Source organism: Clarias gariepinus, chromosome 9, assembly GCF_024256425.1.
Source record: "Clarias gariepinus isolate MV-2021 ecotype Netherlands chromosome 9, CGAR_prim_01v2, whole genome shotgun sequence".
Classification (NCBI taxonomy): domain Eukaryota; kingdom Metazoa; phylum Chordata; class Actinopteri; order Siluriformes; family Clariidae; genus Clarias; species Clarias gariepinus.
Window position 1 is genome coordinate 33721949 of NC_071108.1, and position 72089 is coordinate 33794037.

The window sequence follows — 72089 nt, forward strand, 5'->3', positions numbered from 1 at the left end:
GAGGGAAAACACCTCATACTTCCACAGTTATCAGTTCTCCATTACTGGAAATGTGCATTTCTTCCTAGATTACATCAAAACATTACATCAAACTACAGAAAATCATCACGGTGGATGCAACACTAAGCCTACATGTGTGTATTTGTAAAATTGTTTCATTTATGTTTGTTTCCTTTTCAATAAGAGGACGAAACCAAAAGAGGCGATGCATATATATTTTTTTTATTCTTCAAATCAATATGCAGGTGTATAATAATAAGATTCCCAATAGGGAATCAGGAGAAGGGAGGGGGAAAAAAGAAACTAAAATAAACAAATAAACCCTCAACAAAATTCCACCATCTTTTTTTTTTTTTTTTTAAAGCAACTTGAATACATGAAAAACTGGAGCTCAAACTCCTCCTTAAATCCTGCAGTTAAACATCTCAGTCTTAACCCAGCCTTTATGTTGTGTTTGTGAGGACTTGCTGAAGCAGCAGATGAAGTAAACGTGGTTCAGATTGTGGTGTGTGTGATGAAATCGGTGGAAAACACCTTTTGAAAAAAAAAAAAAAGTACCTTAGTGAGCTGTAAAGAAAAAAATGAAGGAAGAAGGGAAATGAGCAGCGCACGGTGAAGTGGACGAACTTTACCTAAAGCTCACGAGCGTCTCTGTTCGATCCGTCAGGGGTTCAGCGTGTGAACTCAGCAGCTGGCTGACTGCTGGCGGTTTAAACCCTCGCACACTGAACCCCTGGCGCAAGTTTTAATATCCATGCAAGCTACTTTTGTGAAATTGGGAATTTCTCACTAAATAGAGCTGAGCGACGATACGCGTTAGATTAATTTTATGTGCCGCAGAGTAAAGCTCTGTGAAAGTAAATATCTGTATGATGTGCATCACACAGCAATGATTCATCGCCACATCACCGGTGTTTGATTTAAAGCGCCAAACAGAACTCAAATGATGCACATGATCCTTTAATACTTTTATAGTCTATAGCCACGTGTTAGCAGTACAAAGTCTAATTCAGTTTGTTAAACTCTCAGCTAGTCTCTGAGCCGTGACTAAATAAACTAACACGCTAGAGCACAAGAGAGAAAGGACGAAGGGGGAGAAAGAAAAAAAGTAACTGGAAAGGAAAAAGAAAAGGGAGGAGGCGTGAAAGTGTGACTTGGTCTGCAGCGTTGTTTACTTTGTGTGAACCATAGAAGTGCTGAAAAGAAGTTTCTGCTTTTTCTTCTTTTTCTTCCCTCCTTTCTCATCTGGAAAAAAGGAAATGAAAGAAATTTACCCCAGGTTACGTCAAAGAAACGTCACTGTTGCAATTAAAGGGGAACTAAATTATTTTTACAGTTTTTTTTTTTTTTTACTCGAGAGGGGGTGGGGCACTGAGGACTGACCGGCAGTGGGCGGAGCTTCAGCCTTGGCTGCTGGTTTGTGATCCAGTTGCAGCAGCGCCGCTTCAACCGCCTGACTGAAGGAGTTCTGGAAGCTGGGAACCGGCACGCGGTCCGATCCGTCACTCTCGCCGTCGCTGTCGGCCGCCGGAGGAGCGAGGAACGTGTCTGCAGGCAGAGCGAGAACGTACATATATCTCATTGAGCTGAACAACTTTTGCATTGCATGTCATGGGCCCGACTCAACAGGAGGTCAGATATTTTGGGTCGCTTGAAAAAAATCCACACAAATCTCCTACTAGGGAATTTATACAATCCGAGCCTGTGAGATCAACACATTAAAGGATGCAAAACTGAAAGGATGTGCGACACCTTGAACGGGTCAGCTGAGACTTATGGTTATTAACTTCCTATGTGACGTCATATTGTGTGACCCAGTGTCTTTCTGGTGTGCACTGATGGCAGACGGTGCTTGGGCCCGTGCATCGTTGCTTGCAACTATATTATTTTGTTTACTTTTGCCCTCATAGTTCACCAACGGTTAACTCGTCGCTTAACTCAAAAACACCATGTTCAAGTCCCGCCTTCGTGCTTCGTGATCTGAAGCAGGGACGATCCAACCATTCAGAAATGCGACTCAAGTCGCGTCACCGATCAAAGTGCAGAAGACGGGATGCGTCAGAAAAGGTGTAACGCATAACAAACCCAATTTTAATTACACCAATAATTGTATACAAGAAAAAACTAAGTGTAAACATGCTTTAAATTAATAATGATCAAATCAATCTATAATCAAACTGTAGTTTTTTTTTAGCTCAGTATTTTATTAGAAGAATTTTTACAAGTCATGCTGTACAATTTCAACCAACCACAGGACTTTTGGTAACCAATCATAACAGAATCAGGTGTTTACTAATCACACAAGTTTGCATTCATCATTTATGTAACGTATAAAGATCCAGACAGACACAGTGTTTCTAATCACACCCATATTAAGGAAGTGATTTAGTTGATTAGAAATCAACTTGCAAAGACGCAGCTGCTTCCACTCCCCCCCACACACACACACACATCCCTTTAAGGGCTCCCACACAGGACACTCGTCACCACACCGATACATTATCGTTCCAGATCACATCCTCATGTGCTCACCTTTCTTTGGAGGCAGTTTGGGCCAGACATCTGCTCTTGCTTTTCCGTCTCTCAGCATCTACACGGATTAGAGAGAATATTTAAAGAGCGTCCTCATTGAGAGGGAATGTTTTAAGTAAAGGTGTTGAGAAGGATTAACCTGCGCGAAGGACATGCAAGGCGAGTCTTCCTCCACGCTGCCCACGCTGAAGGACGGACTGCTTCCGCTCAGACTCGGGAACATCGCAGTGTCTGGAACATGAAAAGAAGACCGCGCTGGTTCATTTAACGCAATCAAAAAATACAAATTCCAAAGCAAGAGTAAATCCCGCCCTCTTGTGGAGAAACATGAATATCAACTGTGTGGCCTTGTTACAAAAACGTTTCAAATTCAGCACTTAAGTGACGAATCATTAAACCTTGTGATGGGTTTTTTTTTTTGTTTTGTTTTTTTGCCATTACCCGAGGCAGGACTGCTGCTCAGAGGAGAGGGAGGTCCTAGCAGGAACTCTGGGTTCTGTCCTGACGGGCTGTACTGAGGAGTGGGACCAAACGCTGGGAACTGCTGCAGGTTCTCCAGCCCAATGTGCACCTCTGGATCTAAAAACAAAAACAACGTGTCAAGCCACCTGAAGGCTGATTTACACCCAGTTACAGTGAGACCAGAGGCTGCAACACACCACACATGTGTCCTAGGCTATTTCATATATCACTTTGGCTAAAATAACAGCGCTGAAGTGGTATAAGTGAACTTTAACATGCTAGAGTTGTTTAAAGATAAAGTTTTGTCTTTATCCGATCTACTTTTTCTATTTCTCATCTGTAATTCACTCTCCGATTCCCGAACAGGGAGTGTATTTGTCTGACGACGAAAGAAAGAAGTGCAACTTGGTGTAAACAAACTTTCCTATATCCTCTCTTTCCCATTGATGAGATAAAATGACAGTAAAAATAGTCACAAATCCAGGTGGAAACCAATACATGTGTCACAACTAACAAAATTGTGAAATTACAGTTTAAATAAATTAAAAGTTTACAGACATGTACGTGGGCTTCAACCTAAAATAATATCACTGATAACATTAAAGCTTACTTTTTTTTAGCTTTAACCTTTTAACCATTCCTACAAACCGTTCCCCCCGTCAACGAGTACCAACGCTAAAACAATAAAACCAGACTCAACACGGCATTACATTATTACACATTATCTACATACATTTCCCCTGTTTCCGGTTCTCCTCCATCTCGATCCTCTTCTCCCTCCTCTTCTCGTCCCTCGCCTTCTTCTGCCTCGCACGTCTCCTGCGCTCCAGATCATCTGTCAGCAGAAATCAGGATTAGGCCACTATGTTCCAAAAAAAAAAAAAAACCTCATAAAATAAAAACGTGTGCGGGTGTGTACCTGAGAAACTGTCCAGTGTCTCCTTAGAAAGGACCGGTGGCTGGAGGTTGAGCTCGCAGATGCCGAACTCGCAGGTGAGGGGCAGGTGAGAGAGGTAACGATGACGCCGACGAACGTCCTACAAAAACCCAACACACACACACGTGGATTAGGTTTAGATACTCAAACTGAGAGAAAGCGCTTTAAATGCAGGTTGTTCCTGACTTATGAACGAGTTCAGTCCCAGAAGCACATCCACTATTTTATACATTCACTTACACACTGAAAATATTGTATATAATTGTAAATATGGGCATCGGGTACACTGCAATGTCTACTGTTTGTACCGCGGTCTGTTCGTTATTCAGGATGTTCGTAAGTCTGGCACTACCTGTAATTGTAACAAATACGAGAAGACGTACCTCGTTAACGGTGTGGCCCTCGATCTCCACTACAGTGGCGCTGATGGACTGAGGGCTGTTCTCCAGGCTGCCGTACTCCCTCTGCAAGCAGCGAACGTTCACCGGGTGCAGGAACATCTGCTGTCCATCCTCCGCTACACCAGAGAGAGAGAGAAAGCAGATATGGTATTAAACATAAAAGTAAAACACCACTTAGAACACCATTTATAAATCCCTCCACATCAACACACCTTGGTAGAAGTAGTAGTAAGGACCGTGCTGAGAGTTCGGCTGCGCCCCGGCCTCATTACTCAGGGTTTCCTCTCTCGGTCCATCCAGCACATCTTCGGCCACCTCAGTCACTTCCTGTTCAGGCACGACCTCGGGAACCTCGTCACTGGTCTCCTGAATCTCATCATCGAACGCTGAGGCGTACTGCAGAACGGGCTGGAGTGAGAGAGTGGGGGGGTAGAGGTCAGACAATAAGCAATGACAAAGACACACAAATCGTGAACACACAACATGCCTATATTCATCCATTTCTGTGATGGATTTGATCGTCTAATCATTGAACCCGATTGGGGTTTGTTTACCTTGGAGCTGGTGAGCTTGTTGACCACGACCTCGGGAACACTCGAGTCGGTCAGAGAGAGCTTCATCATGTCTGCACTCTCCACGCCGCAGGAACGCTTATCCGGAACGTTCCTCTTCAGCAGGCCGTCCTCACGCTCCTACACACACACACACACACACACAGGATAAGCTTGTAAACACGCAAAAGTCTAGCTGATTCCTGATTTGCGGTCTTATCTGTTATATCTGATGTAGAAAAAAAAAAAAAAAAAAAAAGCACCGTGACGGCAATTAAACTCAGACATCTTTATGTTAATGAGCCTTATGAACTCCGAACACGCACACAAACACCGGACCTTATTTACCCTGGGCAGAACTGCACGTTTAATGATGGGTGATGACTTAAAAAATGACTAATAAGCTACTTTACACACTAGGTGCCTAAATGATAACATTTATTTCTTATTTTAACACCGTGTGTACACCTCAGCTTGTCCTTGTGGTTAAAGTCATCCCAGCTTACCTACTTACAAGTTGTTCTGCCTATACACTTCTGGTCAAAGTGTTCATTTGACCCGTACAAAAGACACTAAACTTAAAAATCACTGAAACCTGTCCGGTCACATGTTCTCCTACACCATAGACAGTCTGGGTTTGGGACCAGCACCACGCACAACTTGTGGCTTTTATAAATCAATTTTTTACATTTAAAATTTTTATTGGAAATTCCATCTTTAGTATTCAATTGTATTCTTCTAGTGTAATTTATTTCCATTTTATTGTAGTGGGAACCTTCTACTCGATCCTCTGTCCATTTTAGGTCAGTTGTATAAGCATTTCAATGTGTACGTGACAAATTGAGGTTGGTGTGAATTTGAAGTTACTGAGATGTGCGCGTGTGTTTTTTACCTGCAGCTGCAGTAAAGCGCTCTGTATGAAGCAGGCCTGAGGGTCGTCCTGTTCCTGCTTCAGTTGAGCCTGCAGCGCCGCTCTCTCCTCCGCCAGGAGACCCAGAACCTGATCCTGAGACGCCAGCAGCAGCTTGGAATAAGAGCTCAGACGCACATCTGAAAAACACACACACATTAAAACACATGCACATAACCTTACACATCACTGTGTGAGAAAATCAAAAAACTTAACATTACAGCTTCTTTTGAAAACAAAAAAAACAAAAAAACAAAGTGTGTGTGTTTCTACTCCATCATGGTCTCACTTTCTCTCACTCGCACACAACTGTCTCACCTCCAAAGCGAATAGGCTCCTCCACTTTAACCCACTGGGAGCTGGGCAGAGCCACCAACACGCCTTTCTCCCTGCGCATCAGGCGCATGGTGATGACATCACCGGGTACGTACTGACGTGTCTCCATAGCAACAACACTGAGAAATAGAAAGAACAGGAGTGTGTGAGGAACAGATACATAATAAATACAGAGGGTATTCGAATGTGGGCACATCTCCCTCTTCACTAATTTAGTCAACACAAATAATGAAAAGTATATTGGTCAATGTTTTTTTTTTTTTTTTTTTTTCCCTGTGATGATGACGAGATGTAACGGGTGTCGGTGAACAGGAACGAAATAAGTATGCAATATTGTTGATGAAAAAAAAAAAAAAACAAACAAGACTAATTTAACCAATTTATTTTCAATCAACATTTTAATTTTGTCAACATTTAACAAGTGTCACAATATCAGAGGGGAAACAGTGGGGGCACACAAACGCTGGGAAATTTATTTTTTAAAATATCACAAACCTGAAGAGACGCATCACACCATTTTGTGGTAATTACGTTTTTTATTTTATAGTTAAACCGTCACCAAACACATTAAGCTATTAGGTTAGCAAATGATTGTGACTCATAGGAACTACAGTATCCTATACAACGGCCCAAGTGTGTAAATGCGCCGTGAGCTCCACCAACCATATACTGGTCTTTCTCTTCCTTAGCTGAGTCACTCTGACTTAAGGGCAACTTATTACCTCATGAGCCGCTCCCTACCCAATTTACATGATCTTTGCTACCTTATTTGCATCTCTCTACTCTAAACGCCTCTTTTTACTGTGCAAGTCAAGCTCCGTGTGTTTCTCCTTCTATCCTACTCGCATCTCCATCTTAAACCGAGTGACTCTACAGTTCGTCCCTCTACCTAACGTGCGCCAAATTGTGGCGCTCTACACCTCGTCTTCACCTAGATTAATTAACGAACTGCGTTACCTCTTGAGGTCTGCGCTGTGCACGGCCTCGTAGCAGATTGGACACTTGGACCAGGTCTTCTCGCTCAGAGACAGGTAGTGCAGCATGCAGGGCCAGCAGTAGATGTGGCCACAGCGGGTCATGTGAGCTGCCACCGGGGGGTACAGGCAGATCGGACACGACGGCACCTCGTGGCTGTAGATGCGCTGCAGCGGACAGAGAAACGAGGAAGGATTAAGACGATAACGCTTCCTAGAAAGACTGAAAGAACACATCACAGCTAGTCGGGTTTATCCTCAACACGATCAACACTCACCACCTGCTGCACACAGTCCCAGCTGACCAGCGTGTCAGGGTCAGAGAAGTGAGCTTGATAATCCTGGTCATCCATCACCACAAACTGGCAGCTTAAAGACGCCAAACAAAAAAAGGATTAGGAGATTAAACAGAATTAACGTTAACCATTAGCGTAATCGTAGCATTACACTCACTTGGCCTGCAGAAACAGCTCCTTGTTGAAGGGCTTGTGTTTGTGACCCCACTTGTTGCGGCGACCCCAGCATGAGTGGCTGTCGCCTACGGAGCCGACGTGGCTTCCGCGCGGCTCAAAGGTAAAATTGAGCAAGTGGTTCAAGCTGATCTTTTTGGGTCCAGAAAACTGAGCCGGGCTGAACTCGGCCCGGCGTGTCTCGACTACCTGAGAGGAAGAGGAGGCGGAGGAGGAATGATGAGATCGATAAATCAGGACAACTGCCATTAACGTTACAGTCAAAAGTTGCAAATACAAAAAAAGTAGCAGATACATCCCAATATCAACTGTTCAAAGGAAATTACTGTGTATTTTAAATAAACGCCTTCAATAATGTTTTACAGTGTAGAAAGATGAAATAATGAAAAAAAAATCCTGGAATTAAATGGGGTGTCCAAACTTTTGCTTAATAGTGTGCATAGAATTCTCAGCATGGTAAGGGTCTTACCTCTTCTCTTCTCCCACCGCCCATGAGCCCACCCTGTCTACCTCCTCCTCCACCTCTCTGGGGGGGTCTCTTGTCGAAATTCTTGCCTTTCTGTGGGTGGGTGCGACGGGGGCCTGGAAAACTCTCTGCTTTGGGGAAGGCAGGCTCCCGCTTACGGTTGTAGCGCTTGGAGCCGCCATTGTTCTTTGCATCTACAAAATTACAAACAGACAAAAAAAAATTATCACCACATCAGCGAATAAAAAGTGTTTTTCATAAACAGTGACCATAATCAGCATGTATTACATACATTGCCTTTGTTTTTAAAGCAAAATCTTGGATTGCACCAACTCCACATAAACTCAAAAGAAGAAGCAGCGATACTCACTGAAAAAGATTGCTTAACATTTAAAATACTTAAGCTAAAATTGGCTAAAAAAATGTTTTAAATTTGTAAATTGATTCTGAATTAGAAACTGGTTAAAGGATTCACATCAGTGACACAACAATCTTTAGGATTTTGTTTGTTTTCATTAGGATTTATTGCCATATCAGCTTCTCAGGCTATTTCATGACAGATTCATATAAAATATATTAGGCTGGTTTATTCAAACCAATTTTATATTATGTTAATGTGATTTAGAGTTGTGGGAAATAAAAAAAATATATATATAATTATAATAGATAAAAATAAATAAATATTACATTATAGCATGGTCTTGGCCAAAATAAGATTTTACATGAGATTCTATAGGTGCTTTAGATAAAAATTGTAAAAGTTTTTCTGGTTTTGTCTTGCAGAATATGTTTTTTTAAATCTGGTTCAGGTAGAAATCATTTTCTTATAGTATTAAAACTTGGGCAGTCCAGAAGTGTGTGTTTTATGGTGAGATTGGTTCTACAGCGCTGGTTACTTCGAATAGTTTGTTCGATCTTAAGGAGCGAGGTCTACACGAGTTGCATAAGGGGAGAATAAAGTTCTAAACCTGTTGTAACCAGTGTCATATATCATGGTGGTAAATTCCACTGAAATGATCATTGACTCACAAATTAGGTTATAAACCTCAGATTACAAACACGTCGCCAAGTCAAGTTTAATCAAGAAGTAAGAAAATAAGGCTGACGAAGTTATGATCATCGTTGACTGAACAGTTACATTTACAGCATTTAAAATGATAAACCTCTCCAAAGCAAGAAGTTCTTTGAAGCTTCCATTAATGAAAATAACCCATACACTGACATTTTACTTATTTGGTGAGTTAAACCCCAAATACATAAGAAACCGACTGGTCTTTAGCCAGACATCACTTAAAAACCGGCACTGACTCGGCAGTACGGACGTCTAGAAGAAGTTCATCCCACCACCTGGCACCAAGAACAGAAGAGTGTCTAGACGCACATCCTCCTCGAACCCGAACTCAGACGTTACTGGTTCAGTCGCTCTTCTTTTGCACTTTGAAGGTCTGGTACAACAGACTGCACCATTAGGACTGTATTAGTTCCCAGACCACAACACATCTGCTTTACCTAAACCATGACATCACGTGGCCGGGCTCGAGCTCTACGATGCTTCTTCCGTTCCGAGACTGTTTGTTTATTTAGACATTTATTTAAATTTCTTGCTTGGACTTTGATTTAGCAAGAGCCGAGCATCTCATGATGCAAACATCCTGACAGAACCTCCTTCCTGCCCAAAGATTGCGAGATATTCAGCACCGAAACGGCAGGTTTAAAAAGATTACAGAAGTAGCACTAATAAACAGATCCACCCGAACAAAGCTGACGAGAGAACTTTGGACTGCGTGAGCAGATGTCATGTAAAGGCTGTGACGTGCTGTTTTGTTACATCAATAATAACTTAGGTAATTTAGATATATACCTAAATCTTTAAGAGTAGTCTTTTCCGTCACTCTGAGGTGTACAAATGTACTGTATACCTAATGACACGTTTCCTAATACAAAACACTGCACACACTAGCCGTGTCAAACATCCTCTTTTTCCTTAAAAGGCAACACGTCGATTAAACTTTGTTTACCTCAGCGCACGATAAACATGTTCAGGGTGTCGACATGCAGCTTATCAGTGAAGAGCAGGGCAGCTCACAGGGCACGTTATAACCAAAACTAAAACCACACACTGAAGTCACACTGCATTAAAAAAAATAAATAAATAAAAGACGCATTTTGGAGCACTCTGTAAACATGATCCACTCCAGGGGATCTCCACAAGCCTGGAGGATCATCTTGAGCCATGCAGCAGGACGAGAATAGCCTCCGAGCAGTTGGTCATATCGGCACGGACCTCTCCTTCTGTTATCGTTTCAGTTATGAATTGCAATTCTTGTGTGTCGATCACATGTTTTGCTCCAAACTCTGAGCCCATTAGTCTCAAATCCACTTATTAGACAGGTTTACACCAGACTCAAAACAAGACTCATGAGCGCAGGTTAAGTTTAAGGAACTTGTCTACTCTGTTCTCACCTCCTCTCAACACACACGAAGACTTGAGACATAATCCTACTGGTGGCACACCCTGAACTATTTACACACTTTCATCCTGTGTGGTTGGAGTAAATTATTTGTCAAGTTTGTTTAGAAATAATAATTATGGCAGATTACAGAGTTGCATGCTGTTCGGTAACAACATAGCTTTGTGTTTAAAGTCACAATGTTCAACTCCTGTAGCTGAAGTTAGTTTGTATTGTCTAAATGAAGTAAGAAACCTAAAGTTTTATAAGGAATGGGGTGGCATTTAATTACTCATGTTTAAATTATGAAGGTGTTGAATAAAGCTAAGGGGTAAAAGGGTTTTCCCCCTCCCAAGGTTAAGGATTAAAAAAAGTAATAATAAATAATAAACTTACAGAATCGCAATATCAAATTGACACCGATGCATCATGATCGTGTATTGGGTGGTGAGTGGTGATTCCCGTCCCTACAAACAATCTTTTCACTTATATACCCATTTATCCATCTATCCCACCATTAAGCTCATCTACCCAGTTATTTATTTGTCTGTTTATTTATCCATCCAAACATTTATTTATCTAATCATCCAGCCATACATCTATTTATCAAATTCATCCAAATGCACCCATCTAGACACCTTAAACACGGAATGGTTGATCTGGTGACACCGTAAAGTAATTCTGGCTCAAAAGGCAGATCGCAGGTTTATATGTACATTAATGTTATTATTGTTTCTATAGTAACAGCTCGAGAGTGGTGCAAAACATGCTTCTGAGAAATTAATCATTAATGGTCCAGTTTGCATGAAGGAGATGGAAGGAGTCTCCAGTTTCAGTGCCTTCTCTCACTCACCATTTATTTTTAAACCTCCTTTATAAATTGTCAGTATGGAGGCTGACGAAAAGAAGATATTGACTAACAAATTAAGTGTGATGTTGATCTACCCTGTAAAAAGGAATTTAACTTTTAAAAAACACTTGCTTTTTAATAGCAGCACGTGTGCGCATGCGCATGCTTTAACTAGCTCGACAGGCTAGTTCGTGCTGCACGCGCAATCACTGACGTTAGCTAGCTTATTAGCTTATTAGGATAACAACTACAAAGTAAACTAAAAGTAGAACCATGTTTGCGTATGAACTTCCAAAAGTTTCTCAAGTTCGATATTTGATCCATATTAACAGTTATTTATTTTTTATAAATACTGTGGCCGAAAAACACAAATTCAACAGCGCGTGACATTTTTCTCATAACGGTTGTTTTTTTTCCCCCTTAAGGTCGAATTCCAAACTCATCCCTGCACATTACGTAATGCACTAATCCTCCAATAGGAAGCCATATAGGACATCACGTGATCCGTGGCCTACGAACGTCATGTATATATAAAAAACAAACCATTTGCAGAGAAATCTAAAATATGACCGTATTAGTGGTTTAAACAGAAATGAGGTGTGTGTACCTGTTTTAGTTTTAGAGTCTGAGGGCGCCGGGCCTGTGGAGCTGGACCGGGGCGGGAGCTTGGTGTTGCTGGTGTTCGGGTTTTTCTCCATGACTCTGGGTGAGGGACTGAGGCCGAGCTCCGGGCAGAGAGCAGCCGAGCTCTCTAGCATTAAACGGGACAAGAAATGAAAAAAGCGGGTAGTTATAAGAGGTGCGGGTCAGGCAGCAAAGGCCCTTGCTCATTTCTATCAAACCCGGATACTCCATCACGGCGACATCTTGACCACAAAACAAACCGAGAAAAAAAACAAGAGACACCAAATCCAAAATGTCTCCCAAAGACGAGTTAGCGAAAAGACTAGCGCGCGAATGCGGGGGATTAACCCCGGAAAATACGCCTTTCCTCCCCTTGTTGTGGAACTACACCGCCCCACAGAGCGTTATCCGCTCTCCTGTTGAGGAAAACGGACAAATTAATGGGTTTTTAGGCCCAAATTTCCGATAGCGCTAAACCAGATCTCTCTTGTGGCGACGGGTCGCCAAACAGGAACCCTAAATACCCGGATGATCCTTTTATATCTGACTTCATGGAGCGCGTGTGCATGCGCGAATTCTCCGCTTCTGATTGGAAGAAATGAAGAGCAAATCCCGCCTCCTTGATGAAAATTCGCTGATTTACGTTTGCGTATGACCGACCAACCAATCGTTGTGTAATGTTTGGGATATTTATAGCCAATCGCAGCGCGTTCCTCAAAAATGGGTGGGATAAAAAAATAACATGAATGGAACCAAAACGGGTATGTTGTTCTTAACGTGTTATTATTGCGTTATAATATTTGGTGGTAATTCATATTACATTCCACGTTTCATGATCATGTATTGATTATAATGTTTCTAACGACCATGCTGTTTTTCTTTTTATTATTATTATTATTATGCAGCAGTATTTACAACAAAATAAGAAACTTCATCAGTCAGTCCAGATGAGGCAGAGGATATATTATAATAACATAATAACAAGCTTATTACATTCATGGAAAGAAAGTTATTTTACATCAAATATATGATAAGATGTGTCTTTACAGTAGGTATTTGCCTCCAGAAAGATTCCAAGTGTCCGGAATAAACACTGAGGCTTAACAGAGAACTGAAACTTGACCTGGTTGGGGCTTTAAATTATAATTATACAGAAAAGCGTGTCTCTGCACGTCTCTGGTGTGATGAATAATCAGGTTCCTGCCGCTTCACCATCATCAGCACCACCTTCATCACCGTCTTCCTCCTCTTCATCATCGCCATCCACTCTTAACTTTTTGAGTGAGCAGCTCAACACAGCTCTCCTCACCTCCTGTTTTTCAGCTACACAGAATGAAAGAGAAAGCCATAAGAGTGATATCTACATGACAGCCAGATCATTTTAATCAATTAATCAATCAGTTAATCAATTAACCAGTCAGTTAATCAATCAACCACTTGATTAATCAATTAATTAGTAAAAAAAACTATCAGTCAGTTAACCAATTAACCAGTCAGTCAATCAATAAATCACTTAATCAACTAAGTAATCAATCAAACTAGCAGTCAGTTAATTAATGAATCAATCAATCATTTAATGAGTCAGTCAACTAATCAACTAGTTAGACAATCAACCACTTAGTTAATCAATTAATTCATAAATCAATCGACCAATAAGTTAATTAAGCGATCAACCAGACAGTTAATCAATCAATAAATCATCCAGTCAGTTAATTATTTAAGAGTTTCTCTTTCCAATTTGGGAAATTGGAAAAGAGAAGTGTTTCCCAAAATGGAAGTTTCCCAATTTAAAAAAATATGGTTTTAAGATTAAGTGTTGCTTTATAATTATAAACCCTGTTTTAATTGGTTGTACTTGTCTTTTGGTTTATTTCTCTTAAGGGAGAAGTGTAATTTCCATCCATGTTGATTGTAATTTTCATATGCATGCCACCAACTTTTAAAAATCATGTAATGAATTTAACTGAACATCTTCGTGGCATCAGATAAATTATTCAAACATCATGTGAAACTTTACACACAATCAGACTTTTCATTTCCCCTTAAACTTATTTCATGGCAACTCCCTGATTAAACCACATGTGTGCCAATTTAAGCGTAAAGTCCATCCTGCACAGATCTGAAACCAGTCTCATACATCTTACCCCTCCTGCCTCATTGTCAGTTGTGAGAAACGTGGAGGAGGAAGACGTGCTGGAGCTGAGAAGGGAGCGGCGCTTACCCTCAGTCTTACAGTGCGGCAGCATTCGGCACAGCTGCTGTCTCCCGTATCGCACGAGGAACTTCTGACACGTTCTGATGGTACCTGCGGTTATGGAAGAAAGGGCGAAGAAAGAGAGAGAGAGAGAGAGAGAGAGGAGGGGTTGGTCGAGCTTATAACGGACCTCATTGGATATGAACTGAATGAACACGACATTTGCTATTTAAGAAAGTCCTGTAAAGTAGGAAAAATGTTTGTATCTTACTCACGCTCGTAAATGTGTGAACATTAACACACATGACTAATTGATGTAAACCTTGTCTTGATCGACTTTGATTTATTTTCTATGGATTCATCACTTCTATTTGCTTTTTGTCGCCTTATTGGTTTTAATTCCTAAACTGTAATTTAAAAAAAATTTGCTTTACATACATACCAACCCTTTTGTTTGTCTCATTACTGCTGCTACGAAGGGTGTTCAAGTCAAACCGAGATTTTTGATTGTGCATAATGACAGAACACATTTTCTAAAAGTAAAAAAAAAAAACCTCTCTTTATTCCTTTATATATACACTAATGCACTTATCCCAGCGTTTCACTAGTGCTTGAACATCACCAAGCTGGGAAGTTTTCTTAGTACGCCGGAGCCATGATTGGAAAAGTCCAGCAACTAATCTGAGTAGGTTACATGCTCAATGTGTCCCTGGATCTGTTTAAGTTAATCTATGTAACTGTATCTAAGTGATGAAGAACACAATGGACAAACATCCTGTGGATGTGCTGTAGGTGCCACACTGCACTCCATGACCTCCTCTTACCCCCGACGTGTATGCAGTTGAAGAAGCACTGCACTTTCTGACCGTGGCTGAATATGTTGGTGATGAAGGGCAGAGCAGACCACAGGAGCTGATAGTGAGCTTTCCGGAAGCGCAGGATCACCACACCGGTGTACGCGTTCAGGTACGTCACTGAAACAAAACACACACAGACGTCTTATAACTCTGTTAATAATAATTGTTCAAAAGTAATTTAGTTTTCTTGTACTTAATCTGTAAAAGGAAAGCAATTTAGCTGTTTATTTACACTAAATGTCTTAAATGTGAAATCTGTATTAAATGTAACAATACATATTCTAGTTGTATTATTGGGCTGCAACGGGCAAAGAAAACAACTAAGGAGATTGAAAATTACTGGAATTGGATTAAGAACCTAGAGGGATAGCACTGAAGCGTCAACTTTGTGGAAGAAAGGATTGAGGATTGGGACTAAACAGCTGTGTGAAAACACTACAGATGGCTAAAGACCATAAAAACTGGACTTTGGAGCAATGCAAAAAAGATAATGTGATCTGATAAGTCAAGATCAAGTCTATCCCAGAGTGATGGGCGTGTCAGGGTAAGAAAGGAAGCTCATGAAGCGATGCACCCATCATGCGTAGTGTCCACTGTACAAGCCTCTGGAGACAGTGTTATGATCTGGGGTTGATCAGTCACTCAGGTCGAGACTCAACAACGTTATGTGGCAATAAAATAAAGTCAGCTGAAGACCTGAATGTACTGAATCACCAGGTTATCACATTTCGGTTATTACTCCAGGACTCGGAGTGTGGAAAAGTGCATGACGAATCATTATCCCATGTGAACTGGACCCTACAGTGTGTGTTGTGTGTAATCAAAGCTAAAGCTAATTATGTGAATTCCTCTAGTGAAAAGGAAGTTGTGTTGAGTAATTGTTGGAAATGAGTCTCTTGATGGAGGAAAATTAATTCAAAATTGAGTATTATTTCTGCTCATATGGAAGTGAACGTAAAACGAGTTTGAACAAAGTGGCAGAACAATTCAGAGAGAGATTTCATCGGACGGCACCAGTAACGTAAAACAGTTATTATGTGTATTGTTACGAAATCACACCGTTCTGGTCAGGTACTGTCTCATCATTACACAAGCAAATCGTCTCCTTTGCTTGAGTCTGGGAAATGTTTTTATAATCTGCGTGAATGATTTATGAACGAGGAGGTGTGCGCACACACTTCCAATACTTACATTATGCAACCCGTGGGAAATCAACACACTGATGTGAAGTGTGTGTGTGTGTGTGTGTGTGTGTAAGTTTCTTTCAGGAGAAATAGCCTCACAGGTGACAACTGGGTAATATTGTTCATGTTTTCATTTCAGGTCAGTATATTTTGTCGCATACCGTATTTGTAAAGGTTAACAGCAAAAAAACAAAAAAAAATTTTTTTTTTAATGAACTAATATTTAAATTCCAGTCAAACAGATCCAGAGGTGGGATTTGAACAAGTGAGAGCCTGGAGTTACAAGGCAACAGTGCTACACCACTACACCACTGTGCTGCCTCATAATTACTGAATACAATTTTTTTCTTTATGTAGCAGCCTGTTTGCTACATTGTTACTGCAGTTATTTCTTTGTTATTACTTTTTATTTATATAATAATAATAATAATAATAATAATAATAGTTTCACCTAAAGAGTGTTTGTGCATGCACCTGGAAGTGATTTAGAGACATTCAATCACGCACACAACCCAATAGTCATTTGTTTGTTTGTTTGTTTGTTTGGTTAGTTAGTTAGTTGGTTGGAGTGACGTCATACCTGTAGACCCGATGCTGAAGAGAGCGGCTCCGTACTCTCCATGCGCTTTAATCACCGCCGCCCTCACCGCCTGATACACCGCCTTCTCCTCCAACAACCGCAAACTGCTCGAGTCCGACACACACACCTCACACAGCAGATACCTGGCTTTAATCCGCACCATTCTTAAGTCTCCCCACGTGTGTGTCCTCCACAGCCCAAACACAGCTCAACTCACTTCCGGGTTTTTTTTTTTTTTTTTTTTTACTCTGGACCAATCAAAATGCAGTACGGTTATGACGTCACCGCGCGGGTACTTTATATGAATTTACTTCCGGATTCTTTTGTTTACTACATTTGTATCCTTTTATTTTATATATTTTATATATTTTTTCCTTTTAATTTAATTTTTAATCGATACTTTATAAACTTTATAATGTTAAAGTTATATTTATTGTATTTGCAATAAAGAAAAATACTTCCGGACTTGTAGATATACACACTGATACCGAATGAAAAAATGCAAATAAACAAACAAATGTATAAATACTATGTAGAAATGTTTTCTATAATTTTTACAATAAAAAATACTGAGAAAAAAAAAAACAAAATTCTTCTTTCGTGTGTTTTTAACATTATCCGATAGATGGCGCTACAGGGAAAGAAAACTAATGTGATGTGACCAGTAGGTGCAGTAATACAGTATATAAATATACAGAGTCAGCCAAAAAATATAAAATATATATAATGTTTAAAATATAACATGTGTACACACTTCAGGAAAAGAAAAACTTATATAAATATTTTAATACTAAATTTATTGCAATATGTTAAATAATATTATTAATATTTTATTAATATAATACACATAATAATATTTTTCCCTTATGTGCGTATACATTTTCAGCCATGACATTGTGCCCACCTGCCTAATAATTAATAGGTCCCTCATTTTGCCACCATAACAGTGGTGCACTGTGTTCTGTGTTCTGACAGCTTTCTATCACAAGCACATTTACATATAAGCATTTGGCAGACGCTCTTATATAGAGACACTTACAAAAGTGCTTTGTAGTTTCATTGGGTCATTGGATAGAAAACCAGCATTGAGTACTTTTCATCAATTTGAGCTACACTAGCTGTTCTATTGGATCAGACTACACGGGCCAGCCTTCACTCCCCATGTGCATCAGTGAGCCTGTTCACCGGTTTTTCGTTCCTGAGATTACTTTTGGTATGTCCTGACCTCTGCAGACCGGAAACATCCCACGAGTGCTGCAGTTTCGGAGTTGCTCTGACCCAGTCCTCTAGCCATCACAATCTGTTCCTTGTCAAGGTCACTTAAGTCCTTATACTTTCTGCTTCCAACACATCAACTTTTGCCATTGTAACAAGATATTGAAAATTTACCCACTGTGAGAATGGACAAAGTGTCAAAAGTTAATGCTGGTTCTAATAGAAAGGTGTCAGAACACACAGTGCATCACCGTTATAGTGGCAAAATGGGGGACTTACTCAATATTAGGTGGGTGATCGTAATGTTATAACGTTATGCTAATGTTATAATGTTTATAATGCTATGCTAATGTGGGACCTCTGTGCAAGATCTTTCAACCCAAGTGAAGGACTCCAAGATACAATAGGGCGTTGAGATGTCAAGCTGAACCCGTAGGTAATTGCCACACAAACGACGGGTATATCTGTCACCCAATGTACCGGATGGCATGTGGACAGACCTTACCCTATCCTATCAGTTAACCCTAGAGAGTCTTACCCGTAATGGGGTCAATGACTATGTTCCTGGTGGTGGTGCTGTCCTGTCTCTCACTGCTCCACATTAGCTCTGGAAGTCTTACTCACTGTGTCACCGATACCTCATCACCAATTCATGCCTGGTGGTAGCGCTGTCCTTTTAAAGGTTGTATGAGTGCGTGCATGGGCTTCTTAGCGTTGTACTGTACAGTTTGTTCCCCTTACAGAAGTGACGGCTGACATGATGTAATATGTCATCACAATCCAGAGGTGGGAGTACAAAAAATGTCTGAAAGAAGAAAGTCTGACTGTCTAATAAAGTGACATTCGTCATCCAGTTCCTAAGCTCATATCACAGCCCTTAGACATGTACTGTCCTGTGCAGTATAACATTGGGTTATTTAATAATTAGAAATCAGTGATTACTGATTAACTAGCCCATGTGTTGTATGCAATATTCAGACCACTCTCTGGCCTGGGCTGAACAGAATTCCTCAATTTATTTCTTGCTGTTTTGTATCTGAGGTAGTTACAGGACAGGACTGGTAGGGGTTTAGCAGAGACTCAGGCCAGTTAGACTGACCACAAGATGTATTTATTTGTTAATACAATAAATGCACGTTTAAATAATAACACTACAGCAACTATTAATACTGAATAAACAATAAGTGATTAAATACAATGTTTACACATTTCTAAACTAAAATATAAACTTAAATTTAAACTAAAATTGCAGGTCGACTGCAATAAAAAAATGTTAAACATTAACTAATAATTGCATTATTCATTTATTTATGTAATAAATAAATTCCTCACGTGATCTGACAGATGGCGCCAAAGGAACAGAAGAAATAAGTCTCAGGTTTAATTAAAATGATACTTTTTACATTATAACTAAAACTAATAATGGATTTAATCTGTATATTAAACCTACAGTCTTCTGTCACAGACGTACAATTACATCTAAAAATGCAAAAACATAAACAGAAGTTAAAAAGTAAAGAGAAAAAAAATAGGAAAAAAGATAAAGGGATAAATGAACGAAAAACAAAGTAAAAAAAGTGAAAATTACTATGTTTTATGAATAAATATCGTAAAAAAAAAAACACTCTTCTGTGAGGGCTTCCCACTGTACTTTGGAGCATGGTTGTGTGGATCTGTGTTCATTCAGCTACAAGAGTATTATGTTCATGTCTCAAATATTTAACATGAGATTTATAAGAAGATGGAAATAAATGAGATATATATGTGGCCACAGTTAAAGCCACTGCTTTTACAGCAGTATTAAGCCGTTATAAAGACTTCAATACCTAATACTTTTACCACGACGACTACTACTACTACTACTACTAATAATAATAATAATATAGATTTTAAACAAAAAAAAAAATATTGTAATTTTTTTTTATTATGCATTCAGGCCAGGTTGCATGGTGTCTGAGTGGGTAGCTCTGTGGCCTCAAACCTCCAGGGTCAGGGTTCGATTCCCGCCTCAGGGTCTGTTTGCATGTTCTCCCCCTGCGCTTGGTGGGTTTCCTCCGGGTACTCTCACGATAAAATTCAGGCCAGACATGCTTGCAATCCTAAGATGTTTTTGTTTGTTAGTTTGTATACAGTATAAATGCTGTTACTAAACCAATCATGGGTTTAACTTAAAAGTATACTTTATACTCAATTTTTATACATTTAATAAAATAGTAAGAAATGTATAATTTAAAGATTTGTATTTATTTATTTATTTATTCGTCTGTTTGTTTGTTTATCAATTGACATTCCACTCATATTGTTGCTGGTCAATGCATGTCACCTTTTTATACTAGTTCAGTGTTTATTAAACCAAAGAAGAAGGAAAAACAATGTATCTCTGTTGTTGTTTGTGGCCACGCCCCTAATTTGTCGGAGAGGAGTAGAATGATTGACGTCCCTTTATTAATTACAGCAGCTGTGTGTGTGTGTGTGCGCGCGTGTGTGTGAGTGAGTGAGAGAGAGAGAGAGAGCGAGGCTTGACGCGTCACGTGGAGCTGGGTGCCGCGTGCGTGCCCGCGCGCGCTGAGACATGGAGCGGTGAGGAGGCTGCAGGTGCTCGCGCTCGCGCTGCGTCCTCTGAACAACAACAACAACAACAGCAACAGCATTTGTATATTATACATTTTCTTTCTCTTTCTAAACGCGCACACACAATGCGGATTCTCACGTGCGTCGTGACGGTGCTCGCGCTCAGCCAGCTCGCCCGCGCGCTCAACAAGGTAAGGCTCCGTAAATATTGGCACCCTTTAGTGTTATGCATTTGTCTGTGATGTCCTGAGAACTGCTTTAAAAGAAAATCCTGCTTGCAAAACTATTGGCACTCCAAATGCAATGTGTTTCTGTTGTGTTTAACAAGATCTCTGCACAGCACTGCAAAAATATTTATTATTAGTATTATTATCATTATTATTGTTTGTATTTGTATTGTTAACTATTTCCTATAACTATATAACCAAAATCTGTATATCTTACTCAAACGTGTGTGTGTGTGTGTGTGATGCTCAAGCTGTGAGCATGTTTCAAGCATAACATTCATTCCAGAGGGATTTTCAAAAATCTCCCTCTCTCTCTGTATGTGTGTGTGTGTGTGTAAATAAGTTTTTTTAAGTTCTCTTATGTGTCCCCCAGGTCGCTTCTGCTTAAAGCAAAACGGATCAGCATAAACTGTTAGAGTTTTTTATTTATTCACTTAGTCAGACTTGTGTAACTGTGAGGCAGCTGACTGAGAGAGAGAGAGAGAGAGATACAGGAGGTAAACAGATGGATAGAAAGACAGATTAATGAATGTACTTTATTGTTTCTTAAAAAAAAATACATACAAAAAAAAAAAAAATACATACAGAAAAGTAGATATAAAAAAAGAACAAGTATTTTATGGTCTTTTAAGCGTACAGGTGTATGACAGAATTATTTTTTTAAAAAGTGAGAAATAGATAAAGATGAACGGCAAATAAGGCAGAGAGAGAGAAAGAGAGATAGAGAGCCTTCTCTAATTGCATTGGCAACAATGAGATTTTGTTTTTACATTTATGCCAATAAAGCACTGCTGAACTGAACTGAAAGAACATACGGTGAGAGAGAGAACAGAGAGGACAGAAGGAGACACATAGGGAGAGAGACACACACAATGAGAACAGAGAGAGACTGACAGAGTAACAGAGATACAGAGACTGTGGGTGAAAGAGAGAGACACACGGAGAGAGACAAATAGAGAGAAATAAATCACAGAGAGACTGACAGGGACAAAGAGTGAGACATAAATACATACATTAAGACCAGAGAGGGAGAGATGCACGCACACAGAACAGAAAGAGACAAGGAAAGAGAGACATAAAAATGAGAAAGTGAGAGAGACAGAAAGACAGGGGGGAAAAAGATGGAGAACATAAAGTAAGATATCAGAGATATCAGAGAGAAAGACTGAGGGAGAGAAAGAGAGAGAGAGCGAGACCTACAGAAAGATACAGTGAGAGACACAAAGAGACCTAGACATAGAAAGTTAGAGGACAGGGAAAGGAAACACAGCGAGAGACATTGAGACAAAGAGAAACCAGCAGTGATGTCATTACGGTTATTCTCGTTTCTGTTCACTTTTTCCTTCTCTGTCGTTTCTGCTCTCACACACCTCGTCCTGTTTATCTGTGGTTTAGAGGAAGAAAGTCCTTGAAGAACACGGCTCAGTGGTACAACCTGACCCGAGTCGAGCTTGTCCGGGTCATTAACTCACCCCCGTGGTGCCGTTTGAACCACAAAGCCTAATGTCTTTAGGACGGGTAATTGGAAAGAATGTGGAGGATTTGAACAGGCAGAAATATATTTACACTCATTCAGGGAACACGTCGCACTTTCAGCCTGGTAATAAAGTGTGTTTGCACAGTTCGTTATGGGAGGAAACAGGCGCAGGTTTGGAAATCACACTCCTAAGAGAACTGTTGAGGTTTAAACCCTCTCTGATGAAGAATGTGAGCAGTTAACCTCACCTGCATTAAAGCAGGTTTATTCATTTGGTGTGACTTTAAAGGGCGGGAAGGATCCAGTCCATGCACAGAGACGGAGGGGGGAGAGTTTAAGGATCATGTTGGGATTCAAACATCTTGATACGCAGACAGAGAGAGAGAGAGAGAGAGAGACTGACGGAGAGACTGGGCAACGATAGAGTGACGGAGACAGAGAGACAGAAAGGGGCAACAGGAAAGAGAGACTGATAGATCTAGAGGGATTCAGACTCAGAAACAAAGATAGACAGATTTTTAAATGTAAATACAGAATTAGACACAAACAGATTAAGATAAATAAAAAAAGTAAAGAAGTAGATAAAAAACAGCACCGGAAACAGGAGAGATAAAGACGGATTGACAGAGGATAAAAATACAGTAACTTATTTAAAGAGAAAAGTAAAAAGACAGAGAGAGATGGACAGATACTGATGGTGACAGAGAGACAGTAAGGAAGAGAGACTGATAGACAAGTTAAGAGAATGAAGGAGACAGTGTGTGAGAGAGAATAATAGAGAGAGTAAAAAAGTTAAGAGAGACAATGTTGGTGGGAGAAAGAGACTATTAGAGATTATAAGAAAGAGAGACCCTGTTGGACATCAATGGAAAGAGAAATAAATTAAGAGAGACAGTGAGGGTAGGAGAGAGAGAGAGACAGGCTAGGAGAAGGTAAGGGACAGTGTGGGAGGAGGACACAAGTTGAGAGAGAAAGGGAGGTAGGTTAAGAGAAAGAGAGATAGACATTAATGGAAAGAAGAAGAGAGTGACAGATGGAGACATACATAAGAAATACGGGTTAAAAGAAAGAAAGCGTCAGCGTAAAAGAAATTGTCTGAGAAAGAGAAACAGGTTGAGGGAAAGACACAAGATTGTCAGATTAGAAAAGAGACACTAATGAAGACAAAAAGAGAAATAGATTGGGAAAGAGACACTTAAGGTGGGAGACAGACTGGTAAAAGAGGTGGTTGAGAAAAGAGGACAGAGGAGGAGAGAGACTGATAGTGACAGAGAAGGAGAGATGGGTAAAGATAAGGACAGAAGTGAAAGTGTGAGAGAGAGAAAGACTGGCATAAAGAGAAATAGAGACCGGCTAAAATAATGAAAGACACTTGGAGAGAGACATGAATAGAAAAACAGGTTAAAATAAGGACAGGGTGACAGCGAATGAAAGAGAGACTGGTATAAAGATAAAGAGAGACACAATAAAAGAATAAAAGGCACAGGGGGAGAGACGGGGAAAAGAGAGTCCGCTTGAAAGGAGGGCAGAGCGATCCTGAGTGAGAGAGAGAGAGACTGGTATAAAGAAGAAGAGAGACTGGTTAAACGAATGAGAAAGAGAACGACAGTGATTGAGTGAGGGAGAAAAAGGCTGATGCAGAGAGAGACAAAATTGAGAGAAAGACAGTTGAGTGTGGGAGACGGAGAGCGAGACTGACAGAGACTGAGAGACATGTTAAAAGAAAGACAGAGTGACAATGAATGTGAGAAAGAGAGACTGTAATAAATAATAGAGAGACAGGTTGAAAGAAGGAAAGAGAGGAAAAAGCAGGTTGAGAGAGAGACAGACAGACGGAGCAGCTGCTTTGATGATGATGGTTTAATTAAAGACAGGGCTGAAAAACATATAGTACAGAAATGTCTTTTCTCCCCGATATTCCTCTCAGACATTGTGTCTTTAGCATCCGTCTGTCTGCAAAAGTCTCTCACTGCTGACATTTGCACACATCCTGTTAATAATCAGCCAGAGAAAGGAGAAATTTGGTCCTGAGTTTGAGAGCTACATGTGGACTGGGTTTAACCAATCAAGACCAGATCTTTGTTTATAATTAATAATAACTTTTATTGTGATCTTGACAAAACAAAGAATGAGCTGCGAAACATCTGTCAAACAAAGCACATCTGTAACCAAAACGATGGAAAGAAATTACCGTTTTACGCCAAGCATTTTGACATCAGACGTCTGTAACGCGCTACGTACCCTGAAATATGCTAATCTTAACACATACTTTAATGTTAAATGAATGAATATTTGTTACATACAGAGTTTAACGTTGAATAGGTAAACTTAAATCTCTTACTTTAACAAAACGGATAACAAAAAAGATCAAATTCTTAACTAGCGGTGTATGATTTCTGTTTTGCTAATTCTTTAAACTAGCTTGTGTTTCATTGTGGTTTAAACTTTTTTTTTTAATTATCTCATGCTAAGAGGACAAATAACTTAAAAAAAATACGCTAACGAAAATAAGCTAGTGCTGCAGGGCTACAGTTAGCTAGCTAGCATAGTCTCGATTGTCAAAACAAGGATTGTTTAGCAAATTAGTCTGACTAGTTTTTAAAAAAAGAGAAAAACAACAAGCTGATCGTATAGTTTCACGATGGATCTACAAGGTTTCACTGAAAACCTTAAAATGAAGTAAAATTACAATAATAACAAAAGTCTCTGCCTCAACTACTTTGGGTTTTTCTTATGCTTATTTCTTAAACTCCTGTTTCATCATCGTTTAAAATTCCCTCCAAAATTCCCTCATTCTAAGACAACATACTTTATAATCATCTTGTGTTTTTGTTACGACATGAAAGAATAACCTAAAGTAGAGAAGCTAGTGCTATAGAGCTACAGTTAGCTAGCTAGCTAGTATAGTCTTGTCAAAACAATGATTGTTTAGCAAATAATTCTGACTGACATTTCTAAATAAAAAAAGCAACAAGCTAACGATCTTTGATTGAGTCATGATTAATCTACTACAAGGTTTCACTAAAAACCCTAAAATTAAGTTAAATTTCAATCATGAAAAAAAGTCTCTACCGCAATCACTTTACGTTGTCTTTCTGTTTAGCTGTTTTCTTAAACTAGCTTGTTTTTCATCATGGTTTTAAAATGTCCTCCAAAATTACCTGAAGACAAAATAACTAAAAATTTATAATAATAACAAAGGGTAGCTAAAGTTAGCCAGCTAGCTAGCATAGTTTCAATTTGTCAAAACAAGGACGAATTATTCTGACTAAATAAAAAATCAGAAGGAATATGATCATTGATTCTTAATTAAGCTACTACACGGTTTCATCAAAAACATTAAAATTAGGTAAAATTATAATAAAAAACCCAGAATGGCCATGAAACAAGACAAAAGTAATTGAGAATGTCAGCTTTTACCTCGGATCTGTTGGAAAATTCGTAAGAAAAGTCAAAGTTTGATGGAAATTAAAGCGTGAATGCGCTTAGCGTTAACTGCTAACTTTTAATCGCGTCTGCACCTAGCATATAGCAGGAACGTAGACCTTTTCCTTAATCTGTATTCTTTCCTTTCCTTTGTTTCGTCTTTATCAGCTGGAAATCGATCTTCAAGACGCTTTTGAGTCGCAGAGCGTTTGCAAACAACGTTTTCTTTAATCCCATTATCGTGTTTTTCGGATCATTTGTGGAAGAAGCCTTCAGGAAATCTAAATCTAGTTCTGGTCGTTATCTCAACTTGGTTTCTCAGGATCGCGTGAAACGTAAGACCTCAATCTCGGATGATAACTGATGGACACGCATGAATGAATATAGCTGTGTGTTAGCGCTGTGAAGCTCAGGAGAACATCAGTACAATGTCAGCACAACGTCTGTGCAATGTAAGACAAGGTTCAGGTGCTATAAATATGAAACCAAGAGTGTGTCTGGGTGAACACACATTGTAGAAGTGGATGCTTGATAAGACCACGTGTGTGTGTGTGTGTGTGTGTGTGTGGGCACCAAGCCCAGGACTGTAATAGGAGGAGATGGAGCGACTCCACTGGGGTTAAAAAACAATGTAGTTGTGCTTACACAGCTGTGGCTCTTTGGAGTGCCACTGCCTCTCCCACACCACGCACCATACCAACACACCCTGCCCTCTCACACACACACACACACATGCGCTGACTCTGCGTCTGTGAGTCAGACTGCCCTTTAACCTGTAATCCATCTGATCGTGCTCACTGTGCACTAACTAATTGCATGATCGCTGCTTTGTGATTACGGAAAACCCCTCAGTCTCACTTTGTAAAACCCGATCTCTTACCCAAGATCTTCCAACAACAATAAGGGCCAAAGGGCTCGCAAGTGACTTTTGTTCAAGATAGGGAGGAAAAAATAGAAGAAAAAAAACATCTCAAGTCTCGGCTCTCGTGCTGTGTTTTAATGAGCAGTTTGTTTTTGTTCATTAATTACCACATCTGAGGCAACAGACAGTGGAAGATTACTTAAAGTTTTAATATAATTTACAAATCATTTCATATTATAGCAATTTACATAAAAGAATCCTAAAATGTATTGTGTTTCTATTTTTTTAATGTACAGTACCGTGCAAAAGACACCATGTGTGTGTTTTTTTTTTTTGGTCCAAAATTTGTTATACAAGTTTATTTTATGACTTATTAATTATTAATAGTCAGTACAAAAAAATCGGATTCCTATACATAAGTATCCCAGCGAAAAATAAAATCTTATATGGAAATATCTGTAGGCCAGAAAAGAAAGCCGCGTATTTTGTATAAGAGCAACTTTCTGAAAGTCTTCGGGGTTTTGCTGCATGAAAAAAGAAGCAGGTGCGACTGAATATATATTATTACTATGTTATTTTTCAACGTTTCAACCACACTTATGTTTGACTTTTGTCTTATTAATTACTGTTTACTGCTTTCTGTAGTATTATTTTTTTATGTAAAAACATTTTGTGAAGACGTCCTTGCTCTACAGCAGTTATATGCATGTGCCGAAAAACTTTTGCACAGTACTGTACATATTATTAACTTCTTAAATTCTTCTTTTATTCCCGTTCACACCACAGAGCTTGAATCTAAAGGTGATCTTTCAGCAGGATCATAGTTGGAATGATGTTGCAGGAAGGCATCGTTTTTAAACGCTGCAAAAACAACATCAAAAGAATGAATTTTTAACCCTTTTTTGATGTATTTATGCTGATTAACATTCATTCGCACCTTGTCCGAGCACATCCGTGCCCCCTTTGGTTTCTAACAGGGTTTAGAATTCCGACTGGAGATTGGGACGGACACAGCATCCCATTAATGCTTGTAATGTTACCACCCTGTTTCATTTTTCTTTTCAAAATATTAGCTCATCTTAGTTCCCAAAATACTCTACTGTAATATGGTGTTTGCACAGCGTCCCAACTACGTCAGGTCCACTTTCACAGAATAGATCTCAGACAATAGGCAGATTATTTTTTCCTCTTTTTGCTGCTTTCCAGTTAAATATTTTGGTAAATTGCTGTTGTCCAGTATTGCTTTGGGGCGCTTGTTGTTATGTACGTACATTAAATAGCATCAACGGTATGTTCCCTAGTTTTCCGTGGTTTGCATGCAGTTCCCTCACCATAGCAACTGGTGAACTAATCCCGATCAGGGCCTCAGTTTGGTCTTAATATTGTTTTGCAGATTTTTTCACAGCATCGTGTTATGGGGCATTTGTAGAGTGTTAACCCAACGTCATATAGTCAACATTGTTCTTTACCAAATGAAGATCACCCTAGCCAAAAATCCCTGTCTGGCTGGTTCAATACACATTTCTCCATCACCAGTATGTTGATTTCTAGGGCTATACTAATGCGCATCATCATTTCTATAGTAACAGCTTGTGCACAGCAGTGGCGCTCTACATGAAATAAGCCTAATAATGCATGGATAAAGAACATGTCTTGTTATTTAACAATAGATAAAAACATGTCAATATGCAATTTTTCATAAATAAGACGTTTATTTAGGATTAATAGAAGGAGTCTCCAGTGTCAGAACTGAAGCCTTCATGATCAGTTTGATACAGTGGGGGATTGATACAGTTACCAGTTACCGATTCAGTTTCAATTAATCGATCAGTGACTAGAATTTGCTGGTTTTCAGTTTGATTGGCCGTGACCAGTGATCGGCCGATCAACCAAAGTATTCTGTACCGAGCACAGGAGTTTCCGAGTGGCGCAACAAAAACCTTACATTATCAAAAATCTCCCCTGATCTGCCTTTCTCTCCAAACTCTGAGCGAATTTGTCTCAAGCCCACTGATTACACACGCTTACACCAGTCTCACAACACCGAAACTCAACCCACGCACTCACGTTAGAGCTTTGAGACTTCGGAGGCGGTTGGAACAGCACAATTTACAACAGACAAACTATTTAAACATTTCCATCCCGTGTAGGAGGGAATTATTCGCTGAGTTTGTTTAGAAATAATAATTATGGCGGAGGATAGAGATACATGCAGCTTAGTTAAATGTTAAACTGTTGTATTAGAAGTTTGTATTGTTTAAATGCTGCGTTTGTTTTTTTACTAAAGACATAAGGAATGGGCTGCATTTAGTTACTAGTTAAACTCTTTATAAAGGTTGTAACAAAATCAGATAATAATGTTATATTGAATTGAGATACTTGTAAAATCATGATACTTATAGAATCATAATTTTAATCGAATCTGCACTGAGGTATCGTGATATTATTATACCGGGATGTGATTAGTGATTCCTATTCCTATATATTTTTGTCCTGGCCTTGCTATCTGGGTGTGTGTGTGTTTATATGGGGGTGGGTGCCATTACTTTCTCTCCCCTGTCTATTAGAGGGATGAGGAGAAGGATGGAATTGATGGATGACTTTTGTTTTTCAACTAAAAAAACGAAGGACACTAAACAGATTCAGGTCTTGAGTCTCGTGACAGCTCGGGTTAATCATGTAATGGTTGTTGCATTAAAAACATAAACGGTGTGAGCGTTTTGGAAAAGAAACTTGTCCTGTACATACAAAATGAACGATTTAACACGACATGCTGTTTTTTACCCTGTGCCACCTGACTCTGTCGTCCGGAGAGACCGGATCAGAAACTAAAACATAAACACGTGTGTCTTTTTCTGACCAGTGACCAGCCGCGTGGGACAGCCAGACCGCTAAAGGAGTTGTATGTCAGTGAAAAAAATTGCCACCAAACCTCAGAATGCTTCCTGGAGTAAACACACGCTAACATAAGACACTTTTGAGCGCGTGTGGCGACTCTTTAGCGCTAGATAACAGGAAATGTCTAGGCTTTGTGGCGAACGCAAGGAAACGTCCAGCGCTATTTTATCCTGCGGACTCGTGGAGACGCTAGCGCTCGTTGGATGTTTGAGAAACCCGACCGTCTGCAGCTGTTCCTCCAGACGTGTTTTTCATCTTTAATTGTGTTTACTACAAGAGCCAAAAATCTGTTAACGCATGTCACATTCAGCCATCTCCAAGTCAAGTCCACACGCTTAGCAGAGGCCACACTACGATGCCAACTTTATTTTTTATTTTAACTTCGCTTAAAATAAAGCAATCACGTGTGTATGAATAGCGTGCTAGCTAATTAGTGGTTAACGTGGGCTACATAAACCAAGACGCTGAATCCAACACCATAATGAAAAATAGTATAAAATCTATAATATGTACAGTCAACAGTTTGGATTTATTTTCTACATTCTAGAACAATACTGGATTTTTATTATTTGATAAATAACAGGGACGGCAATCAATAGGGACCAGACGATACGATGATATCGCGATACGTAGGTGCTGATACGATTCATATTTCGATTCTGTAAGCAACACAATTGTATAAATATTCCGATTGAATATAATTTTTTCAGAATTTATTTTCCGATTTTAAACAAACTCGGCAAACAATTCGCTCCAAACATGCAGGATGCTGTTCTATCTGCCAATGTGTGAATAGTTTAGTGTGCACCACTTGTAGGATTAAAAAGGAATTGCAACATATTACCACCAAAAATACAAACATATATAAAATAAAATAAAAATACTTTTAATAAATACTTAAAAATACTTTTAGGAAAAAAAAAACATTTTGAAGTCAATACATAAATTGACACACATAAGAATCATGATACATCACTGAACCGATTTTGTCTCCCATCTCTAATAAACATTGTGAAATGTAACTAATATGGTACTGAAACTATGATAAAGTTGTATTATTATTCATCTATCCATCTAGAAACCACTGTAGTCTAACTAAGGACCATGGAGGTTAATGGTGACCATTGTATTTATTCCCATTTTTATAACTGTGGCGGAGCCTCCGGTCAACGTTCACCTGCGCATTCACACACTACGGGAAATTTAGGGACACTAATTAGTCTAGTCTGCATGTCTTTGTACTATGGAAGGAAACCAGCGTACCCGGAGGAAACTCCGTGCACACAGACCTCAAGGCGGGAATTGAACCACGACACTGGCGGTGCAAGATGACAGAGCTAACCACTAAGACACTGTGCTGTCTATATTATTATAAGTTATTTAAGTCATTAATATATTCTTTTTTTTTCCAGATTAATTATTTTAAATATTATATTTTGTTATAGAATGTTATATATTTGTTATATTTAGATTTTTTTGTGTTCTTCATGCTTTGTGTGTGTCTGTGTATACATTATATTTATTTTTATATCTGTCACAATGGTATATTGGTTAGCACCGTGGCTTTGTACCTCAAGGTTCCAGGTTCGATTCCCACCTCGGGTGTGTGGAGTTTGCATGTTCTGGTTCTTGGTGGGTTTCCTCCCGGTTCTCCAGTTTTCAGGGGTAGCTCAGTGGTTAAGGCATTGGACTACGGTTTGGAAGATCCCAGGTTCAAACCCCACAACCACCCAGTTGCCACTGTTGGGCTCTTGAGCAAGGCCCTTAACCCTCAACTGCTCAGATGTGTAATGAGATAAAAATGTAAATCGCTCTGGATAAGAAATTAATTTTAATGTACCGTGGCCTGCTTGTGCCCAAGGTTTCCTGGGGTAGGCTCCCGGCCTCCCGCTATATTTCATTCCCCTATTCTAGTAGTGGTAAACTTTCCATTTTATAAAATTAATCATAACCTTTGTTTAACCTGACATATTGGAAAACCAAAATACACAGTTTGATGTCTGAATCCTCCTTGTTAACACACAACGGCAAGACTTCCATATACGTACATACAGTATGTATATTTTTAATCGTCTATGCTGTGTTGCCGACACGAATCTGTGCCACTTGTGCTTTAAGGTTAATGTGTGTTAACAGCTAGGGAACGTAGAACCATGGGAATGTTGAACCCTGAGGACATAGGACCCTGGGAACGTACTGTAGGAACGCTCCCATTACGTGTTGATAATACACCTGTCTAAGTTTCCACGATCTGAATTTCCAGCACAAAAACTAGTGAGCTCACTACATCTCCAGCAAAACATTAAACAAAAGTGACTAAAAAGTAGTTACACGATCTTAAACATTTCCTGTTCACTGCACATTTCGTTCATAGAGTCATTTATCGTTCAATTAGAAAGAATAACTTTAAAGGATTAGCGCTAGCTCGAATAAATCTTTAGGATCTTGTAAAGAAATGTTGGGAATCGTGAACTTGTTGATGTGACTGACGGAGAGAGAGAGAGAGAGGGCGGGAGGGAGAGCGGGATGTTCAGCGTCTCTTTACATAAAACTCATGGTAAAGTTTAGATACCTGAGAACTGCACTTGTTTCTATCTCATCCTCGTACAGAAGGTAAATAATCCCGTCTAAGGGGTTTGCGTGAATGTCTTGCTACGCGATTGGCTAATAATGGGTTAGCACAGAGACCGAAACCGGGCGCTCGCTAAATATCACTTATTTTACTCTTTCTACACACATATTAAACATGAGGTTTCTTTTTAAAAACAAGCTCTATTTCAGCCTGTGGTTTGCCACAGATTCTCCGAGATCCTCACCAAGTCTGACCGCGTGCTTCTGGAAAAGACACCAGATTATATCCGGGCCCCGAGAGCCAAGGGAAAGTTTAATATAAACAAAAATTTAATAAAGATGATAAGACCTCGCTTTAAATCATAAACAGTACCGAGGAATCGTTGGCCGTGAACCAAAACACACTCGAGTGCTCTTTTTTTTAAGTTAAGTAGCTTCCAAAGCGCCAACCTGTGATCAGACTCTGTTTATACACTTGATTTGGAGAATGCCCTGGACTGGTTCAGGTCATTAAATCGGGTGCGTGATCGCGCAGATTCCTGTTTAATTGCTGGAAATAAGATGATTGCATAACAGGATTAGATAACCCGGTGTGACCTGGGATAAAGCTTTCTAGGGCAGGTTTTAGGTTCGTCCTCATCCCCAAAAACATCGAGGTGAAAACATGGTGTAAAAAAAATTATGTTTTCCTCTTAATCAGTGCTTCACCGCTATCTAATTGTAATTGTAATTTCACGTTGGCTTGTGCCGTCATCCTGTTGGTCTTTTTTTTTTCCGTCCAAGCAGCGGCTCAGACTCGGAGATTTAAAGCAGAAAATTTGATAGACTTACAAAACACAATTTTAAATCACAAATAATCAGGGTTAAATCACGCATGACCTGTGCATGGATCAGCTCGAGCAGCAACCATATTTAAATACAATAACCGTTCAAGTCAAACTGGGACTTCTGGTGAATACTGTGCATGAAGGTTGTGACTTCATGCACAGTTCGGTGATGAGACTCTTAGCTGCGAATGTTTTAAAGAAGGACATATGAACTCCTTGACTTGCGGAAGAGATGCATCGCTCATTCGCATCATTCACCAGCAACACTTGCACATTACAGGAACTCGGCTGGGAGTCATCGCCACATTTACAGTCTAGTCCTGATCTCGCTCAGAGACATTTCCACATGTTCGGGCCATTAAAGGAGTTCCTGGGAGGCCGGCGTTTCACACCTGAAGCAGGCTGTCCGATCATGACTTTCTACCTTGATAGAATCCAAGCACTAGTGAAACACTGGGATAAGTGCATTAGTGTATCAGGGGATTATATAGAGAAATAAAGCGAGTTTTTACTCTCAGAACTGTGTTCTGTTATTCTGCACAATCAAAAGTTCTGCTTTGACTTAAACTTCACTTGTTTATGTATAATAAGCATACAATGTAGATGTAAATATTAGTTTAATATATATTTTTTATTTAGATCATTATATTATCTCTTGTTTCCATCATTCTTTAGTACTTTAAATTTCTATTTATTGAAATGCATCTTTACATAGCGGCGACCTGAGTGTTTTGTATAATAATAAAATACTGTAATTTATATTTCATCCCATTGTATCGTCTCATTTTTAGATCCACGCATCCACATGGTCCAGCTTGTCTAGAAAGAGACACACAATCATTTAGGGCAGGAATGTAGTGGTGTACAACCGAAATCGACGAGTCCTCGCTAAACTAGTCTGGGGGTTATTCACACTCCAGGACTAATGATGTGTGTGAGAGTTACATTCTCTGACCTCTCTCGGCATTTCTACTGATCTGCTAAGATAATATCATTGAAACGTTTCTCTAAGTTTTGTTGTTTTGTTCTCTTGTCTACTTCTATTCTAACTCTATAATCTCTGTTAATTTTAATAGAAAAAAAAACATTAACTATTTCAGGAGAAAAATCCTGGAAGTTTGTTACACGTTTTTTGGTTCTTGGTGTATTTTAAGGGTATTTTTAAGGGTTTATGCATACAGTGGCTGGGAGTCGAACCCAAGGCCCAAACCCCAGCCACTGGATGTAGTGCCGAGCCCAGATAAAATGGGAGGGTTGTGTCAGGAGTGTCTGGTGTAAAACCTGTGCCAAGTTGTGTGCGGATCGGATGGTCCTCTGTGGCGACCCCATGACGTGAGCCGAAAGAGTAACAGGAACGTAATATAAAGAACATGTTATAACTGGGTTTTTATGTGAAAACGTCTCAGCATCCCTGTGCTTATATTAGATTAGATTTGATTTGATTTGATTTGATTCAACTTGTCACTGTGCATGTACATAAGTACAGATGTCTAATGTACAGGAGATGCAGTAGACATTGTACAAACAGACAGCTTAAGAATGTAACATGCTGGACAGGATATACATAGATATAGTATATATATACATGTTCATATAATACAGTGTGGAAACTAGTGTTCAGTGTGGAAACAGGCCCATGGAAAAGCCATTTCTCAGTCTGTTCCTGGGCACTAAGTCTCCGGGAAATAATCCATGATTAGGTTGAGAGGCATCTTTGATAATTCTTTAATCCTTAATCCTCTGCAGGCAGCGTTTCTACAGTGTAAAAAGCGTAAAAGTTCTCAATGATAACGTATGATGAGTCTGTAGTTGTTTATAAAGTTTTTACCGTTAAAGGGCACTTTTATCTTTTTGATAATTTTAATTATTGTCATTTTTATGTTGCAAATCAATATCAGTGAACTTAACATATATTCCTTAATTGAGGTGAAAAACCACATTTGTGAGAATTGTATATTTTTTAATATTTTCTTTTATTTGTGGTATATTTCTCTCTTTTTTTTTTGCTGCTTATGTTTGAATAACTGTACCTTCAACTTTATCTGTTTCTTTTTTTATATATATATATTTTTAGATATACACAGAAAAAAGTGTTATCCTAGACCTGATTCGATTCACTTCACTAATTCTGATTTGCAACATAAAAAAATGACAGCAATAAATTTTTTTAAAATAAAATCACAAAAGTAAAAATAAAATGTTTTGGAAAAAGTCTTGAAATGTAGAATTTCCAAGAATTTTCATTACTGCCCTGTAAAGATCATCTGGGATAAATTTTTTTTTTCAAAAACTAAAAAACATATATAAAATTAATGGTATGTTTATTTAAACATAAAAATGTACAAAAATTAAGATAAATAAACGGTGTCAAATAAACAGTCTTTTAGGTTTACAAATACAGAATTTAAATTTGTTAAAGAAATATTAAAATATCATGTTTCACCAAAAAAAAAAAAAAAGTGCAAAAATTCTCCTTATAAAATTAATAATGGTATCAGAGGCAGTTTCGGGCCGTGTCCGCACGTAGCCGGGTATTTTTAAAAACAGAGATTTTTCTTCTTCGTTTTTAAAAATAATTCTGTCCACACGACCTACGTTTTTAAAATATCTTTGTCCAGATGAAAACGCAATACGCCCTGTTAAGCGCTGTTAGGAGCCTCCCTAATCGACTGGGGGCCAATCAGAAGTCTAGACAAAACGTCATTACCTGTTGCGCTTTGTAGAAATCCGACGGGTCCGAAACCGCTGTCACTCCCTTGTTGCTTTAGTCATGACCCAGTGAGAAACAGGTGCAGGTGATGACAGATGATCAGGCCGGTGATTATTATACTGATGGTGCTAAATGCTAAGGGGTTGGAACAGACGAGAGGGGAAATGAGGTCGCTGCTGAGGCTGTTACATATTGTACAAATTGTATCTTTTGCCGATTTGCAGCCTGTCACAGTAAAACTGTTACCATTTCAAAAATAAATCAACCTGAACCTGTTTTCCTGAACAGGTTCTGGATCAGTGTCTGACTTCTAAAGTATTAAAACTATTAGATCTCGATGGGAAGGGGTTGTAAGTAAAAAACAAATTCCTCACATGTGAAATCAAAGCTTCGGGGTCTTGCTCAAGGAGTCAGTGGTGAGATTTGAACTCACATAATTTACACTAATCAGCGACTGTAATGATTACCATTTGGGTCAGTATGCACATTTTGGCATGGTGTTGGGACACGGCGCGAGGACTCGTGTCTTCTCACGTCCATGTGTGGTCTGCTCTAGAGGTGTAGAGCTGACGGTGTGAGTGACAGCTGACAACAGATTCAGGAAACAAATATGTGTGTGGTGTTTTTTAAATGTTTTTATTTATTTATTACAGTTTGCGTCATCCCTTTAAAGGTGTTGATGTTAAGCTCGAAGGACGTCAAGCATCGATACACACCTGTGATTAGCTGCTGTTACAGTATAAAAACTTCTGACCAATCAGATTACAGAATTAAATTCTGAGACATGCATTGAGGATGATGCGGTTTATTTAAAAAGAAATAACAGAAGAACTTCTCGTGTCTTGTTTATTTTTTTTATAGTGTCATGGCGTCTATCAGGGATTCACACGCATGACAAAAGACCCTCTGAATTGATCCGAGACACAAGCGGACTCATTGTCGGAAGTCCGTGTGCTCTGGTGTGTGAATGTTAGAGCTCTTTTGCTTAATTATCACGTTTTAAAAAAACCTGAAATAATGGCTCTTTTGTGCTGCTTAAAAAGAGAATATTGTGTGTTTGCCGGCGCTGCAGAATTCCTGACACACTGAAACTCGTTCATGTATCTGACCTTCTAACATCCCGGTTTCACACAGCAGCACTAACGGCGTTCTAATCTCTTCCTGTTCCGCCGGCGCTTCCAACACACTCACGCCCAGAGGTTGTCATTTGAGCGTGTGATTAACACCTAATCCGATGTGGTGTATATGTGTGTGTGCCACCTAATGAGAGGTTTCCTGTGTGCCTCAGGGTGTATGGGTGGGTTCTGCCTGCATGATGGACGCTGAGCTTCTGACCCTGTTTCAGGGGAAAGAAGCTGAAGCATGCTCAGAACCTCTCTGGATGATGTCACGATCATTTAATCATTATAATGATCAATTATAATGAGTATAATGAAATAGAATTCATTTATCAGAATATAATAGAATGCAGATAATTTCAAAAAATCTAAAAGATTGTAGAGTGTATATATATATATATATATATATATATATTCATTTATTTATTTATTTATCAGAATAAAATAGAACAGGGATTAAGTGGTATGTCTTTGTAAATACATAAATTTTTATTTAATGTATTTTATTAAATATACCAGATTAGAATATAATTTAATTAATTTAAGTGTAGTATAATAAATATTCTATGTATTATATTATATTTATTATAATATTTAAAATATAATAAAATAAATATAATACAATACATATAATAGTTATTATATTATATAATTAATTACTACTATAGAATTATATAATTTAAATTATTAGTATTATTAGTTTTTTAATAACTATTAATATATATTTTTTCCAGAACTGAACAGATTTTTATTCATTAAAACGTTTTATCAAAGTAGAATAGAACAGTTTCAATAAAATAGAGATTAAATAGAATTAAACACAGATTCAAAAGAATATAACAAATTACAATATGTTTGGAAAAATTTACCTTTGAAGTACCTCAAAATACGAATTAAATCCGTTCCGGGGGTGAGTTCTTGAGGTCAAATTTCGCATTGCAAAACCCTTTTTCCCATAGGAAATAATGTAAATGCAGTTAATCTGTTCCAGTCACTCAAAAATATTACCAATATTACCAATTTTCAACACTATATCATATTTCTGCATATAAAAACAATCAAAACATTTAGAAAAGACATGTACTGTAAATGAAGTTAAATATGAAATAAATAGACATTAGACCTCACTTAACCTTAATTTATGATCCCTCTCGGCACCGGCTGCTTTAAAAACCAAACTCCTTTTTCTTCTTGCTACCGTCCTTACTAACATTAATACTCGTATACCGAAAATGTATCGTATGCCGAGGCAAATCTCTTGCAAAATTTTAGTTCTTAAGGTGAAAATTCCTGAGGTTCATATGCCAAGCTACTATTTTATTAGGATATTAAATAATTATAGAGATTACAGTTATTTTCTGGTTTCGGGTCACGGCACCATGAGCTAACTATCATATATTTACAAAATTCTCTTATTTCTAGATATATTCGAGGAGCAAAAAAATTGAAATGAATGAAAACATTACAGATTAAAGAACTTGTATTTATTTCTGTACATAATGCTAAAAGGAGAGTTAAAAGGAACAAACAAACAGCAAACGAAATCAGCGACTGGAGGTTGGAAACAATGGAAAAACAATGATTTTCAAGATGGACATCGCATTAACATTTCAGTGCTCAGCTACATGGTGGAGTCTGGTAGATGAAAAGTAGTCCAGAACTTCAACAGCACATCTGTGTGACATCACTGAAGTGCAGGGTGCAGATACGTAGCATCTTATTAGCTACAGCAGCCAGTGCAGAGCTACAGACACAAACTGCAGACCCAAACATCAAACAATCACTGCTCTGAAGAACACATTGCTATCATAGCACACACACACACACACACAGACACACAACGTGGCACTTGAGAGACAAGATCAAATGAGCGGATGTCTTAAAGCTCGGCAGCTCAGACAGCAGGAGCTTACAGTGAAGAATCTCGGGCAGTAACCAGTACCACATGTGGCCCAGTTTGGATCTCTAAATCTCAGAGGGAAAGACGACAGGCACGAGACACGAACTGGCGCACCAGAGATCATGCCAGAGGAACCAAACAACAGCCGCAGAATCTGATCAACTGATAACCGCATAGAGGGAGAATTAGCGCCGGATTTAACATGGCTTAACATGGTTTAGAGTTTAAATAAAAGCACAGTGGCTTCTGTATGTCTCCGTCCTTAAGAAGGAGGCGTGGCTTCTGTATTCAATAGTCTCAGTATGGGAGGCGTGGCCTTTAGGAGGTGTGGCCCCTGTATCCATCAGTCTCAGTATGGGAGGCGTGGCCTTTGGTGGGTGTGGCTTCTGTATCCATTTGTCTCAGTATGGGAGGCGTGGCCTTTGGTAGGTGTGGCTTCTGTATCCATTTGTCTCAGTATGGGAGGCGTGGCCTTTAGGAGGTGTGGCCCCTGTATACATCAGTCTCTCTATGGGAGGTGTGGCCTTTAGGAGGTGTGGCTTCTGTATCCATTTGTCTCAGTATAAGAGGCGTGGCCTTTGGTAGGTGTGGCTTCTGTATCCATTTGTCTCAGTATGGGAGGCGTGGCCTTTAGGAGGTGTGGCCCCTGTATCCATCAGTCTCTCTATGGGAGGCGTGGCCTTTGGTAGGTGTGGCTTCTCTATCCATTTGTCTCAGTATGGGAGGCGTGGCCTTTGGGAGGTGTGGCCCCTGTATCCATCAGTCTCAGTATGGGAGGCGTGGCCTTTGGTAGGTGTGGCTTCTGTATCCATTTGTCTCAGTATAGGAGGCGTGGCCTTTGTGCCTGCCAGGCTTACTAAGGAAGGCGAGGCTATTGTCCATGTCAAACTAAGTGAAGAAGGTGTGGCGTCTGTCCCTTGTTAGTCTAAGCGAAGGAGGCGTGGCTTCTCAATCCTCCAGTCTTAGTAAAGGTACGTGGCTTCTCTATACGTCAGTCTCAGTGAAGGAGGCGTGGCTTCTGTATACGTCAGTCTCAGTGAAGGAGGTGTGGCTTCTGTATATGTCAGTCTCAGTGAAGGTGTAGCTTCTCTATAGATCAGTCTCAGTGAAGGAGGTGTGGCTTCTCTATGTCAATCTTAGGAAAGGAGGTGTGGCTTCTTTATATTAGTTTCAGTGGAGGAGCTGTGGCTTCTCTATTTCAATTTGAGTGAAGGAGGTGGGTGTGGCTTCTCTGTATCAGTCTCAGTGAAGGAGGTGTGGCTTCTCGATCTATCAGTCTCAGTGAAGGGGGTGTGGCTTATGTGTCTTTCCATGTTGGTGAAGGACGTGTAGCTTTTCTATATCTTTTGTAAAGACACATTGTTGATTAAACAAATTATTATTAAGGTGAACCTCAGAACAAATGCTCCTGTGGAGCTTCGTAAACACATCGTAAACTTTTATGGTTGCTTCTTTTAACCTGCTTTGTTTGACAGTAGAGTCAAGTCGGTGGCTTTGAAGCGCATGTGGATCTCATCATACCGACCTTAACATACCATATATATATGCGCTCCTGTTCGTTTGCTATTTTATTACCCCTCATACCTGTCCAATTAAGGCCTTATGGCAGTGTGGAAGTACAAGACTGCGCATGTGATGTAAAGAGAAGTAAAAGATGATGAGATTGTTACTGGTGAAAACGCAACAGCCATCAAGTCTCATCACGTTGGTGAATTTATGGACACCTCACGTTCCTGCGAGAAGAAGTTCAAAGCCAGCGCTGCGGTAAAACTCAAGTTAGTGGTCATGGAGATTATCTAACATCTAGCAGATGGAGAGAAAGCAAGAGGGAGCAAATATTTACAGCAGTATCTCAGTCGCCTGCTGCTGGTGCCCCTCTCATTCCCATCCAGTAAATGGGTTCACGATTTAATAAGAATAGATTTGCAGGCAGGATTCTTGGCAATGGCTTAAGCATGTGTGTGTGTGTGTGTGAGGCATTGCTGTGATGAAAAGCTAAAAGGCAGCATTTCTTAAGAAGAAGCGAACACAAGGTTCATGTTTTCGGCTAAATGTTACAAGGCCCTGCTCCAAGACTCTGATCTCTGATGGCTTCCAGAAGATATTACGGTTCACAGCTCAAGGTCATGGAAGAAAGACACGGAGGATAATCAGACTGCTTGTTTTAAAGTGTTTGCTAAAAGACAAGAGTGAGAGAGCGGAGTTGCGATCCGTTTTGTTGGCCAGCTATCTGAGAACACTAGTAGACCATTTAAGAAGAAGTTAAGGAGCTTTAAAAAGGTCAGGGTGTGACGGTCAGAAAATAATGTTGTAATAACGGATTGCTTCACAGTGTTTGTTTTTGAGAACATTGCTCACACAACATTCACTAATGTTTCCACAGTGTTACGTGCGTGTATAAAGCCTTTAAAAACATACAGGACAAGCAATCAGTAATTACAGGGGAAGATTCCGTGCGATAACCTAACCTTATGTGTGTGCGCGCGTGTACAGGTCTAACCTTCAAACGTTAAAATACAATCTAAACGTCTAAATTTGCTAAATTGAAAAAATATAACACAGCAAATAAAAATGCTTTTATCTTCCATAAATGCTCGTGTTTTGTGAGATTATTGTTTTTTCTTCTTCTTTCAAATTTATAAGCGGTTGGCGCAACATCACCACCTACTGGACTGGAGTGTGGAGCTGAAAAAAAAAGATCGCTTTGTATGAGACGTGATGTTTTAACATCGACAACACAAGTTATTAAATACTTTTAGTAGTTTTTAATGCTTTGAAATATTGTAAGAAATACAGTATAGTTGCTTGAGAGGAATCAGGCAAACATTAGTGAACAATCGAAATTCAAATTTTATTCAAAATCTTAAAACTCAAATCGCTGTAAAAGCAGAAAAAATATGCAGATTACTGACATCGCAATGCTACAAAAATGTAATTAAATCAACAGCCTATCCGTAATTCACAGATCTATTACTAATGATGTTTTTCGGCAAGATCTACGATCTCTAGTCTGTTCTGATGATATAAAAATAATGTTTGTGAAATGTTGGAAGACATCCGCAGTAATAACGGTTCATTTAAACCATTCATGTGCAAAAAAAAATAATCAAAAAAACAGGCTCCTCCACACCATGTGCTTGTGTTTGTTTTGGTTCCTCTTTAGTCTCCACCTCTCTTTCTGTTACTGGTTTGTCCCCCCTAACGTCTGCACCTTGTAACTCTGTGTTTACTTGCCGACTCGTTTCTCTCTGTTTACTCTCTGCTGTTCTTTTTGTTTAGGTGCGAAGTCTTGTGGAATTTGGTTCCATTTTTGTCCCCGAGACTTGGTTTTGTATATATATATATATATATATATATATATAAATATATATATTCCTTGTTTATGAGTTTCATCTTAATAAATCCTTAATAAAAGTTATTTAATGAAAAAAAAACGTAAAAAGTCGAGTTATAGAAACTCGATTATAGTCGAGTATAGTAGCGGCGGCACGGTGGCATAGCGGTTAGCACATAAATGTATTTATTTAACCCTCTGTCTGTGTGTGTGTACAGGTCTTTGGGGATGTGGAGCCTGTAAGAATGACATCAGAGGGCTCAGACTGCCGTTGCAAGTGCGTGATGCGGCCCCTGAGCATTGAAGCGTGCTCAAGGCTTCGGGATGGGACGCTGAAAGTAGACGATTTTTACGCGGTGGAGACGGTGAGTTCAGGATCGGACTGTAAATGCTCGTGCACCGCTCCGCCCTCGTCTCTGAACCCCTGCGAAAACGAGTGGAAGACGGAGAAACTCAGGAAGCAAGCGCCCGAGCTGCTCAAGGTACATACACACACATATAATTGTGGACCTGAATTGTTTTGTAGCTCATGTTGGATATTTGTGCAGGAATTTAGAAATTAAAAAATTGTTTTACGATGTGGTATGCTCAATTGTAATTGTTTTTATTTCCTCTAAGACACATCCATGTCCCTCTTGTAATAAAGAGTGTTTTTACAGTAGACCTGCTACTCCACAGATTTCACAGCTCTCAGAGTTCATCATGAGGTCACACGTTACATGCAACACTGATCGCACTGCCGGTCACATCTGCGTTACAGTCGTTAGGCCAGCGGTTGTATTACGCTTCTCAAACTATTGGATACAAGAGCAGGTTTAGTTTATAGATGTTGTGCTGGTTGTACTTATCCATGAAGCTCCATATGGAGGTCTGTGTTGCAGTTCTGTACTGACATCATCCATGATGAATTTAGGGATTGCTTTGAGAACTTCCATCCGGTGTATCCAGGATCAGTATCAGGCTAATAGCACTGGATATATGTACAGTATACACACAGTACATTGAGTTCTTTAGGGGAAATTTCATAGTGCGAAACACATTTTCCCATAGGAAATAATGTAAATGCAGATAATCCGTTCCAGCCACTTAAAATATTACCAATGTTATACATTTCCAACACTATAATCATATTTTTGCATATAAAATAAATTAAAACATTTAGAAAAAACATGTAAATTAAGAATCTGAAATAAATAGACATTAAACCTCAACTTATTAACCTTAACCTTAATGACACCGGCTGGCCAAAAAAAAAAAAAAGTAAACTTCTTTTACTTGTTTTTCGACTAATGCAAACACGTTTTGGGCGGCTCCCGGACATACACACAGTTTGTCACTGTTCGTTCGTATACCAAGGCAAATGCGCAATATTTTAGTTCTTAAGAAGAACTTTTGTGAGGCGCGTGTTCGTCTGCCGAGGTACCACTGTATATATAAGTGACTTAACTGTATATGACTTATTGTCAACTATATTTATACTTTCACATTCAAGTATAAATGCAATTAGGGATAATTGTAAGCTAAACAAACTTCTTAAAAATATCCCACTGCAAATTGCTTGCATTTATTAAAAAGTAGTTGCAAAATACTCACCTTAAAACAAAACAAAAAAAACATCACTTCTTCTTTTGAGTTTTTGGGATGTTTGTGCAATACTGCCACCTACTGGAGTGGAGTGTGGAGCTGAAGATTGACAAGGAGAAAACATGATTAGGGCATTGTAAAATACATGATGTTTAAACACCATGAGTTACCCAGCAGCTCAGTGTTTATTAGATACTTTTGGTACTTTTCAATACTTTGAAACTTTGTGAGAAATAAAGCTGCTTGAGACGAATCAGATAATGAACATTAGTGATATTGAATCGAAAATCTCAGTCTCTTAAAACCTAAACTGAATCAAATCGACAATCTACCTACTGTATGGTTCACATCTTTAATTCTTCCTCACTAATGCATGTTTAACTTACAGAAAGTTCAAAATAGCAAACGCTCAGGCATTATTAACAAAACAAAAAGTGTTACAGTCAGTGTTTATACCCTACATACACTCATACGCTCGTACACCCATACACAGTACCACATCTTGTCCCTTTTTATACATGACCAGAAGTCAATGCATGCCACTAATAAAGAGGAAACATGTGTCCCGAGTTTTCGACTAAAGCCGACTTCATAGTGAAAGACGCAGCAGGTTCGAGTTACGGACGTTTCGCTTCACGTTTCCTTCGCTGTGTCCTGCTGAGTTCCTCGATAAAATCAGGAAATTTCTTGGGAAGGATTTCAAAACAACTGCTGAATTTGTAAAAGGAAGTTTGATCATTGATAAAAGCCTGTCCATTCAGGAACATCTCATATGTGTGTGTGTGTGTGTGTGTAGCTGCACTCCATGGTGGACTTGCTGGAGGGGACGTTGTACAGTATGGACCTGATGAAGGTTCATGCATACATGAATAAAGTCGTGGCTCAGATGAACACACTGGAGGAGGTGAGAAATTCAGTGATGATGCAATGCTAATGAACCTGGACACCCAGGTGAATTAATGAGTTAATGGGTTAATTAAAATAACTGTATGAACACATGGTTGGATTAAGGAATGAACGAATAAATTAAAATATGTCTCTCATAAGTGATTAAACAGACGGATTGATAAAGAGATTAAACAGGTGAAATTATCGAGCAGGAATAATCGAGTAAATGAACAGATGAATAAAGCTGAATAAATTGATAAATGAGTGAAAGAACAGGCAGACTTATGAAGGAATAAATGAAAAAGTGGGGTAAATGAGTTGATTCTAAGTGAATGACAGAAAAAGAGGATGAAGCTACCGCTCAAAACTTTGGCAACATTTTATTGTTTTCCAAGGACAACACAAAATTAGTCAAAATTAGCAGTTAGAAATAATGATTTTGATGGAAATGATGAACGTGTTCTTCAAACTTGGCCTTTGGGTGTTTACCCAAAAAAACACTTTTTGCATCAATTACAGCGTGGCAGCCCATTCTAGCTGTCAGTTTTTTTTAAGATGATCTGATGAGATTTCACTCCATGCTTCCTGGAGCACCTTCTACAAGATAGATTGGCTTGATGGAGTCTTCCTCCGTACCATATGGTCACGATGGTCCCACAACAGCCTAATAGGGTTCAGATCCAGAGACTTTGCTGGCCGCTCCATTACAGTCAGAATTCTGGCTAACTTCAATGGATAAAATGGATATCCATTGCGAAATGGATAAAATTGTTGAAATGAAAATGAAAATATGGGGGTTTTTTTGGGAAAAAAGAAATTTGCAAGTGATTTTTGGAAATTCGGTAGTGTGAATCTAATGAGCATCACTGAAGATATCGATGGACGTGCTTACATAGTCTCATCACACCACGCCTTGGTAGCCCCGTCACTTCTGAAAGCTTCTCACACTCAAGCTCAGATGTGGCTCCTTCAGGAACCCCTGCAGAGCTCTTCTCGCAGTCACTGGCGTAACAAGATCCTATGTCAGGTCCTCCCTTACTGTAGCCACACCTACATGTACTTTTTTTAGCTTACCTGAAAGCAATATGTGACATGGAGCATATACTGTATATATCCAAGAAGAAGAAGAACCAGCGCCACAGATTCACAATCATCTGATCCAGTAATGTGTGTTTTTGGTAGTCGTAAAGACATGCTGGTAAAGCCTCAGCTTAGTCGTGCTCTCGTTTTCTTCCCCTCGCTGACCTTTTCTCAGTGGGATCACAGTAATTAGACCGCACCATGACAGTCTTGGTGTCCTGCCAATCACAAAAAGAAAGTGAGGTCATCCTTTGGAGCCATAGTGAATTTGTGTTTGGTCAAGGAAGTTTGCTAAGTCAGCGTTGTGTTTTTTTGGGAATCTCTTTTTGTTAGCACGAACGGTGCAGCAGGCGTCTGGTCCAGGCCTTGTCGAGTCTTTAAAAAGTTCCAGGCCAGAGTAGAAGTTTTCTATGAAAACAGATTAGATAGACAGATTATTGATGCCGAAGGACCAGATTCATTGAACAAGTTGCATTCAGTATTAATGGGTTAATGAGTTTGAGAAAGAGAAGATGGATTTATTAAAAAAAATGAGGACAGACAGGTAGGTGGACAGATCGAGAGCTTGGCGGATGAGTTTCTAAAAAATACAGGACAGAATTTTGATCCTTGTCCTCCTTGCAGACGATAAAGACAAACATAAGCAGAGAGAACGACTTTGTCCGGGACAGTGTGATGAACCTGTCCAATCAGCTGAAGAAGTACGAGAACTACTCGGACATCATGGTGAGCATTAAGAAGGAAATCTCTAGCTTGGGTGTGCAGCTGCTGAAGAAAGACACCACAGACAGCAACGCACAGGTAACACTAAAGAATACACACCATACACACACCTACTGATTCTCTTTACCGCTTATCCTGTCAAAATACTACGCGGAGTACACCCTGGGCCTCAGGGTAACTTGTTATATGTTATACCCTGTAAATGTTTTATATGTTAAAGCCTGTAAATCTTAATACATTATTTTAATCTTGAATGGATCAAATTTTTTTCTGCAGATCATCATTACTCACATTAGTTTGCTAGTCTGTTTCAACGTGAATAAGTTATATCAATATTGTAAGTACTACAACTGATCACTGGCTCATGTATGATTGTAGGACACCGACAACAAGAAGGGCAAGGAGCCAGTAAAAACGCCCACCAAAAAGTCTCCGGTGGCTAAACCTCCTCCAAAGCCACCCAAAGAGAAACCCATTAAACCTAAAAAGGAGCCTCCGCCGCCCAAGATGCCGAAACCTGCGAAACCAGAGCCGACCCCCAAGAGCAAACCCTCGGGTCACCAGCCAGGGGTCATCAGGGGCATCACCTACTACAAAGCCACCAGGACGCAAGAGTCAGGGACGGACAACGCAGCCAAAGGGGACAAAGGTACGTGCCTGTGCGTGTGTGTGTGTTATCTGTGTAATGACGGTTTATAGAGTACACACACTTATCCACATGAACGATTCACTGTGTGATGAGTTCATGATTTCGCATGCTGTTTAAAGACCCATGCCAAGTCTTTCATTATTACACAACATCGCTTAAATGAATCCCATCATTCAGCTTGTTTTCATTTAAAGGATGTTCGCTTTGGGGCTGCTTTACTGTTTTGGCTGAACAGCTTGAAAACACCTCCGGTTGCCATTTGCTACACACTTGTTATTCAGAGCTGCCAGGAAGCCACAGCCCCCCCTGCTGGGCCACACCCTCCGCGCGGTCTTATAACATCCTGAAATCTGCTATAGGCAGACTGGTTCTCTTAAACACACTCTATAAAGAGTCATCCGTAGTCCCTCTGCTCTTGTATTTTCTCCTTATAAAAGCTGTTAGGGGTAATTGTGAACAGCAGAACAGCTCCGAGGCAGAAGACAGGATTGCTCATTGTCTAATGCAGAAGAGGCGACCTTTCATGGCTAGAATAACAAGATACAAATACAAATTGGCCCTCTAATATTATTAAGTCTAAGCTCCGCCTCTGAGCGCGTGCAGAAGTTCTTTTGAACTGGATTTCAGATTGTTATCTGTGTAAAGGGAATAACAGCCAGTTCTATGGAGACACACTTTATCTTCATCTGTAGCTTAGAAAGAAAGTTAGGACTACACTGTGCTATGTTTTTTAATATCACAGTAAATGTTCAGTGTACAGAGTTAAATCCTGCCACTACACAACTTTTCACGTCTAACCATCAGAGCTCTCAGATACGTTTAAGTCATGTTTTTTTTTTTCCATAAAGTTAAATCTATGCAGCCTCTTGGTTATATACATGGATTATTGTTAAAGCATTTAATATTTCTGTATTTCTTCATTAAAAACACAAAATCCACAATTGTGATTTTATCCATTCTATTCTTATTATCTACTATAGGACTAAAATGTCATAGTTGTGAGATACTATAACATAACATTTTCAGTTTTAACATTTGACAAATTTTTTACACTGTTGTGTCTTTTTACCTTAAAATTAAGACTTTACCTCAAAATTATCGAGATAGCATCACAGATAAATTGAAATAAAAATGTTATTTGTCACATACACAGTCATACACAGTACGATATGCAGTGAAATGCTTATACTACTAAAAAAAATAGTAAAAGCTTATACATAAGAAATAATATGAATGAAAGAAATACGTTAAAAAATAAAATTAACTAGTAAAATATGCTGTACAAAGTAAAATATACTGTAATAAAAGAAATACGTTAGAAAAATAAGATTAACTAGTGCAATGTACTGTACAAAGTAAAATATACTGTACAAATAAGTACAGTATATTTAAGTAAAGTGTACAAATAAAAACAGTTTAACAATATAAAAACTAATTATCAATATAACAAATATAGAAATATAGAAAAGAAAATAGAAATAGAAATGTGTCAAAAGTTTTGATAGTTTTGATTATTTTGGAGTTGAGATGGTATCACACAATTCTGACTTTTTTCCCCTCAAAATTATGAAATAATGTCACGAAGTTATAACTTTTACCTCAACATAGTTCTTAATTTTCACCTCAGAATTACAAGATTACAAGTGTTCCGACTTTGTACCTCAAAATTAAGATAGTGACACAGTTCCAACTTTTACCTCAACATAGTTCTGATTTTTACCAAAAAAAAATAACAAGGTAGTGACACACTTCAGCCTTTTTTACCTCAGAATTGAGATAATTTCACACAGTTTTGACTTTTTACCTCAAAATCATGAGATAATGTCTCACAGTTAAATTTTTTTTACCTTAAAATTACGAGATGGTGTCGCACAGTTCTGACTTTGTACCTTCAAATTGAGATAATTTTACACAGTTCTGACTTTTTACCTCAAAATCATGACATAATGTTTCACAGTTTAATTTTTTTACCCTAAAATTACAAGATAGTGTCACACAGTTCTGACTTTGTACCTCAAAATTGAGATAATTTCACACAGTTTTGACTTTTTACCTCAAAATCATGAGATAACGTCTAACAGTTTACATTTTTTTTACCTTAAAATTACGAGATAGTGTCGCACAGTTCTGACTTTGTACCTTAAAATTGAGATAATTTTACACAGTTCTGACTTTTTACCTCAAAATCATGAGATAATGTCTCACAGTTTAAATTTTTTTTACCTTAAAATTACGAGATGGTGTCGCACAGTTCTGACTTTGTACCTTCAAATTGAGATAATTTTACACAGTTCTGACTTTTTACCTCAAAATCATGACATAATGTTTCACAGTTTAATTTTTTTACCCTAAAATTACAAGATAGTGTCACACAGTTCTGACTTTGTACCTCAAAATTGAGATAATTTCACACAGTTTTGACTTTTTACCTCAAAATCATGAGATAACGTCTAACAGTTAACATTTTTTTTACCTTAAAATTACGAGATAGTGTCGCACAGTTCTGACTTTGTACCTTAAAATTGAGATAATTTTACACAGTTCTGACTTTTTACCTCAAAATCATGAGATAATGTCTCACAGTTTACATTTTTTTACCCTAAAATTACGAGATAGTGTCACACAGTTTTGACATTTTACCTCAAAATTGAGGTATACAGTACTGTGCAAAAGTCTTGAGTCTCCCATTAAATTAAATGATGTCGATGAAATGAAGGAAATGGCAACATGCCACAGGCTACAAACAACCTCAGCGACAGCCTCATCTCCCCTCTCGTTCATGCCTTAAATTAGATGTTTTTATGCTTGAAAGATTAACAGGTCACTGTGTGGCTTCACAAACAAAAAACATTCTCCTGAAACTGCTCAGGTACAAGTACTGAACTGAAAATAAGAGACAAAGTCCTTTAGGAAGCCTGGATAACTATTCCTCAAGACTACAATAAAAAATACAATAAAGTCTGATTAATTGGAGGCAAAATATGAAATAATTAACAGTGTTGCAGAGTAGTGTACATGTTAAAGGTCTAAAAATGTAACTTGCCAGATTAAAGCTGCCCGTTTTTAGTCAAGCAATTGTGGTGGATTTGTCTAACTCTGATACACGACCTGAATCTCTTAAGCTACGTTTACACTGTCAGGTAAAAGTGACCCAATTCCGATTTTTTGCTCATATGTGACACATATCGGATATGTTCTATGTCCATGTAAACGGGAAAAAAACGCATGCATTCCGGTCGGTTTCAGGCCTGCTTCATATGTGGAAATAAATCAGATCAGACAGATTTACTGTCGTGTAAACAGACAGATCGGATTTCCTGAGTCATCGTTTTCTGTACATCATTAAAACTGCAACTTCTTCACGGTCTAATGACGTAATGTTATTCTCCAGTGGAAGCACGTGTGGAATTATAACATCCCAGGGACATGGAAGAGAAAAAGACCCCCCCCGCCTTGTGTTAATACTTATTTCGGCTAAATAACATTAAGAAATCAGTATTTGTTAAATGAAGCATATGCGCAGGCTGCAATTATGGCGTTTTTTCCCTCCGACGGTGCGACGTCCCTTCCATGGTGACGTTTCGCTAACTTTGCATATATCGCAGAGCTAGCGTCAAGCATATTTCACCTTCGTCAATCTTGGCTAGTGTGTAGCGCAAGAACCTCCCTTTAAGTATGCGCGATGTTTCAGATGGTATGGCAAGTGTAAACACATGAATCGGATATGGGGTCATAGTTAAAAGGACGTGTAAACAGACGGTCAAAAAAATCAGATATAGGCAATAAATTAGAATTGGGCATCGAGACCTACAGTGTAAACGGGGCTTTATATTCAGCACACCACAATCCCTGCCCACTTTAGGGTCCAAGCTAAGAAATGCTGACATTTAGTAAAGTTTTAGCTTTGGAGTGCAGATTGTGGTCAGCACTAAAATTAACCTCATTTGAAAGCAAAATATTATTGTTTTTATTATATAACAAAACAATGATATTGAGTTCTCATACTATGAATATTCTAAATTTCCTGAGGAACTTCAAACATCTTGTGATGTTCCTGAAGCTTTAAGGCGTGTTGCGGTCTTCAGTACGAGACGTCTTAGATCCACTCTTCGTCCTCCCTGAAGGGGTTTCTTCATTTGTCCTGCGCTGCTGGAGTTATGTTGTAATTGGATTCTTTGACTGACTGTGCAATAATGTTTGCTATATTTATGTCTGACTCTCCCGAGTTGATGCTTAATGTTCCAGACGAAGCTCCCCCTCGGTGCAGGAAGAGTAGGCTCAGATTAGGCGCTCTCTCCCTCGACATTGTATTCAGGGAGATGTGTTTTGCATGGCGCGACATGAGACGGGCTCGGCTTGAAAACACAAACACTGCAGGGATAGACTCGGTTACAGCGCAGGAAGTTACTATGAGCGCAACATCTCATAAATAATAAATATCTCTTTTGAAGTGGAATCTGCAATACATTGGAGTGAAACGTTGAACTCTCGGTCGTAATCCTTTTCTCTTTCCCCGAAAGAAAGCGCAGCCAAAACACACACCGTCCACCAAATCGAGGGCAAGGGAGGTTCCGAAATCGTCTTGGAGGCCATCGAGAGCACCACTCCTGTGACAACGACAAAAACAACAACTGCAACAACAAAAGCAACATCAACTACCACCACAACAACAACAGTAGCTCCAACAACAACCAAAGCAGAAACAATCAATAGCGATGAGGAGGTCTTCACCACGAGTTCCCCGGAGTCAGATGCAGCAACAGAGAAACTCTCCATCACCTTCATACCATCCCTGAAGAGCACAAAACCCAGCTTAAACAAAACAGGTATGTCCAGTTCCTCTGGGTTCCCTGTTTTTCTCCTGCCTTCTAGCCTTTAAAGGTGGATTGGCTTCTCCAAAACAAAACTAGTTCTAAACAAATGTCTGTGATGACCTCCGACCCATCCACTGATTTTGAATTAGTGATGAATAAAGTGGCAGAATAAATACATTTCCAGCGCACAAGATGCTTCCTGTAAAAATTCAAAATAATCTCATCAATTTAATGTGTTTTATAGTTCAGACAAACAGATTATAAAAAAATAACCTCACAAAAAAAAAACATCCTCCTCCTCATCATCATTATTATCAGGTTCTGGTTTTGGTTGCTAGGACCAATAATGTGACACGGTGAAAATCAGCATTTAATCGAATGTGCATAGTTTTTATGCAAACTAATTGCGTGAATTTTTTTTTATACTATACCTGTACTTTTTCAATGATTAATCACGACTTAGCAATGTTTAAAGCAACTTGTTAATTCTATGTTTTTTTCCCATGACTTTTTTTTTGTGTTTTGCTCTACCAGGTGGTTACAGATACACTATGCAATCATTAACTGTTTTTAGTTTACTTACAGGCAATTTCCCACATTCTGTTTGATTTTTAGATTTTTCCAGTAACTTTGTATGTGTATGTCTTGCCCTACTCAGTGTTTGTTAAACCCCTGGAGTGTGAGGGCACCATCGCTTCGGTGGAGATGCCAGAGAAGCATCACAGTTACGGGCGTAACGAAGGCGCCTGGATGAAGGACCCTGTCGCTAAGGACAACAAAATCTATGTTACCAACTACTACTACGGCAACAACCTGGTTGAGTTTCGCAACCTCGACAATTTTAAGCAAGGTAGGAAAACATGTCAAAGCTCCAAAAAGTTCACGATCCGAGAGGATTAATCAGAGAAACTACCCAGAGGATTCAACACTTGACATGATGCTACCACAACCATGCTTCTCAGTAGCGATAGTGTTCTCAGATTGGCCTTTAGCCAAACACAGCTCTCATTTCTTTTCAGTTTATTTTTTATAGTTTTATATGTATATAATTTACAAATGAATCTATTTGTAGTTTTGGGGGTGGGGGTGGGTAGTCGTAATGCATAAATTTTTACTAACTTCCTGTATCTGATTGCAGGTCGCTGGAGTAACCTGTACAAGCTTCCTTATAACTGGATAGGAACGGGTCACGTGGTTTACAACGGATCCTTCTACTACAACCGAGCCTTCACCAAGAACATCATCAAGTATGACCTGCGGATGCGCTACGTAGCAGCGTGGACGCTCCTGCACGACGTCGTCTATGAGGACACTACGCCATGGAAGTGGCGCGGCCATTCGGACATAGACTTCGCCGTGGACGAGAGCGGACTCTGGGTAATCTACCCGTCGCTGGACTACGATTACACGCATCAGGAGGTGATCATCATCAGCAAGCTGGACCCGAACGATCTGTCGACCAAGAAGGAGACGACGTGGAGGTCAGGCCTGAAGCGCAACCGGTACGGCAACTGCTTCATTGTGTGTGGCGTGCTCTACGCCATCGACGTCTACAACCAGCGAGAGGGCGAGGTCTCGTACGCCTACGACACACACACCAACACCGAAGCGGCACCGCGGCTCCCATTCACCAACGAGTACGCCTTCGTCACCCAAGTGGACTACAATCCTAAAGAGAAGGTGCTTTATGCCTGGGACAACGGACACCAGCTCACTTATAACATTCACTTTGTGGGTCAATGAGACGCTCAACTGTTCTGACTTTTCTTAGAGGGAAATATAGAGATTATTAAAATAAATATACAAGGCTAATGAACTCTTTTTGACTTTCAACAAATGGCAACTAAGTTGAGTAGCAGAAATGGTTTATAATGTGTCTAGAAAATGTTCAAATTCAGGTTTGACAAGCTTGAAATTATTACTTCCAGACATATAAATTTAAAGAAATATTTTCTAGCAGGAAAAAAAACATTTATACTCATTTTGAACAGAGTCGATAATTTCTTTCTGGAAGTTGGATTATTTTAAAAATTTCTTGCCTGTATTACCGATACACTCATTTCCTTTTTGGGATTTTGATACAGCTAATCATAGGAATTATACTTTCTTAGAAATAATAATACTTTTTTTTTAACAACGTTGTTGTTTTTTCGCAAATACACTATATCAGGAATTGTTTATCTGTTTATCTGAGTCTGATATAGTAAGGTTGTTGTTTAATTAAAAAATATGATACTGCATAGCATTATAATTAACATATATATATATATATATATATATATATATTGTGAATACATTTTTTTTTTATTAAACATGTAAAACACCATATAAATGTTTATGGTACTTCTATGAATTAGGGTGTATCAGTAAAGTATGTAAATGACTCATTTATGCTTAGCTATTATTTTTGTAAAATATAAGTGTCTATTGCACTGTAAATATTTCCAGAAACTGTTAGTGACAGAGCTGTTTGTTAGATCAATAAGGGTGTGTTTTTTTTTTCTTTCAGTTAACATTAGTTAAACTCCTGGACGAGTTTCTTTTAGATTTTGTTTTGTATAACTCACGCATGGAGGGTGAAATGTTCCATGTTCTCTGCACTATAACTAAAATAAACGTCAGCCCCAGTATCATGTCTCTAGAATCTCAATGAAATCTGGAGAGAATTTTGTGCTCGTGTCAAATAAAGAATGTTAGGGATTGTGCAGATTAGATTCTGAATTTTATTACTTTTTTATCTTTTGCTTGGAATGCACCAATTACATGTTAAGTACTGAGCACAAAGGTGTTTGCCTGATTTTGTTCCTCAATGGAGTCATTACTAATTCCCATTCCAGGCTTATCCTGGAATCGTGTTAAAATTTACATTGTAAAAAGATATAACGAAACAGCTTAACCTCTGCCTGCTATGCTACCCCTGTTTTAATTAATCGCTGACATTGATTTAATATCAGAATTTAATGATTATGTTGACGAAACATCTCTTAATATGTAACGTCATACTGTATCTCTAGGAGTAAAATTACTACGCTGTTCATAAAATATCACTATTATAAACAATTGTTTCTTGTATATCTAGAAACAAAATTACAAATATTTACAAATAGTCATTTATATCTCTATAGACAAAATAACCATGTTAACACAGTTTCATGTATCTCTAAAGACAAATGACCATGTTTACAAATGGTATTTTCTGTTTCTGTAAACAAAATGACAATGTTGGCAAAGATTCTCTTGTATCTCTAAAAAACAAAGTGTCCATGTTGACAAATAGTCTATTGTATATCTAGAAAGAAAATGACAAATATTTACAAATAGTCTCTAATATAACAAAAAAGCAAAATGACCACGTTGACAAATAGTCTTCTACTTTAATAGTTCTACTTGAACTTGAACTATATCTCTATAAACAAAATGACCATGTTAACAAATAGAATCTTCTGTTTCTATAAACAAAATGACAAGGTTAACAAACAATCTCTTGTATGTATAGAAACAAAATGATCATGTTGACAAATAATATCATTAGAAACAAAAAGACAATGTTAACACACAGTCTCCTGTATCTCTAGAAACAAATGACCATGTTCAGAAACGGTATCTTCTGTTTCTATAAACAAAATGACAGTGTTGACAAACATTATCTTGTGTCTCTGAAAACAAAGTGTCCATGCTTACAAACAGTCTCTTGTATATCTAGAAACAAAATCACCATGTTGACAAATAGACTCTCAAATCTCTGGGAAAAAAATATTCCATTGACAAAATAGTTTTTAACAAAATGGCTTGTAATATTACTATATATATATATATATATATATATATATATATATATGTGGGAAAATGGCTTTTTGACAAAATTAGTTTAAAATGAAATCTCAGGAAACGATTGTCAACAAAACAGCTCTTAATATATTTTCTTATAATTCTTGAAATAGTTTGACCACTTTGACAAAATAGCTTTTAATATGTTGTCCTTTATCTCATATCATACAGAGACCTGAAGAGCAATTATGCTTTAAAGGAAAGCTTATTTATACCCTGCTGGTGGGAAACTTTTTTTCCCCATCTCCTCCTTTTCTTTCCATCCGCTTGTTGAAACTTTAATAGCATAATACACTAAAGGTTTGCCCCCATGTCCATTCCCATGTCCAGGAAAATGCAGAACTAATTATTGTCTGCTATTTATGGATAGATGTCCTGTCTATAAGATTCTTTCCAAACAGTGAAGAAGACACACCCATGAAGCGATTCCAGTATTTTCATGTGGGAGATTTGGACGAGCCCGGGGTTTGATTGACAGCTGGGATGTGCTGTGTGGATTGGGACATGACGCAGGGTGTTTGGTCTAGCATCGACGTGCTTGTTATAACTGATCCCTTCAAGCTCGGCACCTTCTTCCCGTTCATAGCCAAGGTCAATAAGAAAGACTAATAACCCCATAACAGCTCATGCAGTATCGAAACTTAACTCGGGTATTTGAAGTATTTTTTTTTCTTGCACAAAACAGGATGACCTTTGTAAGGGAATGATGCTGAGACTCATGTATCCAAACCCACACATTATTAATATGACAGAACTATCAAAGTAGACCTCCTACATTCTGCTTAGCGATTCCACCTCCTTCATCTGGATTGTTGGAAATATTTGGCATCTTGTGAAAAAAAAAAGTGCTCAGGAGACTAGATGACATGATGATGGAGAAGCTCCTGTGCTGTGCTGCAATGGCTTGCTCGAAACACTACATTTGTTCCGATGATGTAATGCAGACTTGGGGATTTCCAAACATCCCACCAGCGACGGTGACCTTTAACTGGATCTCTTCATCTTTATGTTAGACCTAATTGTCACTGTCTCTTGCAGCAGTTTCTGGTATTTGCAGCTCACAAATCAAAAACACGAGCATCCACACGCACACAAGTATGAACATAATTACTCACAGTAAAATATCCTGATTCGTGCTGTAATGCAGGACAGAGCAAATGAGAAATGATTTTGCAACCTGGGCGTGCAAGGCTATGGGAAATAATAAATAAATAAAAAATATAAGAGGTAAAATAATATGAGCACAGTTTCCACCTTAACCCAAATGCACCAAAATGTAAAAAAGCATAATGCCTTTACATTACCAGCCTGAATTAGATTAGATTAGATTACATTAGATTACATTACATTACATTACATTACGTGGCATAGTGGCTTGGTGGTTAGCACTGTCGCCTTGCACCTCCAGAGTCCGGGTTTGATTCCTGGTGGGTTTCCTCTTGGTACTCGGGTTTCCTCCCGCAGTCCAAAAACATGCAGATTAGGCTAATTGGCGTTTCCAAATTGCACCCTGTCGAGGGTGCACCCTGCCTTGTCCCCTATGTCTCCTGGGATAAGCTCCAAGCCCCCCACGTGACCCTAAATACAGGATAAAGTGGTATAGACGATAAGTGAGTAAGAGTAGATTAGATTAGATTCAACTTTATTGTCATGGTGCAAAGTCCATGCACAGAGATAATAAAATGCAGTTAGCATCCAAGCAGAAGTGCATAAGTAGCCTATTTACAATAAATACTATTATAATACTACGTCTAAATGCACAAATCTGACCCGAGTCATGTTCGCATGTGGTCCTGGATCAGATTCATATCCAATGCGTGGTCCTGTAACTTGAATGAAAATGGTCAGATGGGAGCTCATGTGATTTGTTTTTGCCTCTGCGTATGCATACGGCGCTCCCTGACTTCAGTCAGCACGGGGATTTCATAGCAGTGCTAATAATAGCTAATAAAACAGCTGAAGCTAAGCATCTGGCTTTCTTCCTTCTTCCGGACCTCAACAAATCCAGCCCACTAACTGCTCGTCGTCCTCCAGAGCAAAACCACAAGAATATTTTTGATAAAATAGCATCCATTGTTTGAAATCCGTCAGTGGTTGTGCAATTACTGTATGACACATTTTAACCATGTTTAAACCAGATAATAATCAATGTGGTATCAATATGCACATGCATGAGGTTTTTCGAGGACAGACGGGTCCACGTAACCGCCATGACATGCAAATCCGATCTGACCCGAAAAATCGAAAGTGGACAGAGTGGCTCATGACATACTGTAAGCGTAGTCAATTACCCCTTTTCCACCAAAGTGCACCTGTTACTTAATAGCAAACCTCCTAAGAACCGGCTTTGTTTTTTTCATGAGCTAGAGAGTCACAGCATTACAACGCTATATATGTCCATGTTCATCTTGAATTTCCCAGCAATGATAAAAAATTTTTTTAAAATAGTACAAAAATAATAAATAATAAAAATGCTAATGGCAATTTTAGCGACAATTTAACAAACAAACATTTAAAAAAATGCTAATTATGAACTTCAACATGGTTTTGTGAGCGGTTCTCCTGGCTTTATCACGATCAGAAAACATTTAAGCTGCTCATGGCATGTTGAGTCCATTTTTAAGCTGGTGGTCACAAACTTTTAGTAGGTCGTGAGAAGCCCACCCCAGCTGCTGACTTGAGAGGTTCTTTGTTCTAGCCCAGAAAAGTGTCGGTGCCACCATTGGACAGTTTTTTCTGTCTGCGGGGTGGTGCTTTGGCCGTCTAAAAACAAAGAACTGGTTCGAAATTCGCCACCGGCTCCAAACTAGCTCCGGAACCACCTTGGTGAAAAACTGTATATTAATGATTATCTGTCTAATCACAGAATGTTCCAGGTTGGTCCTCTTACAACACAGCATGATCTAAAAAAGACTTTTAAAAACAACACTTTATCTATTTATTCTTACACTTACTGTACAGGGCACTGGTGTTAAGGCTTAAAGTTACTGATCAGAAGGTCAGTAGTTCAAGCCACAGCTTCAGCAAGTTGCCACTGTTGAGCCCTTAAGCAAGTCCCTTAATGCTGTGTGCTCCGGGGCGCTGTATCATGGCTGACCCTGTGCCCTGACCCCAGCTCCCTAACACGCTGGGATATGCGGCAAACAAAGAATTTCATTGTGCTGTAATGTATAAGTGACAAAAGTTTAAATGAATTTAAAGCTGTTGATTGTTGATTGAAATAAGTTCCTGTCTTAGTTAGGCAAAGCGTAAACCAGTTTGTTTTAAAGACCTGTTGAAGAAAATTACAACATTGTCAATGTAGCTAGCAAGCTAAACCAAAAGCTCTTGTTAGAAAAGGAATGCTCTAAGGCTAATAGTAGAATCTAACCTTCCTTCTTTAGCTAACCACTAAAATAGATTAGAATTTTTGTTTATTTTAGTATATAATCAATTACCACTAATCAGGTTTTTACCCCACTGTTTGGAAATGATTAGCATGAACATGCTAGCTAATGTTATATAAAAGAAAGGTTTTGTCTGTACATTGGTCAGAACTCTTTCAATGATGTCTTTACATTTTTACACAGGACCTGAAACCAGTCTACATTCCTGTATGTCTGTCCAGACAAATTTTGTCACATCATCACGTTAAACTGGCTGAGTAGAATTTAATGAATCTTTGCCAGTCTTTAGATATTTGCCTGATGTAAGACCTTCACTATGAATAAAATCAAAATGTTAAGTAAAAGTTGTGAGCAGTTATGTGCCAGATTATAAATCGCAAGTTTTGACAGCGTACTGCGCAATGCGCCAAACTGTGGGCGGGTCTTACAGTAAGTCGACCGCTGAACAGTATTGAATGAAACTTTTGCAGTATTCAGATCTCTGTCTGAGGTTTAACCTGCACCATAAGTGAAATCAGAATGTTGAGTAAAAGTGATGTTATAAACAGTTATGTGTCAGATTTAATAATCTACTTATGAATAATGATTATTTATAAATAATCTACTAATGCGCTACTGTCTCAATGTAAACAAACACCTGCACCAATAGATATTAATTATTAAGGATAAAGTAAATATTTTTACTGGGATTAGTTCATATTTTCATTGCTGAAGTGGTATACAGTAAGTGAATCTTAACGTGCTGGAGTCGTTTTAAGACATAACTTCATCTTTATCTGATCTACTTTTTCCATTTCTCATCTGTGATTCACAGAGGTGTCATTAACAAAGCACAAATACTTCGTTACCTTACTTAAGTAGAAATCTTGGGTATCTATACTTTACTGGAGTAATTATTTTTCAGACGACTTTTTACTTCTACTCCTTACATTTTCACGCAGTTATCTGTACTTTCTACTCCTTACATTTAAAAAATAGCCTCGTTACTCCTATTTTATTTCAGTCATTCAAAAAACAAACCAAAAAAAAAAACATCCGGATGAATCGCGCCATCCGGATGAAGCGAATTTGATTGTGGTTGGATGAGAAGTATAAACATACCATTTCGACACCCTATTGGTTGGTACGCGATCCATCGCACCTGCACATGACGTCACGTCACACACTCCAGCAAGGACGTTTGAATAAATTAGCATTTTTGGTTGATAAGGTAGACGAATAGACGAAGATGTCCGTAATAGAGACTCAAAATTCGAGCGAAATGTCACAACCAAGCACCAGCGAGGAAGGGAACAGCACCAGGAAAGGAACAGGAATGATATAGATATGATCAATCACTTGGACTAATCATTCATTCTGACAGCACTAATGTTTATTGTAGACAACCATACAAGGGTAATTGTTACTAAGCCTGCCCTGGGTGCACTAATTTTCTTGTATGTTGCCCTCACAGATTCCTGCAGCTAAGCTTGGATGTACATTTACATTCCAATAAAGGTTACTGATGACATGCCTTTGAAGTTTGACTTTTTGCACCATTAAAATACTTATAGGCAACTAGTTATCATATCTTCTTCTCCATAAAACATGTTAACGCTCAGTAGTACACATATATGGTTCTTTAATGTATTTGCATTGTACTAAAATGCATTTTTTTTCAATTGCCATATACAGTATACCAAATCACTATGGCCGTTAATAAAGTACAACAAAAAAACAACAACACATTTTTCTTTTTTTTATGAGGTGTTAGTGCAGAATATACAGTAGGCCCGAGGCACAGCCTAAGCTTTTATCCTTAATGCTTTTTCCCCCTTACGTTACTTTTACTTTTATACTTTAAGTATACTGAAGTGGTATAAGTGAATTTTAACGCGCTGGAGTCGTTTTAAGACAAAACTTAAACGAGTTTTCTACTTTTTCCATTTGTGATTCACAGTTGTCAAGTAACGAAGTACAAATACTTTGTTACCTTACGTACTCAAGTAAACTTGAGTTGATACTTCACTTCAAAAAAGTCTTTTCGAACCCTAGTATCTATACTTCTACCCAAGTAATGAATGTGAATACTTTTGACACCACTAGTGATTCACTCTCCGATTACCGGACAGGGAGTGTATTTGTGTGACCACGAAAGAAAGAAGTAGAACTTAGTGTAAACAAGGCGTAAGATGCTCAACCTTACAGAATGTGATTTCTTCATATGACAGAGAGTTCTGCTGTACAGAGTAAAACCCAGTTTTGTTAGAATAACTCGAGCTGTGAATTTAAGAAGAGTGTGTGAGGATTTAGACATAAATGACACTAAACTAGATGCTAGCCATCTCTCCCGCTAGCAGTAGTGTTAGTGTTAGTGTTAGCGCTCCAGTGCAAACACAACGCAGAGAATCTCTGACACTTGACGTGTCCTGGCTGATTGAACAGCTTCAGGACAGTACGGTATTGTGTAACTATGATTTCAGGCTGTTTAGATTCCGATGCTATCTGCTAACCTGACAGATTTATAACAGATATATGAAGACACGTCGCTGCAGATAAATAATGCCCGAATGGAAGGATTTGAGGATTAAAGAGTCTTTGTTTGAAGTTAATCAGGCAGCACATACGAGCTTCTCATGTTTAGCTGTGTGCATGTGAGTGCGGTCAGAAGACTGGACCCTGTTAATCAGAACAACCGAGGCCTTTGTGACCCACCCACCCACACACACACACAAACACACAGTGTAGGAGTCTATTGAAGGAAACACAATGACATCTTTGGGAGTGATGGATTGAGTCAGATGTCGCTGGTTATTCGGAAGAATTGGAGGAATTCTCACTGAAGTCCCACTGAAGGAACGTTTCATTCCTCAGAGTTCTCACTGTCGGACGGGTAACAAACGACTCCCCCATTTGCTCTTCCCACAGGGAAGATCCTCTCCAAGATGAAATGTGGGCAAATGCACAACTTCTGCTTCCCATTAAATGCAGTAGTACAGTGTGAGAGAATGAAAAGTTTGAGGCTTTGAATGTATAAAGCGAATTAACGAGGCATGCATCTTTAATTCAACATTTGTCCCATCTCTAAGTTGGCCCTTTGGAGTCTAGGCTAGAAGTCTTTGAGTCCAAAAACAAACAAACATGAGGATTACTCAACGAGAAGTCATATCGAAATGCTAATATGCATGCTAGCAAGGGTTGGGAATCACCATGGCCCAGGGACCACCCGATGTCATGATATTATGATGATAGCGAGGCACCAATTTGATTTGAACTGTGATCACAATTTAACAAACACCCAGATTTAATATAAATATTTTTTTGAGATTTTAATTTTAAATAAATGAAAAAATAATTAGCTTGTACCACTCAGGATGCTGTGCTGCCTGCCAGTGTGTGTATAGTGTAGAGCACCACCTGTAGGATCATAGAGGAACGACAACGTTTTACCACCTCTAATGCAAACATATAAATGAAAAATATAGATTTTTAAAAAATCATTCATAAATCGCTACACAAAAGAATCCTAATAAGTAACTGAATATATTTTAACCCATCTCTCCCCTAAGAAATTTTGATATTCCAATATAGTATATTCCAATACAGTGGCTCCTGTACAAAAGTATACAGTATAGTACCACTGTATTTTTAATAGTACTGTGTAATTAGTATGCTGATATAGTACATGTACCACTATATGCATGTACTGTAGTACGGTACTAAGTAACGTCACTGTGGCATCTTTCCCAGTGCCATGGGACTTACACAGGCTGTGCTATAGTTACCTATGCCGTGCCATTTTACATTTTATGGTTCCCTAGGAATGTCAACACACAATACTTTGGTGAAAACTTTGGTACTTATTGGGTACCACAGTGGGTACCAAAGTTCAGCGGGTATCTAATATGGTAGTGCCTACTGTATATTGTAGCATACCAGTAATATGTACAGTACCAGTAATATGTACAGTACTATGTAATATGTCTTATGGTGTGTACCATGGTAATGTCTGTAGTATCACGGTAATACTATGGTTTATTATGGAACATAGTATAGTTTATCATTGTAACCTACAGTTTTATATGTTTAATTTGGCATTTTTCTAAATCTGCACTAACCGGTAATAAGATTCAATTCTTAAGTGTTTAAGTTGCAAATATTTTTTTCAACTTGTTTCTACTTGGTTAGATTAACTATTAATGAATTCCAGGCTAACTATTAAATCGTGATTGAAATTTGCATGTTAGATAAAAACTATCGTGGCTTTGTCATGTGATTAAGGGCAAAAAAAACAAAGAGAGGGAAAAATACATAAATACTTAGCTTCTTTAATCACCTTTCTTTTTCTTATTCTTTTCATTTTGAGTTTATAGAAATTTACGCCAAACTTGTTCAGACTTACAGATTTACAGATTTGATCAACATAAAATTCGTTAATAGTTCCTTCGACCAAGTCCTTCCCCGGTTTTGATCTTTCGTGCTTTATCGCAGCTCTATACACCGTCCCCATTTTGCATATTTTGGGAGTGTTTTTGGCATTGAAATGCTTCTTTCCTCTGATTGCCTTCCTGAAAATGAGGCCGTAACCGAAACAACAGTGTCCTAGCAACACTATATTTAGAGCGACCTCAATGAGCATTGAGAGATTAGCAGGGAAAACAATCAGCAGCATTATGACAAAACAACATTTAAAAAGAAAAGGGCTCAAGGGCTCGTAATCTCGATTTCTAAACCCAGAGGAAGGCTGGTTTGATGTTTGACGTAAAAAATAAATGTAATATTACATTAGATTTTATCCATTTGTATGATAAAAGACATGTAGTGATATGTTTAGAGGCAAGACAGACGTCCATGGTGTGTTTCTATGCTGAGATGTAGAAACATGAGGAAAGAGGTAATCAGAAATGACTCAGCCATTCTCTCCGGGGAATGGACATGGCTTTTGATGCAGAGTAAAGTTGCACATTGGTACTGTATGTTTCATATTTTTCTCTTAAGCTTGTCATCACTCTCTACAGAGATCAATGACTTATCTTTTTTGCACTATTAAAGCCACAGTTAGTTACATTTCCTATTCTATTAAAGCAAAAATAATTGATAGAGTGCAGATGTCTAAGTGGCATCAATGGCATTTTGCTGTCGTGACTCGGCCAGTTGCCACGATGCAGTATTAAGGGCGGCTGGATTTTTTCAGACTGGAGCTGCTAGCCAAAAGCAGCTTCTGTTTTGATGCTTGGCGTGCTTTTTTTTTTTTTTTTTAGGTTAGGTTCAGTTAAACAACAAAAATATTTTTTTATTGGACAAGGCAGGAGCATTCCATCATCCCACCCCAACCCCACTCAGACCGACTTCAACTGTGGATAAACTTCAAATGTTGAATCATGGGATGTCACCATTCCGTTCATTCGGTACGAGCTAGCTGGACCACAGGCAGCGGGTTCTTGAAATCTTACCTCTGACAAATTGTCAAGTCAGCAAATAAATTAAGAGTAATGTACAACTTAACATGAACCTTAACTTGAGTCTACGAAATAATAATTAGCCTCTCTGTTCATTGCTCGGCAACGTTTGACTCTAAACCCTGTACAAACAATTTTTTGAAGTGAAGATTGAAGAAACAAAATCGCAACATGCTTGAAGACATCAGACATAAAAACACAGTCAGTCATCTTCGAATGCGTTCTGTTAATAGTAGAAGTGTTGTATAAAGGCAATATGAGGGTCGTGTTCATGGGGTTTGTTAAACGATATCCCTTATGGGATGGCTAAAGTTTTGTGCACTAAAGGGAAGTTGATGAGAGGCAGTGCTGCAGGTGATGGAGGTAGGGGTTCGGGGGTCTCAGATCACTATATTTTATGCAGCGAACACCATTACATCATGATTCAGTCAAATCCAGCTCTTTCTCAGAGTATGTCGGCACATGTGGAAACAATCAACACACTGGGGAGAAAACCAGGGGAAACATAAGGGACACACTGTGGCCAGACTGGGGATACACTGGTGGACACACCAGGGACAAACTGGGGACACACTGGGGAAAAAATGAGAAACACCAAGGACACACTATGGACAGACTGGGGATACACTTGGGGACACAGCAGAGACACTCTGGGGACAAACTGGGTAACACCAAGGACACATTGTGGACAGACTGAGGATACACTGGGACACACGCCATGGATAAACTGGGTGCACACTGGGGAGAAAAAAAAGGAAACATTAGGGATACACTGTGGACAGACTGGGGATACACTGGTGGACACCCCAGAGACAAACCGGGGGACAAACACATCAGGACAAACTGGGGACACACCGGTTACAATATGGAATAAAAAGGAAACATTAGGGATACACTGTGGACAGACTGGGGATACACTGGTGGACACCCCAGAGAAAAACTGGGGGACAAACACATCTGGACAAACTTAGGGGACACCGGTTACAATATGGGGAAAAAAGGAAACATCAGGGATACACTGTGGACAGACTGGGGATACACTGGTGGACTCCCCAGAGACAAACTGGGGGACACATCAGGACAAACTGGGGACACACTGGTTATAATATGGGAATGCACCGGGGACACACTGAGAGACATACTGGGGAGACATACTGGGGACACACCAGGGACAAACTAGAAATACACCGGGGGACAAACTGGGGAGAAAAACAAAGACTATGGACATACTGGGCACACGGTGGAGATAAACTGGGGACACACCAGGGATACACCAGGGACACACTGGGGACAAACCTTAAACCAGCCACGGCCACTGGAGTCAATACTCGGAAAAACAAGCCAGAAGTAATGATGCAAAATGCCTTTTGTGTTATTAAATGTGTGTGTGTGTGTGTGTGTGTGTGTGTGTGTGTGTGTGTGTGTGTGTGTGAATACACTTTGGAAAGGGGTACAGAGAGAGATATCTGAGAAACGTGGGTATGCATAAAGGGTGTGGACACAGAGCCAAGAGAAATACACACAGCATGTGAACACACACACACACACACACACACACACGTTCAAAAATTAAATGCACATGATGCTTTCCTGTAGGCCAATACATATATGTTTGTAAGACCTTTATTTTATTTTATGTAAAAAATAATTGATAGGTTGACGTTTTCTTAAAGTATGAGATATTTCTTTAATATTGAGTGAAGGAGTTTCCAGCGTCAATCAGTTTTTTTACAGTTCTTGACCAATAAGATGACCAATAGTCTGATTCAGCTAGAGCAGGGAGGTGGAGCTTTGTGTACAAGGCAATGCATGAGGGCAAGTGTGATTAGGGTGTGGATACATGCACAGACACACACACACACACACACACACAAAACATCTGCACATTTGCACGAAGATGTTTTTGCACTTTTTTTTGTCTGCACACATCCGATCACAGTGCGTGACATCAGCTGCATGTGTGTGTGTGTGTGTAAGAGTGTTCCCCCAGAGTGACCACATCCAGCAACAATGTTAGTTTTTCTCCTGAATTTCTTTGTCCAAAAGACAAGAAAATGACGCATACACACGAAACTGTACTGACATCGGGTACAGCTACAACAGGCCTCTCTCCAAGCGCGCACACACACACACACACACACATGCAAAAACACTCCAAAAACAACAACTCTTTCCCCCGAATTAATGATGTGCAAGAAACACACTTGAAGTAAAAATAAAACAATAGTTAAGTTGCACAATGTGTGTGTGTGTGTGTGTGTATTGTTCACTCAATGATGAAATATCTGAAAATTAATACAATATGATAATCTGTGTGTAAACATTCAGCCCAAAATTGTTACTTTTCTCATGTGTCTTGATAAATGCCAAACATCCATAAATAACCAAGGACGTGTTCACAAATTAGTCCCGCCCACAAAACTCCACCAAACCTCACAGAGAGCTGAAAATGACGAAAGGGCACATCCCGATCACGACGTGTGCTCAATGTCCCGCTAGTCCTTAATTCCTGTTTTCCCAGACTAGACGTCATGATCGCTGATGAGGTCACATGACTTACGCACGACAGCATATTAGAGTAATTAGAATAATTCAAGTCAGGAAATTTCAGAGTTTATTACTCCGAATTTTCTAGTTTTAAGTTGAAAATTTTGAGAAAAAAACCCCTCATAATTTTAAAGAAAAAAACTTGACATTTTTGTGTTTAAAACTAAAAATATATATTTTTTTTTCTGTTAAGCAAACGTTTACAATTTGCAAGGGTGGACAGACATCACTTGTTTTGCATTATGCCTGGAGTGAAAGATCGTATCAAACTCTACATTTCTTTTGGATTCATTTTAGCCCAGAATGTGACTTTTTTTTGTTGTAATCTTCTGAGTTTAAAACAGTTGTAAACAGTGTAAAAAGTTTTTTTTTTCTCATAAATTTGTATTTTGTTCTCACAATATTCTGTTTTAAATATGAAACGTTGTACAGTAGAACCTTGGATTACGAGCATAATTCATTCAGGAAGTGGGCTCGTATTTCAAAACACTTGTAAACCAATTAAAATTTTCCAAAAAGAAATAATGGAAGCACAAATTATTCATTCCACAAACCCAAAAACATCAATACATAAAAATAATTAACACAAAATATAAAGTACAAATAAAACAAATTAATCTAGACTTTACCTTTAAAAAAAGTAAAAATAAATCCTGACAGATAAGTATTTCTGTTTAAAAATCTTTGCTCGTGTTGCAAAACACTCGCAAACCGCGTTACTTGCAATCCGAGGTTCCACTGTAGGTTTTTTTTTTTCTGAAAAGTTTTTTTCTAAATACTATGTTTTCTCAGTTGATTAAGAAAAAAAAATACCGCTGATTATCAATGCAGGAATGAATGGCGCATTGCCCAAGTGCAAGTTTATCTTGGAGCTAGATTATTAGCTTTGGGTGAAAGCGCCATCTAGCGATCATTGTGTGTCAGCGACAGCTTCCCATTCAAAACAATAGGCGGTCAAAATGACCGGTGAACCGCGTTAAAAGTAGGTGACACTGGTGCGGCGCTTCTAGTGTTAAGATGACAAAACGTTATCAGATGTGTTTTGATTCTTGATGAAAGTGCCTCTGTGACTGGTTTTAAATGTGTGTTTTAGCACTAACGTCGGGTAAATAACGTCAATGTCATCATCCAGAAGTGAGTGGAACCATGACAGACCGACGTTGTGCTAATTCAATAATCATCAATAAACAAGAATAATTTATATTCATAAACAAGAAGGGTTAGAGAAGATTATATTGAGGATTTAATCGAGAACAATGTCTTATGTCTAATTAGAGAACAATGTGGAATGTACTGGGAGTTTCGGCACAGTGGCGTAGTGGTTAGCATGGTTGCCGTGCACCTTCAGGATCCAGGTTCGATTCCCAACCCAGGGTCTGTGTGTGGAGTTAGCATGTTTTCTTCCCACAGTCCAGAGACATGTAGATTAGGCTAATTGGTGTTCCCGAATTATCTATAGTTTGTGAGTGTGTGTGTACCCTGAGATGGTTTGGCACATTGTCCAGAGTGTACACCACCTCATGCACAAAGCCTGCTGGAATAGGATAAATGGGATAATACGGTATAGACGGTGAGTGATGAAGTGTACCTTTCACAAGACATGGGTGAAGGAACTCACAAAGAAAACAAAAAGGCAAAAATTCAGACAAAATCACTTTGAGATGTATCTGCTACTTATGCTCTGAGAGACAGTTTCATCATGGTGCTTAATGGGTTTTACAAATACACTCGACACAACACTGCTCTTGCAATACCTGTTCCAAAACAGCTGACCTTCATGTCTCAACTGACTGTTCTTACTTAATTACTTTAATTGCCAAGTGGGTTTTTTTTATATAGTTTTAAAAAAATGTAGTATGTATTGTTCTAGAATCTAGAAAATTAACCAATGGTCCAAACTTCTGGTTCTATACACAACCAGAAAACACAAAAAAAGGGACATTCATATGGTTCATGTTAGATGGACGAGTCATGTTCTGAAAGCGGGAAGAAGTTTCATAATTTCATAATAAGAATTTTCATGTCCATTTTATTTTATTTATTTATTTTTGGACAGAAATGTTTGGAAATCTATTTCTTAATTTACTAGGCACAATTACTTTTGCTTTAATCCTGTGCCTTGCTAAATCTTAACCTACAAATTTATTCCTGAATCTGCTTTTACTACCTCATCGCTAAATCTAAATCTCATCCAGATTTCTGTAAAGCTGTGCGGTGACGATATCTGTACAAAGGTTTACTGTCCGAGTTCCTGCACGCTGCGCCGTGAGATGGTGAAAGTGTGCGTGTTTGGTGCACGGGAAGTAAACATGGGTGTGAAACTCCGTCCTTGCTTGACTTCTCAGCGTTCCTGCAGTGCTTCCTTTCAGTTTATTTCCACACGGTGACTAATAAAAGGAAAGTGCACAGATGTTCTCCAAAACTCTCAGCAGTTGGTACATGTGAAGAAAACCATAGTAATCTCTGCCGGGCATCACTCATCCCTCGCTCCAAACCATGGGAATGAAACTTAACTAAACATCGTCATCCATGACGGCAATGTCTTAAATAAAACCTCATTTATTTGTAATAATTGTTTCCCTTTACAAACACACCAACTCCCACACAAGCACTCACACACCCTTTTACAGGAGAGAGCACATGTTCCGTACAGTTTAATAATAAAACACTGACTCATCTCTTGGCCTTGTCAGAAGGTAGGGCAGCCACACTTCATTTACTGCCTCGATGGAAAAGAATGAACAAAATAAAAAAGGAAAGCTCTTCATGTCAGAGCTCCAGCTTCGAGCTTCACATCTGCGCTGGCAAACTTCCTGTTGCATTCTCCGCACTCAAACACCAGTCTGGTTGCTTCCTGTGGATCAGTCCCCAAATAAAGGAACAAACACAGCAACACGGGACATATACATGCTCTCAGACTGCAGACGTGGCGTAGGGTTTACACCATTAAAACGCTTTCTCGTACTCCTACACCTTCACTCTGGACAAATGAAAGCAGTTATACTGTGTAGAATTTTTATTTACTTTGGAGAAAACTTACACATCCTATATGTCTTGTAACCACAGTTACAGAAGATGAAGTCTTGAGAATACGAGTGTGTATGAGCGTTCTGAAAGGAACAGGTGGAACAGTGTTGTCTTAGATGATTATTTGACTCTGTTGCAAACCAAAAAAAGGCACTTGCATCCTCTGCATCCTTTTACAAAATACTTCTCTTCTTTGTCTTTGGGCTGTTCCCTTTCAGGGGTCTTCTGCCTCCATCTAACCCTATCCTCTGCATCCTCTTCTCTCACACCAATTACTTTCATGTTCTCTCTCACTGCATCCATAAATTTCCTCTTTGGTCTTCCACTAGATCTCCTGTCTGGCAGTACCAAAACATCTAACATTGTCCCTCTGATGGACTTATTCTTGATCCTTTATCCATCCTTGTCACCCTCAAAGAGAACCTCATCATCTTCATCTCTGCTACCTCCAGCTCTGCCTGCTGTCTTTTCTTCATTGCCACTGTCTCTAAGCCATAGAGCATCGCTGGTCTCACCACTGTCCTGTACACCTTTCCTTTTTCTTCTCGCTGATACTCTTTTATCACACAACACACCTGACACTTTTCTCCACCTGTCCATCTCATTTACACACATGTATTCACACACTGTCTTGCTGCAGCTGATCATTTCTCTGCTTTCCAGAGCATACCTCCACCTGTTCCTTGCTCTCGCTACAAATTACATTTCACTACAAATCTGCAAACATCATTGTCCATGGAGACCCCTGTCTAACCTCATCTGTCATCCTGTCCATTATCGGAGCAAACAAGAAGGGGCTCAGAGCCGATCCTTGATGCAGACCCACCTCCACCTTGAACTCTTCTGTCACACCTACAGAACATCTCACCACTTACAGCTCTCATACATGTCCTGCACCACTCTAACATACTTCTCTGCCACTCCAGACTTCCTCATAAAACACCACATCTCCTCTCTCAGCACCCTGTCGTACGCTTTCTCTAAATCTACAAAGACACAATGCAACTCCCTGTTATCTTCTCTGTACTTCTCCATTAGCATCATCCTCAAAGCAAATACTGCATCTGATGTACTCTTACTAGGCATGAAACCATATTACTGCTCACAAATGCTCACCTCTGCCCTTAACCTCGCGCTAACTACTTATTCCCAAAGATTCATTGTATGGCTCACCAGCTTTATTCCTTTGTAATTGCCACAGTTTTGCACATCTCCCTTGTTCTCAAAGATCGGCACCAATACCTCCATTCCTCAGACTCATCACCCTATCTGATACTCTTTTTACCTCCAGAACATTCCTTACAAACTCCTCTTTTAGGATAACACCTTAACAATTTCTTTTCCTATCCACATCATGATAAAGCAACTTGAACCCTGCTCCTAGGCTTCCAGCCTTGCTACCTTTCCACCTGCTCTCCTGAACACACATTAACCAACTTTCCTTTTCGCTCTCTGCCTACGAACACGCACTCCTCCTCTCCTTCTGCGACCAACAGCAGCCCAATTTTCACCAGCACCCTGAAGGTCAACAGCACCGGTGGTGGTCTTTATTAACCCGGGTTAGACTGATCCGATATGGTCCTGTTAATGATTCGCATGGTTGATTTGGCAAAGTTTAACAACTTTTAAAGCTTTTAAAATTGAAACAACTATTATAACTGTAAAAACTGTTAACTTTTAAAAAACCTTTAAACTTTAAAAGCATTTTCTATATATAATTCTATTATAACTTTTTTAACTGTTAACTTTAAAAACTTTTTAAACCCATATTTCTTTCCCTTTTAAAACGTAAAATGTTTAAACTGTAAGAACTTTTAAGACTGTAAAAACTATTACAGTATAACTTTTAAAACTGGATAAATTGTTGATACTTTTAAAACTTTAAATGTTAATATTTTTTCATTTAAAACTGTTAAAACGTTTACATGTTTAAAACTGTATAAAAATCTTTTAAAAAATAAAGATTGTGAATACTGGTGAAGTTTTAAAGTTTTAACTCACTCACTCACTCACTCATTCTCCATAGTGTATGTCCTGTACAGGGGAGGTCTGGAGCTTGTCCCAGGGGGACTCGTGGACTAGGCGTGGTTCACTCTGGACAGAGTGCCATCGCATGGCACAAGAACACTCACACGCTCACACACTCACACACAGTGGGCACATTTGGAAACATCAGTCAGCCTACCAGTCTCCATGTCTTTAGAGTGTGGG

General features: G+C 38.9%; 3 protein-coding genes across 3 annotated transcripts; 1 reads left to right on the forward strand and 2 right to left on the reverse strand.

Annotated features, from left to right (window-relative positions):
* Positions 1-201: 201 nt before the first annotated feature.
* rnf10 (ring finger protein 10) lies at positions 202-12465 on the reverse strand. Its single transcript, XM_053504190.1, has 17 exons — positions 11947-12465; positions 8043-8233; positions 7557-7762; positions 7382-7472; positions 7087-7271; positions 6112-6248; positions 5776-5933; positions 4887-5024; positions 4545-4740; positions 4315-4448; positions 3914-4031; positions 3728-3829; positions 2974-3111; positions 2672-2763; positions 2533-2590; positions 1384-1548; positions 202-1245 (listed from the first exon to the last, which is right to left on the reverse strand). The coding sequence occupies exons 1-17, from the start codon at positions 12095-12097 to the stop codon at positions 1172-1174; spliced, it is 2334 nt and encodes a 777-aa protein (XP_053360165.1). The 5' UTR covers positions 12098-12465; the 3' UTR covers positions 202-1171.
* A 222-nt stretch (positions 12466-12687) lies between these two features.
* pop5 (POP5 homolog, ribonuclease P/MRP subunit) lies at positions 12688-16994 on the reverse strand. The gene is made up of 4 exons (XM_053504538.1): positions 16779-16994; positions 14982-15131; positions 14185-14268; positions 12688-13286 (listed from the first exon to the last, which is right to left on the reverse strand). The coding sequence occupies exons 1-4, from the start codon at positions 16939-16941 to the stop codon at positions 13156-13158; spliced, it is 528 nt and encodes a 175-aa protein (XP_053360513.1). The 5' UTR covers positions 16942-16994; the 3' UTR covers positions 12688-13155.
* Positions 16995-20515: 3521 nt separating this feature from the next.
* olfml2a (olfactomedin-like 2A) lies at positions 20516-53585 on the forward strand. Its single transcript, XM_053504626.1, has 8 exons — positions 20516-20755; positions 42133-42396; positions 44295-44402; positions 46091-46267; positions 46568-46838; positions 51359-51664; positions 52311-52502; positions 52791-53585. The coding sequence occupies exons 1-8, from the start codon at positions 20690-20692 to the stop codon at positions 53393-53395; spliced, it is 1989 nt and encodes a 662-aa protein (XP_053360601.1). The 5' UTR covers positions 20516-20689; the 3' UTR covers positions 53396-53585.
* Positions 53586-72089: the final 18504 nt, after the last annotated feature.

What these genes read in the sequence shown, in the direction of transcription:
- pop5 (XM_053504538.1), bottom strand. Translation starts at nt 16,941, where the DNA reads ATGGTGCGGATTAAAGCCAGGTATCTGCTGTGTGAGGTGTGTGTGTCG. An exon ending in CTTCAGCATCGGGTCTACAG is followed by an intron (nt 15,132 to 16,778) that starts GTATGACGTCAC and finishes GTTTTGTTTCAG; the next exon opens with TGACGTACCTGAACGCGTAC. An exon ending in GCCGCACTGTAAGACTGAGG is followed by an intron (nt 13,287 to 14,184) that starts GTAAGCGCCGCT and finishes CATTCTGTGTAG; the next exon opens with CTGAAAAACAGGAGGTGAGG.
- rnf10 (XM_053504190.1), bottom strand. Translation starts at nt 12,097, where the DNA reads ATGCTAGAGAGCTCGGCTGCTCTCTGCCCGGAGCTCGGCCTCAGTCCC. An exon ending in GAGCAGCAGTCCTGCCTCGG is followed by an intron (nt 2,764 to 2,973) that starts GTAATGGCAAAA and finishes TTCATGTTCCAG; the next exon opens with ACACTGCGATGTTCCCGAGT. An exon ending in CTTGCATGTCCTTCGCGCAG is followed by an intron (nt 2,591 to 2,671) that starts GTTAATCCTTCT and finishes TAATCCGTGTAG; the next exon opens with ATGCTGAGAGACGGAAAAGC.
- olfml2a (XM_053504626.1), top strand. Translation starts at nt 20,690, where the DNA reads ATGCGGATTCTCACGTGCGTCGTGACGGTGCTCGCGCTCAGCCAGCTC. An exon ending in TCGCCCGCGCGCTCAACAAG is followed by an intron (nt 20,756 to 42,132) that starts GTAAGGCTCCGT and finishes GTGTGTGTACAG; the next exon opens with GTCTTTGGGGATGTGGAGCC. An exon ending in AAGCGCCCGAGCTGCTCAAG is followed by an intron (nt 42,397 to 44,294) that starts GTACATACACAC and finishes GTGTGTGTGTAG; the next exon opens with CTGCACTCCATGGTGGACTT.